The 72089-nt window shown below is 38.8% G+C and overlaps 3 protein-coding genes across 8 annotated transcripts; 2 read left to right on the top strand and 1 right to left on the bottom strand.

Moving 5' to 3' along the window:
• Positions 1-33380: 33380 nt before the first annotated feature.
• On the bottom strand, positions 33381-37985 carry LOC121960317 (oocyte zinc finger protein XlCOF6-like). Of its 2 annotated transcripts, XM_042509991.1 has the most exons (6): positions 37679-37985; positions 36449-36629; positions 36257-36352; positions 35797-35847; positions 33625-34878; positions 33381-33531 (listed from the first exon to the last, which is right to left on the bottom strand). In XM_042509991.1, the coding sequence occupies exons 1-6, from the start codon at positions 37886-37888 to the stop codon at positions 33491-33493; spliced, it is 1833 nt and encodes a 610-aa protein (XP_042365925.1). In that variant the 5' UTR covers positions 37889-37985; the 3' UTR covers positions 33381-33490. The 2 variants fall into 2 exon arrangements, with proteins under 2 accessions (XP_042365925.1, XP_042365924.1); XM_042509990.1 differs by having other exon boundaries at positions 33381-34878.
• On the top strand, positions 37864-52759 carry LOC121960318. The gene is made up of 6 exons (XM_042509993.1): positions 37864-37892; positions 43060-43205; positions 48366-48816; positions 49424-49624; positions 50262-50372; positions 51717-52759. The coding sequence occupies exons 3-6, from the start codon at positions 48511-48513 to the stop codon at positions 51771-51773; spliced, it is 675 nt and encodes a 224-aa protein (XP_042365927.1). The 5' UTR covers positions 37864-37892; positions 43060-43205; positions 48366-48510; the 3' UTR covers positions 51774-52759.
• Positions 52760-53251: 492 nt separating this feature from the next.
• Positions 53252-71349, top strand: pip5k1ba (phosphatidylinositol-4-phosphate 5-kinase, type I, beta a). Of its 5 annotated transcripts, XM_042509095.1 has the most exons (16): positions 53252-53374; positions 54937-54989; positions 55106-55193; positions 59829-60058; positions 61733-61863; positions 62441-62558; positions 62668-62820; positions 63419-63715; positions 65712-65899; positions 66268-66348; positions 66919-66967; positions 67090-67174; positions 67267-67407; positions 67517-67601; positions 68092-68188; positions 69031-69090. In XM_042509095.1, the coding sequence occupies exons 4-16, from the start codon at positions 59987-59989 to the stop codon at positions 69067-69069; spliced, it is 1536 nt and encodes a 511-aa protein (XP_042365029.1). In that variant the 5' UTR covers positions 53252-53374; positions 54937-54989; positions 55106-55193; positions 59829-59986; the 3' UTR covers positions 69070-69090. The 5 variants fall into 5 exon arrangements, with proteins under 5 accessions (XP_042365029.1, XP_042365030.1, XP_042365028.1 ...); XM_042509094.1 differs by lacking the exon at positions 53252-53374 and having other exon boundaries at positions 54953-54989; positions 55094-55193; XM_042509096.1 differs by lacking the exons at positions 54937-54989; positions 55106-55193 and having other exon boundaries at positions 53357-53374.
• Positions 71350-72089: the final 740 nt, after the last annotated feature.

Raw genomic sequence — 72089 nt, 5'->3', positions numbered from 1 at the left:
TACACAGAAGTTCTGGTTTCAAATCCCAAGATCAGTTGTTGCCCATTTACGGAGTGCCCGACATGACGCATGGACGTCTTTAAACCCTGGCTGCTGATCAATGCTTTTCCTCCCTGTTGCTGCTGTTGTTTCTGCTGCACTCTGGGCAGATATAATGAGATCAAGTGGGATCACTTCACAACAGCACACTCCGAGGATCTGAGAGATAAGATGTTTTGGCACAAAGCCTTTTCTTTTTTCTTTTATTTTACTTTACATGACATTACCCTTTGAAATCACTACTTATTACATGTGATGAAACTTTAATGCTGCCCCGGGGGAAAGTGAGAGAGTAAGAAAGTGACACATCATTTCCTGCTGCTGTGGTCAGGGCAAAACTGGAGGGGAAGATGGTGGCTTTAAAAAAACATGAATTAAGTATGGAACAATATGGATTTAATGGCAATATTTAAAGAATATTACTTTATACCTATTATTCAACTAAGCTATTAGCACTTGACTGAGCTCATTTGAACCAGCAACTACTTTTAATATATTTCTCTTGTTTTAAAGGTTAGTCAGCCCCATGAGGAATTCAGTATATAAAGCTGGTTGGCAGCACCACACAGCATTACCTTATAGATTATTATGGGCTGTAAAAGGAAGTAAACAAATTGCCATTACTGGAGCGGTGTCTCACTTGTAAACCCACACAAATGTATAGGGATAAAGTCGTGGTAAATACTGATTAAACAGTCCCTCAAGGACCACACAGTTTAGTTTTGATCATTGTGGCCCAAAATAATGAGCTTTTCCAAAAAAATGCTCTTACACAAGGCATCATTGTGCTTACAGCTTATGAAGTTAACGTTTTGCTTTTTATTTATTTTTTTTTTTTTGTTCTGTTTAAGTTTTTTTTTGATAGATTTTTAGATCACAACCTTTATGTCAGGCTGCCAACCTAATCAGCAGAACAAATTTTGGCATTGTGCGTGTCTGAAACTACAGATTCATTACATCTGTATGTATTATGTAGCAAATATTTTGAAACTTTCTTTATATTTTAATAACACTGTGGTTAACATGTGGTTAGGTTAGACACCAATACCACTTGGTCGTGGCTAAGAAAAGATTGTGTTTTGGCTTGAAGCACGCAACAGCCGCTTTTTAAACCAATATCCCAGCAGGAAACACAGTGACATGTCAATAATAAACGCCAACATTTTTTTAAGAAACACCAACATTTGCTGCCCAAAAATGAGTGGGAACATAGCAATGGGTTTTCCTAAAAACTCCCACGTTAAGAGGCTAAAGAGCTGCAACAATAACTTACTAAAAAACAGCCACTTCTGTTGGTTATTGGTCTCGATCAGTGGTCGAATGGCAGGCATCTTGCTGTGTTTGCTGTTTAAGTGAGGGGAAAAGAAAAGGGGGAAAAGTTTTTTGGTTGAGTCTGTAGCCATCCCCACTCAATTTTTTGCACTGTATTGCTTTAAGAAACAGATTCACCTGTACGGCTCACTTTGTGATTGTGGCGCCAAGGCACCTCCGGACAGGTTCAGCCGCTTTTGTTTGATGACGATGCCCTTTACAAATAACAGGCCGCCTGTGCGCCCCGAAACACTGCAGAAGGATGTGAAAACAACTCATCACCTGCATAAAATCTATTGTTGAGACTTCTGTAATATGAAGAATTCCCAGGGATCACTGCAAACGGCTAGCCTCTCATCCAGAGAATGTCTCCCCTGCTGGATTACATCGCCGACTTCCACCTCCCCGACTTCACTTCTTCTGCTTGTTTACGGTAACTCGACCAAACAACAAGGCAAGATGGCAAGTGGGACGTATTAAGGGGATTGTTAGAGATGCAGCTGGCATCTGATTGGAAGTAACAGCGCTTAAACAACACTTCACTTCGACCCATTAGATCCTGCACAACTCCAAAGAGCTGTGCGATGTAATGAGAGCAACACGGAGCTCAAGACCTCGTACCGTATTTATGGGCAGATCTGTCAAAGCAATGAGCAACACAGCCATTAGCATTGATAGCGAAAGGCAGTGCTGCTTCACTGGCCTAATGGCAGAAGCCAATGTAATGTTGCATTAGCGTTCGATTTAATAAAGAAGAGCTGTTGAAAGCATTACCATGTGCCAATTACTTCAAGGCCTGCTGGTCAGCTCACTGTAATTTAAGGTCATTTTGCAGCCTGTGGGGACAGTCAGAGAGTGCAAACTACCATTGGACCTCTAGATTGCTGTCTCCATCCACACAATTTGACAAGAAACATGTCACGTAATTCACTTACTTTGACTTTTTACCCGTTTGGACCAGCTCCATGTGTTTCTTCCCACATCCGGACTTAAACAAAATTGGACACTTGCTGCACACGTGTTGGCCCTGTGAGAGCTCGCTGTGACGCAAAACAGGGGAATTAAGCTCCACAGAGGTCCGTGGTCCATTTCTGCCTCGCAAATTATGCTCTCGGCTTGACTCTTCCTCCTCTGGCCTCCATCTCTCAGTCTCTGTAATTTCTCCCTTAATGTGTTTTCTTCAGCACTTTTGTTTCCCTCTGCCCATGCTTGTCTTCGTCTTTATATTCCACGTCCTTATTTTTCCTCCTAAGAAGTGGCAGCCTCTCGTAACCCCAGCGACCATCCTCTTTTTCTGTCCTGCTGTCTTGCTCTTTCAGACATTCAATATCTGTCTCCCTTCCTTACTTTGTTCTTGCTGCTGATAACCTCATTTCTTCATCCCCTTTCCTAACCAATACCTGACATATCACCACCTGCTGATAGACCCTAATTACAGTGTGTGACTGTTGATCCTCGCCACTCCAGGGTGTGGCATTTGATCATGAGAGAAAGCAAAAGAAATTGATTGAAGAAGGGATATATTTAAGGTTGTTTTTCACACCTGTTGTTCCCCTCATTTGGTCCAGACCCAGGGAAGAAGATGAGACATTGTTTGTTTGTTAAAGATGGTGCGAAGACGAATCTGACCAGAGCTAAAAGGCAACAAAGAGCTGTAATCTGTTTGACTGAGGGGCAGCTCATTGATTGGACAGATTGGGCAATTGTCATCCTGCATCATGGGACTAATAGCTACTTAAAGGTTTAGCCTGTAGGATTTAGGGGTATATTTTGGCAAAGATGGAATAAAATATAATAAGTATGTTTTCTTTTGTGTATAATCACCTGTGTTTTCTTTACCTTAGAATGAGCTGTTTATATCTACATAGGTAGCAATACCACCGAGATCACCAAATAGCACTTCCATCTTTGTACAGTAGACAAATCAAATTCTGGACTTCTGCGGGTAATTTGGTTCCTGCTAAAAACGTCCTCAACGTCTGGATCTTAAGTAATCAGAGATAATGAGTAAGCCCACATTAGCAGGTGCTGGGCTAATGGCCCATATTCAACATGCCAAATAGTGTCAGAGAAACAGGTGTATTATGTAAAACTGTTTTATTCAGTGTTTTTAACGGTTTAAATCACCTGGTTCGTTTGTTTTGGAGAGGAAAAGATCTCAGCAGAAAATTTAGTTCCTGAGAAAAATCTCCTGCACAATAACACCGGAGAAATTCTAACCAGGATTCACAGATGGCCTGTGTCAGAAGTTTTAATGGCATCCAGCTAAATCTCCTTAAATCTTACACACACACTGCTCCTTCAGTAAAGTTTACACCACAGTACTTTCAGTGTCATCAGATCCCTGTTCTATTCACACTAAACAAACATGTCACACAACATGACCAACTAGCAACGTGAGTCAAACTACGTCAGAAAGTGTCAAGGCAGTGTCCAGTTTAAGTTGTTAGGCTACAGAAACATTTTGTATAATAGTCCACCTTCCACCTTCTCTCCCCTCTCTCTATTACTTTCTCTCCATCTCAAACACACATTGGAAAGTGCTGCAGCAATGCTTTTCTCTGTCCTCTCCCCATCTCTTGCGCTCTCATTGGCTGAAGCTTGTCAACAAAGTACTCAACAGGTTCAGATATTCAGCAAGTAAAATATCTGGTGAGCATCTGCAACTGCAACTTCTCGGCTCGAGGTGAACCCAATTCGCACTTTTGTTGGGGAGCTCTACAAACTGTCATGGAGCGGAAAATAAGGGCTTAAGTCGTATAGTGTGAACTAGGAGCAAAGGGATGATGATTTGCCTGAAACAGAGAATCCATATTTTGCAATACAGCTGAGCCGTTGTCAGGAGGCCTTGTTTGAGTAGTAATGTGGCCATTCAACCAGCTTGGTGAGCTGTTCACAAAGGTCTCAGTTTACCGGTAGATATAGGTTCTCTTACCCTTGGCTATGACCTCTGTGTAATGACTAAATAATGAGGTTGAAGATACAAGAAATGTGTTTCCTTCACAGGGCGTCTGGGCTCATCCTTAGGGACGGGGTCAGGAGCTCGGAGATGAACTGCTGCTTGCTCCTTCTTGTTGAAAGATGTCTGTTGAGGTGGCTCAGGCATCTAATTAGGATTATTCCCTGTGTGGAGGCTTTCAAGGCCTGGGAAGAGACCTCAGTGCAGGCGCAGAACACACTGATGGTTTTATGGATTTGATCTGCTCTGGGAGCCCCTTGGGGTCCCCCAGGAGGAGTTGGAGGATGACCAGGCTGTTTTTTTAGCCTAATACACCACAACCTAGGGCTGGATAAGCAGCAGAAAATGGAGGATGGATGGAACTGTGGCAACTGCCATGGCTGAGTGTTTAAGTTTATCACACCTGTCAATCAAGTAAAGAGCCCCCAAACATGCCACTCTCTTTTTTTAGATTATTTTTTTGACAGTTTTGTCTTTATTACTCAGGCAGTAGAGAGTGACAGGGACAAGAGAGATGACATCCAAAAAAATCCCTAGCCAGAAGAATACCGGGAAAAAACATATTTTTATACCAATAAAAGCATTTTGTCATCACATAGTTTGTTCCATCCTTCTTCTGACAATAGAAACGTTATTTTTAACAGCTTGACACTGGTAGGGTCATTCTATTTTTCAACCACCAGAGGTTATCTCGAGATACTTGTTGAGAAGTCAAAGGTGATATTGAATTTTTACAATTATAAGCACATCAAATGGGCACAAAATGCTTGCTAAAAAGACACATCTAAACTTGCTTTGACTACTGTTCCCTAAACAAGCAGGAGAAACAAATATCCCCTGAACTCTTTGCCAATCACAACCACACTATCTTATACAAATCAAAATCACTGTCATACGTAGCTGGAGTGACTGACGGGCTTCACAGCTTCTAAGCTTACAAAATGTTCTCTGACACCCTGGGAATCTCAATAACTCCAATAAACAGCTTTTTACCCTAACTGAACTACTATCTGTAAACAAAGTGCAACTTAACAGTAAAACACTAATATGTCACCAAATCTGTTACAATATCATGACATCTAATGACACTATTTTTCAGAGTAAGGATCAAAGATGGTGCAGGCAGATATCTAGATCTAAAAATCTACAGAAATCTTTTTTGTTCCGATGGTCATCTGTCGTCTGCAACTGATTGTAAAATTGCATAGTGTATACTGAGCTTTAGACCACTTGAATTACAATATGCTCAGATTTTAATAAGGGGTTTTTTGATGCTGAATGAGGCCCTAGAGTTGAGGCCAATAAACTGGTCTGATTCCAGTTTCCAACACTTCCGTCACTGGGCTGTTAGCAAGATGATGTGGCCTAGCATCGGCCCAAACTCGGCATGCCAGAAGAAATATGTCCTTGCCTGACTGACGGCATGAATTGCTCCCCAGAATCTGGCCAAATAAACTGGCCAAATTCCAGCTGCAGACACTGACATCACTAATTGTACACGTTAATACTGATACAGAATTACAACTGTGAAAATGATAGTTGTGCCACAATTTTGACCAAAAAAAATTACAAGAAAAAAACAGAAGGCCGCGCTCTGCTCTCCCCATAACAGTATGACTACTTTACTTATCGTCAAAAGAAAAAGTACAACACCTTTCTCCATTTCTGACCCCCTCACCCACTCTTGGGAGTTGAGAAACCATATTTTACATGGCATGTATCTGAGCATATATAATACATCTTCAGGTACTTTAAAATAAATAAACACAAGGTTAAACCGAGGCCAGTAAGGAGTCATGTGAGCAAGTATGAATGTCAGCACAGCAGGTGAAGATCTGCACAGGATATGAAGCTTCTACCAGCAGCCTCCGTCAGACAGAGAATCTGTGAGAAACAGAACAATATTCACAACAGCCCGAGATGTCTAATTCAACAACAGATAATTTGAGTTATTGATTAATGTAGATTTAGAATTTTAAAAAATAACTAGGGAAAATGTTTGGGGAGGAAAAATTTAAAAGCTTATTTATAATTACATATGTAAATTATGCTATAGAAAAGCATTAATGCGCTAACATACCCTAACTCTTAGTTTAAGGGGATGTTTTTAAATTGCTTGGTTTATTCGACTCAAAACCCAAAGATATTCAGATTACCATCATAAATGACAAAGAAAATTAACAAATCTTTACATGTGAGAGGCTTGAACCAATAAATTTTGGTGACAGTTTCGCTTGAAAAATCCCTAAGACCATTAATCAACTCTCAAAATAGCTGTTAGTTTTCTGTCAATTGATTATGCGATTTATCAGCTGATAGTTGTGGCTCTAATGCAAGTCCAGGTCAAATCTCAGCTCTCTCACTAAACTCACAAATCAGAAGTTGGGTCCATATTGACACCACAACAACAACATCTGTTCCATTTCACTCTGCATGTGTGGAGATGAAAGGTTAGTTTAGACTAGCTTTAGCCTTGACGCTATTGAGCAGCCCATCACACTTTAAACCGCACCCCTCCAGCATAAACCTCTGCGTCAAACAGCGTTATTTGCACTGCAAGGCCAACCCGACACTGTGACTTTTCTGAGGGACTCCATCGCAGGAGGCGGCATTAAATGGAAAATGTAGATTGCAGTGAGCAACACTGGTGTGTGGGCCCCAAGGACTGAGCGATTTTTATTCCTCACAGGCCCATGGGAGGGCTGTTATGTATGGGGGACGTATTTTGGCTTTTATTGTTGTATTTGAATGGATTCACAGAGAGATTGGAGGCCTTGAAAGAGGGATTCTCCCTTTAGAAAAAAAATGCTTTCAGCGGCTCACAGGTTTTGGTGTTCTGAGGGAAATGGCTGCATCGATTTAACCAGGCCCGACTGAATTCCAGGGACGGTCCCAGTTGTCCGTCCTTCTACCGATGCTTTCATCTGCATTTTCCCTCTCCGGCTGCATCTGCATGCTTTCTGAGTGAAATTAGCCCAATGCGACGACTGATGTGCCACTGGGACCCCGCTGATAGCTGCCAACCACCTCAACCAGGAGCAAACTGCCGAGACGGGAAGCAGCAGGTTTCCTTCCCAGCAGATAAAAACACAAACATGAATTATTATTATTATTATTTTATCTCCCGTCTCTAAAATCAGCCCCAACTATTCAGCCACTTTCCCTCGTGGGTTGTCAATGGAGGAGCCAAGAGCCTGCAAATCTGTCTGTTTATATACATCACATCAAGAGCAAATATTAATGCTCAATTTCCTAGCACTGGGCCATCCCATAATGCATTTATCCTCTGCAAATAGCAATGTCACGCTAACTCTAGGGAGAGGCGTCAGCTGAAATGTTATGAATAACATGATCAAATTACACAGTCGGAGCAAGAGGGGAATAATAAGGCTGGTACTGTGGTGCTTGGCAGCCCAAAAGAGCCCAGCCAGGTTAAGGCACCCAGCCAGACACCATGCCTGGAACTAAATGAAGCTGTTAGGAAATGCAACAGGTCGTTCAGAGGCGCACACTGCGCTCCCTCAGGGCCCGCCATCTGCTGACATATGAAATACCAAGACAAAAAAACAAAAAGTAGTTTAATACTTTAAAAGATAAGTTGAACTTTTTGGTCCATTCCCTCAGAACATCAGAACAACAACATTTAAATGATTACTGTGTTTCTAGCAGGGTACCACCAAAAGCAGATATTTTAAGCCAAAATATGGTCTCTTCCCAGACATAACCAAGTGTTTTTTGTGCCTAAACCTAAGCACACATTAACCACAGCGCTGTTGAAAGTTTTAACATATCTGCTACAATGTACAAATGCAACATATCTGTGGTTTTCAGATGCATACCATGCCAACTTTTTAAACTTGGGTTAAAAAATGACCAGTACATCTACTTTCTACCTTCCTCTTCTACCTTCTTATCACCCAGCATCAGTGTTGGACCTCATTAATGCTCATGTGTCTGATGGGAGAAAATCCCTGCAGCCAGGTGCTAACATCTGGTGGAAAACCTTCACAGAAGAGCAGTAGCTGTTATTTATAGAGATGGCTTTAATATGAGTATAACAATAACATTAATAAGTCAGGTGTCCACATACTTTTGACCATATTGTGCAGCTACATTATATAATGCAAAAAAGGCATTAAAAATGAAAAAGAATAAAATTATCAATTAAGAATCAGCGATAAATATATAGAGAGCTTCTTTAATGGAGTATATATTACAGAAGATTATGGCTAAACAATAAAAGAACAATAAAAGCTATATAATCTGACCTTTTATTTTCATAATGCCATGTGAAAAGCCAGTCATGTGAAACCACAAAGATGTCCACAGGCGATACTTAATAAAGTGCTGGAGTGCCTTTATTTTTTTTTTAAGACTTCAAATGAAAAGAGGGGGGGCTGCAGTAAGTCATTATGTTTCAGCAAAATAGTTCCCTGAAACTTTTTTCCTCCTCTCACTAATTCAATTATAAATCCAATATCTTTTCTCCCTATGCCAAATGTCAAGCTGTGCCTGAGTTATTCCTGACTACGTGCAGAATCAGTTGGTTTTGGCCAGAAAGATGTGAACTGAGGCATGCTGGGATACGGCTGGCCCAGCTGTGTTTCTGCAGGCAGATTGATAAAGAGATTATTCACCCCCTACGTCTGACCTAACACAAGGTCATCCGGGGCAGATACTGTACATAAATATCTGTCATTATCATCTATGTGTCTTCCCGGGACTGTTACATCCCTCTCTGATTTTGAGGAGAAAACGTTCGACTTTTTCCACAGTGAGTGTGTGCTTGAATGAGCACTGACAAAAACAATATTTAGAGTGGAAAATCAAAAGATGGTTTTGAACAAGTGTCTCAGAGCTCGCTGGCGGTGTATGAAAGGAATGCTTTGTGTTGAAACGGATCCAAACGTCTGTTAAGAGGGCTTTTGGAGGGGAGTGGTCAGTGAGCTCAAAGAGCACTTTAATTTCCTCTGAGTCATCGTTAATCATCAAAGATATTTGCAGAGGATTCCGGTCATTTTCAGGGTCGTGCCTCAGTAATCTCTGTCATTTATATCGCATAAAGCAGACGATGGGATCCTGAGAATTTGTTTGATGGGACTTTGGACCTTTGTAACTCAGTACAAAAAAAAATAGAATAGATTAATGGTATTACATATTAATTTGACTTAATTTGTCGGCCTGTCAGTCAGTCAGTCCACCACTTTGGTCAAGACTGAAATATCTCAACTAATTGCTAGATTGCAATTAAATTTGGTACAGCTAGTCATGCCCTCTCTGTCACAGTCTGCTCTGCCTCTCTCCTGCTGCTGTGGGAATTTTTCCATTCACTCCGCCCCCACCTATCTCTTCATCCGGCCACTGCCCCTCATCAGCCTCATCACCTCCACCTGCTGCTCTCAGCTGCTCTTCATCTCCAATAAAGCCAGTAATTAAGAAGTAGCCACACTCCACTCACTCTTTTCCAGATTGTCTCCGCTTCCATGCCTGACCCTCCAGCACTCACTCTCAGACTGTTTTCCTGGTTTCGACTGGGTTTGCCTCTGACCACCTCTCATCGTCTCTGCCCCAGTAAACCTGAACAACCTTCTATTTCCGACCACGAGTTTTGTCTTTTCACTTCCTAGTTCTCGTCTGCCCATGGCTGTACGGTGTTCTACTGCTTCGGCTCCGTTGAGAGTGATTGCCATTCGTCAGGCCGTCTTCAGAGCCTCCCGCTGAGAAAATATTTCCACCATGTGAGTGCCACTAGTGTTTATTGTTCTGATGGTACATTGATTCCCCGCCTGTCCTCGTTGATCCAGCTGCCTGCTCCTACTGGATTCGTCTGCTCTGCTCCCTGCCTGACACCAACTCTGCTTCTTCCTTGACCACGAGCCCTGCCTGCCCCTCTCTGGAGTCCCTGCTTTTCCCACAAGCTCCCTGCTGTAAGTGTTTCTGCAACTTAACTGATACATTCACCTGCCAGTTTGCTCCATGTTCACAATTTCCCAACTTGAACCCTCAACTATCACCTGTGAACATGAGCTCACCCCAGTCTCTCTACAAACTCTGCTCAACCTCAGAACTAATAACTGTATCTACTTACCTGGAACCTGATTATACTCACCTTTGCTCCATTCAACCTGTGCTGTTTCCATCAGCCTCAGCTGTATCTTGTGTTTAAAGCTAATTAGCAAATGTTAGCATACAAACACACTAAACTGAGATGGTTGTAGCAGTAAACATCCATCCAATCCAAAGACAACAAAAGAAATAACTGTTGCTTTTTCAGTGAACTACACCAGTTACTGTCCTTTACTCAGAGATTGAACAAGTTTCCACATAAAAATATTTGGGCATCCATGTGGACACTGAATTCATCCTGGAGTGAACATACAGATAACATTTGTAGCAAGGTACACGTGCACTTTCTTAGAAGACTAAGGTCATTTGGAGCAAACAAAAAGGTCCAGTGATTGTTTTTTACAGGCTAAAATATAGTGTTATGCAGTTTGGAGTCCATGCGTGGTACAGACGTCTCTTTTCAATTTAAAGCTAGACTGAGCCGCAATCTTTGAGCAGATACAGTCTAGCCAAACACTTGAGTCAAGTTTCCAAAGTGCCTATAGGCCCACAAAAGAATGTTTTCTCTGGCTGGTAATATTGCGTTTGACCCCTCTCACATTGTATTTGAAGAATATCAGCTTTTGCCATCACACAGAAGATTTAGAGCCCCACAGGCTCGAGTTTGGGTTCAAAATAGCCTCTGTGTATTTGGACTGAACATTGAAGGTAAAAGGGATGATTAATTTCTTGCACTGCATTCACTTTTTAATGCCCGATGTGATATGTAGCATTTGTATTTGTTAATGAGTTATGTCCCCACACTCAGTATGTTTACATGCACAGTTAAATCAACTGTTGATCAGCCAACTTTCACTATAACTGGATTCAGCAAAATGTAAACAAAAACAAGTTGTATTTCTTGGACTAGTAAAATAATTCAACTTTTTTGGACAACATGTAAATGTACTGATGGTGATTAAAGTAAGACCACCGGGCCAATTCCAAAAGAAAAAGTCGAGTTTATTAAACTATTTATTGAAATTTAAATCTTGGAAGGGGGAAAATGAAGGAGAATTGTCAACTCAGGCCAAAAAATTACAACATTTTTAAACACTATCATGAAAAATGAATTGATTTAACAACTTACTTGTGCAGTTTTATGGTTTTTAGATTCAAAACACATCTAAGATCCTCCACAGCATCAGGTATGACTCTGATCCTGAACTCTTGACCTTTACGTTCAGCCAATAGTGTACTGAATCTGTTAATTATCTGTGTACATGTGTGAGGACCAGAGAAGACAAATGAAGGCGTCGCATAAAGACTTCCTCCCCTGCCCCATTGTTTAAGACTCCGTCACCCTGATTGTGTCCTGCTCCTCATTGTTATTCATGAGCTGTCGCGACGTGTGTGAGGATGCTTTATTGCTACTCTGCCATTCTGGCTGCAATGACTCTGTGATGAGGCTCTTAAGCCTGTAGTCAAGTTCAAAGAGTAATTTGCCAGAGTGTTATTTCAATGGAGTGAAATGGCTTCTCATCATGGGCCCTTTCCCTCCCAATAATGCCAGGCCGGCGAGCTGCCGCGCTGTCGGGCACATGCGTACACCTCCGAGAATCATGATGAGGTGGCTGTTTAACACACATGATTAAACACACACACACAAATGTTTCACACAGGCTGGCATCAGCACAGTTAAAGCCCTTGTGTCTTCTTGATTTGTCTTATATTTGCAGCTTGCAGTTGATGTGCACAGCAGTAACGCTACCGTCACGAAAATCCAGTTAAACAATTTTAGTGACGAAATCAATCACTTGTGGGTTGTTGTGGAGGCTCTAACTTCTCCTGTGTGCCACTCTAACTTGCTGTGCATCAGCTATATCAGCTATATATATCAGTAGCCACCTGCTCGCATAACGTTTGTTTGGTTGTTTATTAAGATCCCCAATTAGCTTAAACAGCAGTTAATCTTCCTGGGCTCGCCATTATTTTCATTAACAATAATTTATTAGCTAAATTACTAGATTATGTACGACTAAACACATTACAATACAACACAACAATCAGCACAAACTCAAAGACCATCTAATACATGCATCAGCTCTGTATAATGATTGACGTATTCAATAGTTCAGAAAATAAAGTACCTGGAAACTTATCCACTAAATTACAAGAAAAAATGAATAGATAGGTCAAAATCCATTTCATATCGCCAAGACCATCAAATGTCAAAATCTGTTTCTCCAAAACTTTAAGGTGTCCAAGGCTGTCGACTGGGGCAAAAACTACAAAGGCAGCATGGCTATGGCAGCCTGTTGTAGTTTCATAGCATACTCTGGCACTGTATAGTACTTATTATGTGTTTGTGCAGTGAAGTATGTCAAGGAAAAACCACGGATGTATGGAAAAAAGACACATGAACTTCTATATGACCATTCTCACTGCAGTCACATGGCCAATGATCAGACAAATATTGGATTTTAAGGCCACATATAAAAGATTTGTGTCCACACTACTCTGAGAAAATCACATCTGTGTAATATATGAGCAAAAAAGGAAAAGAATTGCCTTAATTATTCAAGAGACATATTTTACAATCTTGTCTCATAACTCTGTGAAAACTATTCCTCTCTGGTGGAGCAGTTTATACTGCGACACAAAAGGTTAAATAAAAGTGGATGGTGCAACACAGCTAATAAACTATAATAGCTTCTTCCTTTTTAAACTCTCTGTTCCCCCAAAGGTCAGCATGACAGTCAAGATGACTTGCTGTTGGCTATATGGTGCAAATTCACCAGTCACAGAGATGTGAATATTTGCACGGATTTGCATTACCACTGCAAACAAACCCACTAATTGGAGGAATTCGATTGAAATGCATTGATTTTACCTGTCATAAAAAACATGTCAGCACAATGGGGAGCTTCAGGAGGGGAAGAATGCTAAATAGACTGCATTTATATCCTGCTTTTCTTGTCTTACTGGCCACACAAAGTGCTTTACAACACCAGTACCATTCAGCCATTCACATGCACATTTCTACACTGCCGGCCAAGGCTACCATACAAGGTGCCAACTGCTCATCAGATTAACATTCACACACCGATGGCACAGCCACCAGGATCAATTTGGGTTTCAGTATCTTACTGAAGGATACTTGGACATGAAGTCCAGTAGCAGATACATTGAAATTTTAGGTTTCACAAATTCCATGATTAATGTACAGTTAGGTTTAGATCACTGTCACAAAAAGTTGTAAATTTGTGTTTGTACTCATTGATGCATTTTTAGTTTTGCTTTTCTGAGAACATACGTGAAAGGTCCACTGGGAACAGTTTCACTGTGTGCTGTAACACAAAAACAGACTAATGACCTCTTGCCTTTGTTATGCTGCAGTGTCCTCCCTGACCACCTAATCTGCGCGGGTATAAGTAATACTGAAATCAGACAGATAGATGGCAGGAAAAAAAAAGCAAATGCAGCGAGGCAGAAAGTCAAAAGACAGAGAAAGAAAAAGGAAAGCATGTCTCTGAAAAACGTATAATTGCGCTGCAGGGAATTTTAATCAATTAGAACCGCAGAGCTAATTAAAGGCGGCATTGTGTTTACTGACTCAGAGCGGTGAGCTCAGGGGGGAACAAGCACACAAACACACTTCCTGTTGACTCGAGGCATACACCAGGACCATATATGTCATGAGTTCAGGTCTGACTCACACCATTCCTGCGCCCATCTTTCAAATAGAGCTACGTCTAAAAGCTTTCATAACGCTTAACCCTTTGAAACCTGACAAAATTGGCTTGATCTCTTTCAAAAACATGGGAAGAAGGCAGTGAATGACAAAAGAGGAAATTACCCCAAAAGTTAGCAAAAAATAGCAAAAAAAAGTTAAAAAAAAAAAGACAAGAAAATTACCTAGAAAAGTGCTTTAAAAAGTATAATAATTTTGCAACATATTCTTAAATGTGTCATTCTGATAATTGTAAATATTTTTTTCTTTTCATTTTTTCCCTAGACATTTTCACAAGCTTTTAAAAATAATTTACTAAATATATTAATTTCTTGCAATTTGTAGAACATTTCTCACTTGCTAATTGATTTTTTTCCCCCTTTCTAGAAAAAGTCTGGACATGCCACTGGGACAATCTTAAAAAAATACATTTTTAATCCCCAGAGGTTTTTTTCTGGTTTAGTGAAGGTTAAATTGGAAAAGGTTTAAATACTTGTGAAAGGCGTCTGAAAACAGCTCAAAAATATGATATTGCTCCGAGTTTCAACTGGTTAAAAGGCAAGCAGGCGAGTGTGAATACACACACAAACACACCTGCGTGGGCTCGGACTCCTGGATGCGTTCACGAGCACGGAGCCCAGTCACGCTTTATCTGTCAGTGTTGAGCTAAGAGAGCTGACCCTCTCGAGCAGCCGGGCGCTGAATGTCTAATGGTGTTTGACAGTGTCCAAATGGACTCCCATACAGTTCAGAGAAGGTCATTTACATCATTTAGTGCTACTGATGAGATGAATAATAAATGAATTACTGCCCTGATGGGAGCATGGAGGAAAAAAAAAAGAAGACTTGATTGAGACAGGAAGCTCTGCCGTTGGCTGTGAATTAAGGCGATGCAAACAGGTGCTGTGTTTACTGCACGCGCTCGCTGAGGGGGCCGCTCTCCAGCTGTAACATTTTCCTGACATCCTCCAGAGTGAAGGTAATTTCATTACCCAGCATCCAAACTCTACATGCTTGACTAGTCGAGGAGAGAAAGGAAATCAATAGACACCATTACCATGGTTCTCAGTTGAGGTGTAATGGATATGCACACGGCCAGTTGGTGTGTTTTTGACGGTGTGTGTGTGTGTTGCAGTGTAAAACAAACCTCATTTACTGTTGACTAATGAAGATTTAAGAACCTAGTGTGTCTTTTTTTCGGAGCAGCTGTCAGGGGTTGATTACATCTTCACATCATAGAGAGGAGGAGTCCTCGCCCGGAGTATAACGGCGTCGTCTTACGTTTCACGCCTGTCTCCTCCGACCGCGACCCCGTGACCTCGCAGGTTGACGGGAGAGAGGAAGGAGGAGGACGTGTTGACAGAGGAAGTGGAGGCGAGTCACTGGAGTGAATCGCCGGGCCACCAGACTCCTCCATCTGCTATCAGAACTGCGCCTGTCTGCTTGGTAATTAAAATTAATTACCAAAAATTAACTGCAGGCCGGTTTTGTCTCTGTCACAGCCTCCTCGCACACACACAAAACATCCAGACCTCTGAAAGCTCTCCAGTTTTGACACCGTGCGCAACAGACATCACGTCTCCTTCTCCTCCGTTATCCGTATGGCTCGCCGTTGTTTTGTTTAACGGGCTTATATCTAGCAGCTCCTGCCAAGGCGCCAACAATTTGTCTTTTAATTTTGAGACATCACTTTGCATCTCTCATTTCAGAGACGGTGGGAGACTGACTTTGCCTCTCCTGATGCTAGCAGCCGTTTTCGCATCCCACTGTGAGGTGTGGATTAGCAAAAAGCCGTCCTGACAGTCAGCGGCACAGCCGAGAGAGCAAACATCCTCATGAATCCACTCACCACCTGCTGGCCTCTGTGGAAAAAAAAGCACAATCTCCATAAAGTTATGCCAATAGGGATGAATAATTGAGTCTTCAAAGAGGCTTCAATAAAATTATTTTCACCTCAGTAAGAATTTAATAAACACTCTTCTTTTTTCTTTTTTTTATGGTTATTTTCTTTATTTTTGGCATCAGTGCTGATAACCTTCACTATGTGTGCTTTTGTGCTCTTATGGTTACTTCTGGTTCCAAAAAAACAGAGGATGGAAGTAACTAATTACATTTACTCATGTTACTGTAAATAAGTTATATATTTGTGTACTTGCACTTTTTGAGAACTTTTTAAAATCAGTAGTTTTACTTGTACTCAAGTACTTTTTTATCATAGCCTAAGTATCAAAAAAAGGTTACATTTACCTTTATTGGATGAATGAATTAATCTCTATTTCAAACATGAAAAAAAACAAACAAACAAAACAAAAAACAGGCAAATAAAAGCAAACAGGCCTTTCAACCAAGTGCAATGAACAAAAAGACAAAAAAGAAGAAGGCCTAGAAAAAAACTATACCTGTCACTCTCAGTAAACAAACAAATAAACAAATACCCAAGTCAAAATAAAATAAACAACTATTCCAGTTTTATATCCAACCTATTCCAATATAATGTCCCCATTTTAATGTACAACCCAGTGCAATATGCAAGTTAGTTAGCCAGTTAAAAAGCCAGTTAGTGACTCATTTATTATTCCACTCGCCCGGCGGGCACGTGACCTAAATCAGACACACCTGTGACGCTGCGTGGCGCTGCGTGGCGCAGGTGCGACTGAGTTAACGTGCTAAAGACACGCGGTCACTTCAGCTGACACTGAGGACTGTGAGGACTTTCTGCAGTTTTCGGCAACGATTCCCGATGTGACTACATTCATCTTAACACGCTGAAAGACTCTGAGGAGCGCAGTGGGACAGAGAGGCTGATGGACTGGTTATACTGGGACAGAGAGGCTGATTGACTGGTTATACTGGGACAGAGGGGCGGATGGACTGGTTATACTGGGACAGAGAGGCCGAGTGGGGATTACTGAATGTGTTTAACGTGGACACGGTATTGAGGACTTCCCGGTGCACGCAGCTCACACGGTGATGTTCAGACAGCTCGGTGAGTACAGTAACTCCACATGGTAACGTCAACAACAACCGCGTTGTCAGGCAATGTTGCGCGTGCGCGCTGCAGTGCAATGGATAACTGATATTTGGAACTGATATGCATTGACAATAAAAATGATAATCTTTCTATCAATATTTAGAAATTAGAATATAACAAACTCCACTGCAAAACTTTGTTTAAATGCCTTTAGAATGTCAAAATTGAGACTTTCAACCACATGTACAGCAAGATCAAGTGACAGTTTAAATAAAAACTGAGTAAATACAAATAGCTCCCTGAGGTTTTACTAAGTGAAAGTTCCCACCCATGCTGACACATTCTTTGCACTTTTTAATTAATGAATTTAATCAGTGGTTGTTAAAATAAAACACAGAATGCCAAATATCGGTCCGATAATTGGCTAGGGTAATAATCTGACTCCTCTTAGTTGACATTCAACGTGATTTATTTTGTAACAGTTCATCTTAGACCACTGGACAACACCTCTCACCTTCAACTCACTATTACCAATACTATTTGCAAAACATTAACTTTTAGGATAAAGAAAAATGTAAAAGATTCAGACTTTATACATTAAAAGATGTAAGTTACCAGCTTACTGTATCATTTCTCATTCTCTGTGGAGTACAAACATAATTGATTAGTGTCAGTGCAATAAATTAATTATCCGTTAATTAGTTCATACAGCTACATGCTGCCATCAACTGAATGAGTTGTTGTGAACTAATTCAAGCTATAAAATAAGAAAACAATTTGCATTTATTAACAACAAGCTCATGTATCATTTCTTTATTACTTAGAGTGACAGTCACTAATCATTCTGATCACTGGCAACAATTGTTACAGTTATTTATGGATGTTATTTATAGTCAGCATCATTAACAGCGCTGCTAAGTGTTTTACATTAAAAGGGCATTACAGCAAATGTAACATTGTTGAAGTATTTCGGGGACAAAGTGAAGGATAAATCTGAAGAAATATGGCAGAGCTATTTTCCAGACTTTGCTGAGAAATTTATTAGTGGAAATTTGAAAAGCTCTGGTCCAGCACTTCGTCTTGGCAAACGGTTTTCCCCATGAATCAGCAGAGATTACATCAAATAAATCCACTTGGACAGCAATCTGTGTGGTGACCGCTGTGTCTTGTGCTGCTGCGGTGATTCAGATGTTGGCAGATCTGTTAAAAAAAGGTGAAACATTCATCACATTACTGAGAGCAAAGCTGACAGTGGGTACTAAGCAGAGCATCTGTTGTCTTGTCAATTAAAGTGGATGTATGTATATAAACAAGTGGGTGGACAGCACGACCCACAGGGACATACAGAGAAGACGATGACATGCTGTACAAAGAACAGTTGACTTTACAGTCACATGTACTGTAGATTAAACTATATTTTTTCTGGGTTTTTTTTTGGTTTACAACACATACTGGGCTTCACTACCTGAGTTGCAAGTTGCATGATTCATGTATGTGCATGAATATTTGCATGGCATCATATATTTTCTGTAGACACAGAATTACAGGTACTACATTAAAATCGGCAATTAAGACAGTCAACAGCACAAAAATTTTGCAAAAATAAGCAGCAATATAACATAATAAAACAACAGACACCCCATACTATCAAAGCACAAAATAACTTAACAAATAACTGACTCTAAAAGTTATAATTCTTAAGATATTCATTAAATCAAACATTTTATATGGTCAGCATTTTTTCAGCAACAGTCATTCGATGCATTCATTTTCAGTATCTCTCTATGTAATGTAGCCCCAGTAAGCATTGGGAAATGATGAATGCATGTAATTCAGTGCAGTTTTTATCTCATTGATAATACCTCCACTGTGTCAAATTTGTACTTCGTTTCTGCTAATGCAAACGTATACTCCAGCTGTTTTACATTTAAGGCCAGCAAGGATTGGCCATCGGGAAGTTGGAGAATTTTGCAAGTTGGCCGGTCGTGTGAGGGTCAGCATTATACCTTTTGGTTTGCACAGTATTTAAAAAAACAGATGTAGTCACAAGTGTGTCCTTCCACAATCTTTTTCGCTTGCTCTGCTGTCGGCTCAGTTCGGGCCGTTTGAATGCATTTACATAGATGGTCACAATATGTTTGCAGCTGAAGTGTTAGCCAGTTTAACCATTGAGATGCAGTGATGTGCTGTTCTAACATCTGTATTATTTTGGGGTGCTGTGTGATTTCCTGTTATCGCCAAAAGGTGGCAGTAAGGGGTTTTGGGGGGTTGTAGTGAATTATGGGAAGCTGCTTAAGGACAGAAGCATCTTTACCTGTCTGCAGTAATGAAGCAATTGTAGTTTGCAGCCTTTCTCTCCTTCATATGTTTTCCCCCAAACCCTCTGTGATACACAACAAATAAAAGTATGCTTTGTGTGAATATGTAGTGTGTAGAGCGTGCGTCCACTGATTCTAATTTAGTTCTGTGTTTTTTTTTTCAATTCTTTTACAATATTTTAAGTTAACTAGGTGTCAGGTGATCATCACATTAATTCAACTTTAATTGTTTTCTGTCTGTACACATAAACATTGTGAGGAAACTGTTGGAAAATTTGTTTCATTATTTTGCATATTAGACTAACACGAACAATACAAATTAACAGATTATGTTTTTTTTAATTATTTAAATAATAGTTTGTTCATCAACAAACTATTATTAAACAAACATTTTTCAACATAATGAGAAAACAGTAATTTTTTTGCATTTTTTATTTTTTTTTTTTTTGCCAGCAGATTTTTTTTTAACTTTTCTTGGGTTCCAGTATTAAGCTGGATGAGTAATCAGGACTTTTTTAAATGCAAGAAAAAAGGTATAAGTTTGACCTTCCTCAATATTGGCTGTACATTCAAAAACAATTCATTAAAACTCACTTTAATTATTTGAGTCAGTTCATTCACCCGCTTATGGTGTAGTAGTTAACAATAAGAAGCAGAACTATGTGGCCAGACAGGTGCTGTGGAGAAAAAAACAAGTGCACAAATGAATTAATCGTGCTCTCGAAGTAATGCATTTGCAGAGATTACAAATTTACCAGTTGAACAGCACCAAATGATGAACAGGCTGACATTTTAATATCTGCTAAAGGAATGTGAATGATAACAGAGACTTTGAAAGGTTGCATTCATGTGGCCGAAGAGAAATAAACCTGGATGAATGCAGTGTAAACTCAGAAACCTATCTCCTTTTCGCCGCATGTCCCTGTTCTGTTCACCAGGACTCAAGGCTGCTGACAGCTTCGCCCCGCAGTCGAAATCAATACAACAGGTTCTTTGAGCATCACACACACACACCTGCAGTTAAAGGATAACCTTGAGACAGATCCCACAATGGTGCAGAATGAATGGAAAGTGTGTGTATTCATATGTGTGTGTGTGTGGGACACATTTCAGACTAAAAGCCAATATATCGGGGACAAAAGCCATGTTTTTCAATTTGGAAAACGCTGATCTGGGTCAGTGGTTGAGGTTAGGGTTAGAATTAGGATTAGACAAGTGGTGGTTAGGGTTAGGGGTTAGGGGACGTCTCCAGGAATTAAATGTAAGTCAGGTTAAGGTTCTGAGTGTGTGTGTGTGTTTACATGTGTGTGTGCGTGTGTGTGCGTGTGTGTGTGCGTGTGTGTGCGTGTGTGTGTGTGTGTGTGTGTGTGCGAGAGAAAAAGAGACAAGGTTTTGGGAAGACACAAGAGAGGCGGAGAAAAAATTTGCTCTCGCTCCTGTCCAACTGTTCTCCAGGCTACAGGGTTCTTTACAGAACAGCTGGTCGATTGCAACTATGGCGAATCCTGCAGATACTAATGAAGCCGAGGAGGATCAGACTCGAGGGTGGAGTACAGAGAAGAAGACATGTTAGCTGCTGAGAGGCTGTATTTAGACGCTGTGGTGCTGTGAGCAACATGCCAACATCATCATGCTGTCTTGGTTTTAATGTAGCATGTTGGAATGCTATCATCTGCTAATTTTCTCTACAAACAAAGAACAGCTGAGGATGATCAAGTCACAAGTCAAAGTCAGCTTTATTGTCAACTGTGCAAAGAAGAGGTGCCAAGTACAAAGAGAAAATGAGGCATAAAAAATGTATGCATAGAATTAAATAATAAGACATTAGAAAAAATGACATAACATGTATACATACATAAATATGACATATATATATATATATATATATAAATATATATATGGTAGGACGTTTGTGTCCCACAAGGCTGATTTTGCAGGTATTTGATCATACAACAAAGTATTTAACACATTAAAATTTTGACCTGTTACATGAAATGCTGTGGATCCACAAAGTGGCATGAATATCTGTGTCACATTTATTTCTTTGAAACCTGACCAATTTGGATTGAAAAAAATATATAAAAATAAAAAATAACATGGGAAAAAGGCATTGAGCAACTTAGAAAGAAATAACCCCTAAATTTGCAAGAAATAATAAATAGTTACAAAAAAATACCTGAAAATTAGCACACACCCCCCCGACAAACTTACTGTGAGGATTCATTCACTATGAGCAGCCAATAAACAAACAGCTCTCCAGTTCAAATATTCCTAATATTAGCAAGTTGCACTGGTGCTCCGTGGTTGCAAAATGTGACCAAAATGTCACGATCGGAGCTCTGCAGATACAAAGACGCCTCACCTGCTCACACTACCGCCACTACCTCTATTTAAGCTGGAAACAAACTAACAGCTCTTCAGTTCATATGTTAATAGTATTTGCAAATAGCAGTAGTGCTCCATGGTCGCTCCTGACATGAACACCAGTTTTTGGGTGAAAGTCCTGTGTTTGTTTGACCACACCAACTTTCCTTATTATGTGGACTTTTTTGCACTTTATACCCAAAATGGCATCATAAAATTAACCACCATTCATTGAGTAACATTGTTCAATCAGGGAATTTGTGTGTCAGCCATTACAAAGGATCCTAATTGACTTTCGACTGGCATTGTTTCCCCGGTGCTGCCACGCCACACATTACGTGCCACCACTAAGTAAGAGCTTGAGGTAATTTAGCATATTTCTGTTAGAGCTGGCTGCAAAAACTGACCCAGAATCTCTAAATAAATGAACACATAAACTGGTGAATGTTTAATCAGTCTCTGCAAAATGTAATTTTTAGCTTCGGGTCATTAGCGGTGCACACAACAGAATTATAAGCTGCGTGATTGGATGTGGATGTGGGAGTGGGAGTGGGAGTTGTAGTTAACTTCTCTCCGGGAGCTTTTATTTACACAGACTTGCATCTTTGGCTCCCATTAAAGCCTCAGGCATTATTTTAACACAGTGGTTAATCCTCTATACTGGCGGTTCAACCAGGAAAGTTTCATGTCCATTCAAGCCTTGGAGCGTTTATCTGTCAATCACCTAAAACTGTCTATCCGAAAATAAACAGGGCTCTTATTTCCAGAACACTTGTTACCATAATTTACATTTTTAGAGCATTATCATGAAAACATGCAGAAACAGAATGGGTTTTGTCTGAAATGCAGCTCGACAGTGATTTTCATTGCAACATTTCCTTCAAAATCTGGATAGTACTAAACAAATAGTAAAAGGACAAAATTAATTTGTATTGAACTTATTAATTGTGCCTTTCCAAATGTCATATTCCAATTCTCAGAAACATCCCCAATAGATTATTCCTACAGAGAGGAGCGGTAGAGAGATTTCCAGCGTGCTGAAAGGGAGGGTTACGCTTGTCCATGAAGAGAGGGTCTTAATTGTTTCCTTGGAGACAGGCCGAAAGTGCCCATGAGTTCAGGCTCTGACATCCACGTTTTTCTCATTAACGGAGTACCTGACATTCTGAGAAAACAACCCTCTCCAGTGACTCGCTTCACCTCCAAAACTGGCCGATAGTCAGACTGACAGACAGAAACAGCGTCTTCATCTTGCTTTTGTAATGTGAGTCAACAGCATTAATCTCTCCATAGAATTATGTGTTGTTTACGTTCGAGCTGTGTGCACGCAGACATCTGCAGCCGACCTCAACAATGTAGCACCTATAGAGTACCCCAGTAATGAGCCCTAAAACACAGAAATGAGATAGTGTTTCAGCACCTCTGGTTCCCTTCTCTCCAAGTTAATGGGTTTTTTGATTTTTCTGGTTAGAAGCCTGAAATAAGATCTGTGGCAAACACAAGCTGAAGAGACTTTCACGTTTTGTCCTATGACATAAAATACCTGTTCGCAAACTTTTATGTGTCTTAAAAAAGGTGGTCGCTAACAAGTGGCTAAATGAGACTGCAAATCCCGTCGAGCCACACCAAACTTTAAAACGACTTTAAAATCTTGTTATGGGGCGATGGTGTTGTTGTTGTGTACTTCGTTTATAGCTTAACATTAGCTTTTTACCTCTGGTAATTGGATTTAGGTTTCAAAAATCCTAAAAGGGATTTGTGAAGATTTTCTTGAGGACAAAAAGTGCACGCATAATAAATGTTTGTTTGCCACAGAGCTTTTTTTCTTCCATAACGGAAAATCCCGTAGGTTTTTTGACAAGGGAACATTTTGATAGAGGACATACAGTATAACAGAAAAGGAAATTTAATCTTTATTAAACATGAGAAGTTCTTAGTTCTTTTCCTCCTGATGAGGTCAGATAACATTATCTTCACTCTTTCTGCCATTTTTCTTGTTCCATCACTGAAGATGAAACCATGCAACACTCAACTTCAATATGATCGGTGCGAGATTACTGGCGCCTCTTCACTCTCCTCCGCCAGCTTCCACGTGTCCATGGCAACATTTCAGTTTAGTATTGATTTTACCATTTGAACACTTTGCAGATCTTGTTAGGCCTTATTATTGCTGGAGCGAAATGTCCTCCTCCAGCCACCGGACTGTGCTTTCGGTTTAGAGCCACGCAGGCTCCATTAAGAGCGGGCCTCAGCCTATTTGGGCCCCAATGAAACACTCTAATGGTGCCATTAGAGCAGGTAGATTAGTCACACATGCGGGCACACTCACATGCGCTTGCGATGAGTTACACGTTGATGCCATGAACGCAATGAGAAAGAAAAGAGAAATGTGAATTTTGTTGAGAAAACGTGAGGTTGAGAGGAAACAATCTTCACGTGCTTTCGTGCTCCATAAATATGGCTTACAAATGATGAGACAAGTGAACCTGAAAGACTGCATGATTAAGAAAAGGCATTTCTATTAACTGAGTCCACAGTAATCGAAAAGCAGAGGAAACAAATAGCAAGAAGATGAAGAGAAGGCAGAGGAAGTTTATTAACAACCGTGGAGATAGAAACGTAATTAAATAAATGCACACAAGTCTCAGGAAGTGATTTAGAAGATAATGGCGATCCTAAGAGCCTCAGCTCCTCGGGGAGTGCTTTCCAAGAGGCTCACTGAGAGCAATAAACCAAATCTCCTTTCATTTTCTATTTTTATAAATGACTGGGGATTTATGCAGGTGTACGGGCTCGCTGTAGTATGCAGGTCTGAACATCAAAGGTCAATCAGCATTAAAAATGACGAGTACAGTACGGCGGGGTCACAGCTGCTGCCTCTGAAAAGGAGACCTTGAAATACTATCAGTTAACATCAAGTATGAATTTCATGCTTTTAGTCGGCCAAAGAATGGATTGTCCTTGGCTCCTGGAAAGCCACTTGAAGACATAGACATCATAAAACTGCCCTTTGTACTGGCGACTGATACGGGGTTCCACGGTCCTTAAAAAGTCTTAAAAGGGATTGAATTCATTGATCTGAAACATTGCATTGTAAAGTCTCAAAATAACAAACAACATCTCTTTTTTGTTGTTGAATAAGTTAATAAATTACTTAAACTCGTCATGATGGGAATCCAAATAGTGGAGTCTCACGTGCAGATTGAGAAACACAAAATCACCCAGAAATCTGGCCAGAAATCCCACTTTTTTCGCGAATCTAAATAGATGATAATGATTTTCTTTTTTTTAATGATAATATGATATGCTCATTGTGTTCCACTCTAAAAAGGGTTGCTTTTTCAACATTTGACATAGATAATCTTAACTTTTTCTTTTCAAAAGTCTATTCAAAGCATGTTAAAAAATAAAATCCACCAATTATGCAGGCCTTAAGGCCTTACTTCAATATCCTTCTTTTTTTTTAATTTGCTGGTGGTGACAAGTTTTGCTATTAACTATTGCTTTTTTTCTATTTTATTTATTTTTATTTTTTCTTACATTTGCTCAACTGCACTTTGCACTTGACAGCAATAAAACAAAGCACCAGGTAAAGATTTCTGACTCAGTCTTCTTTTCCCACCACAGGGCCAAGATGTTTATAGTTCTTAAAGTTAGGTTTTATTTGCCACATCCTTCTCACTGCATATTTTTCCTTTTAAATATTTCATTTTTTAAAAATAGACCTACCTTTCATCATTAATAATGTTTTTGCATCTGCGTGCATGATGAATGTAATGTCCTCCACAGGTTGAAGGAAATGTAAACCAAGTGGGAAATCAGCTAAATGACAGTCAGAATGTCAGACTCGATCCCTCTGTGGCTCTCGTTTCTGACAGAGCGCCTGCGTTTTTTTTCTCTCTTCTCCTGTCAATAGTGCAGCTGGGTCTCCGTTCCCCATAGGCTCCATTTAGAGGCCTTGTTTTGATTTCTTCACACGAAATATCACTCCATCTTTAAAGGCTTCAGGGTGGCATTCCCCTGCTCTGACCTTTCCCCGTCAGTCAATAAAATGAGCCCTCCTTTCATCAGGAGGACCCACAGGAAAAATGAATGCATCATTTGCCGCTGCTGCACATTTGCTTTAAAAGCATTGATTGTGGACAGCTTCATCACCGATATTCCACCGTTACTGGTGCATGAAAATTCATTTTGCATTTGAGTCAATTTTATTCATTTAGCCCAATATCCCAAATCACAAATTTGCCTCAAGGTGCTTTACAATTTGTATGGCATTCAACGCCTTTTGTCCTACACTCATTTCAGGTGAGGAAAATCTCACCGCAAAAAAAAAACATTTAGTGGGGAAAAGGGTTTTAAGAAGAAGAGAGGTTCAGTAACAATGAGTGTTTTTCTACAAATTTTAATGGCATTTTTTAATTTAATTTTTATATAGTTTTTCATCTGGTTTATGACTGTAAAGCAGATTTTGTGGATGGAAGTACAGTTTTGTTGGTACTTTCCAGAACAGTTTCTATTATTGGATACCTTCTACCTCTCTCCACTTCATTTCTAACCGTCCATGACTTTGTTGCTTGATCCTAACCATCGTGAAAGTCGCGTTGGTTCACCATGTGCTCGTGTTGTGTCAACATAAGGACGATGCACTGTCATCCCACCATGTGCTTTTGTTGACACCACAGTAACGGCATCCCGGACCTGTAAACAGCTGACGCAAAAGCGTACTGAAAACATTTAAAGGAGACGCAGAAGGTCAGTTCAGATGAGAACTTGTTGAGTTCTTGCGGTGTGTCCCACACTGTTGGCTCCAGTCACGCTTGTTGGCGGCTTTTCTGCTGATTCAGCATGTTGAATCAGCAGCAAAAGCCCGGCAGTGAGTGAAATCACTCTGATTGGCAGTTCAGCTCAGGACACGAGAAGAGAACGCAAGAAAAGGAACCAAACAACTAACGTCAAGAGGGCGTGACATCGAAGCAAACTTGTTATATTAGGTTAGATTTTTTTTTTTAGCCGTCAAGCTCTTTTGCAGAAAGAATTTTGAATTGTTTGTATTATCATTTGCCAGTAAATATCATTTGTTCGTTCAACATCAGATTGTGTTGTTAATGTCCCAAGTGGCATCTTTAATCCATTCTGGTGGGTTTTTTTTGGATTTTGCTTTTTAAACTGTATATTGTGTGTTTGGTTGTGTGCAGGTGCATACGCATAATACACATATGATGTTGCCATTTTTAGCTTTTTTTTTTGTTTTACACATTTGAAATAAATATCTATATGTCTGTCTATGAATAACGTATACAGACTACCGCTGCCTGCTGGTATGGAGAGTTATTTCCTCTCACATAGGCGTGAATGTAAGTGCATGTAGTCTTTGCGGTTTGTTCAGGTGCAACTTTTAGGACGAGACACAGGTGATGTGAGGCGATTGGAGGCAACAGTTGGCCTTGAATTTCTTTGTTGTGTCGGGGCCTTAAGGCTACAATAAATTTAGCAGAGCAACTCAAATATGTGGCAGAATATATGAAATATGAACTTTGGTGATTTTCTATAATATTTTGAAGTGTCCTGTAGTTTTGTGTACTTCAGAGTTATTTTCTCCTTATGCAAACCTTTATGCTTTATTTTGTGCTTTGGCTGAAAGCCAGGCGTGACTACAAACTGTGAGGCTTTGTTGTACACCGCCAAATTCGGGTGTTTTTTTTCTCACTAGCACTCAGCATTGATTCAGTGTGTGTGAGCTGTGAGTGCTCGTCATCACTGACACCAGTTCAGCTCTGAGCTCGGCCTGCTGTTTACAGTTTGACCCACTAACGTATGTTTGATAATGTTGCATAATGCAGTGATGTAAGCATGCTCACATTATCCCGCTCGCCGCCGACAGCCGGCTGCTGCTGACTGATGGGCCGTCCACACGAGGGCGAGCAGTGAGTGATAAAGAGCTCGACAGAGTTTTAATTAATGGTGTCTGTCCAAGGTCAGAGTCATCGTGGCAGTGAGCTGTGGCCCCAGAGTTGATTGATCACACTCTGCTCTCACAGTCACATGTCCAGTCAGGTGACGCACATTGATCTGTCTCTGCCGCCTGTGAAAACACCCCACATACCAGATCCAGTGACCCATTAATCCATTCATCCAGCCAACATCTCATTATCACTACATTCATTCATTATCCATCCATCTGTTCTTGTAAACATTGATCCATTATCAGTTAATTCACTAATTACCATCAATCCGTCCATCCATCCATCCTTCTGCCCTTTCATACATCCGACTGTCCATTCATCCGTCCATCAGTCTATCAGAATTAAGTTATTCGTTCATTATCCATCATTTTATCATCCATCCATCCTGTCTATCTACTCTTTCTCTACCAACTCTGTCTATTCATGTATCCATCCATCCATCCATTATAAATGTATCCATCCATCGAACCATCCATCCAATTAACATCCGTCCGCCCATCTGTTTGTCCATCCTTCTGTCTTTTAGTCCATCCGACTGTCCATTTAGAATCTTATTCATTCATCATCCATCCAATCCATCTACTCTATCTATTCATGTATCCATCCATCCTTTTACCCGTTCTACCTTTCATCCATTCAACCCATCTATCACTCATCCATATTTACATCATTCATTCACCCATCAATGAATGGATCATTTACTTTTTCACCAATATCGCCATTCATTCATTCATCCACCACCCACCCATCCTTTCACCATTATCCATCCATCCATTATAAAAGTATTCATTCATTATCATCCATCCATCCATTTTACTCATCCAAATATTCGTGCATCCATGCAACCATCCTTTTATCCATTTTACAGCTCATCCACCCAACCATCAATCCATTTTACCCAACTTACCTCCCATCCATCCATCCATCCATCACCCATCCATACACTCAGTCATCTATTAATACATTATTCATTCACCAACAGTCATTGATCATACATCCTTTCACTCATCCTGTCACTCCTTCATCCATCCATCATTTTACTCATGCTGAACATACTTCCAAGCATTTGCCAATCAGTCCATCTATCCATCCATTCTTTTTCCTATCCATCCATCTGATCTTTTTCACATCCATCCATCCATCTATTCGTCTTCACATTCATCCATACATCCATCTCTTCTTGTTCCATCCATCCATCCATTCTTGATCACATCCATCCATCCGTCCATCAATCCATTCATCCAACATTCATTCATTATCTGTCCATCCATCCATTATTCATTCAACCATCCATTCATCCATCTCTGTCCATCAATCCATCTGCTCACCCATCAGTAATCCATCCATTACTTAACCCTCTCTGCCATTCATCCAACCTTTGATCAGTTCACCCATCCATGCACCAGTCATCCATTTATACATCATTCATTCACCTACTGATTCATTGATCATACATCCGTTCACCCATTCTGTCATTCATCCATCCACCTTTCCAATCATCCATTCATTTATCTGTTTACACATTTGTCCACCCACACATTAACCCATCCTTCCACCATCATACCCTTCATCCATCCATCCTATTACTCATACTGTGCATACTTCCAACTGTTCACCCATCCATTTATTCATCCATTTAATCAAAAAACAAACTGTAGTCATTCCAGTAAAAGACAATCAGCTTAAATAGCCAGGTTATAGCGAAGAAGGCAACACTAATTTTTAAAAGTGATCTTTTTAAAGAGGCTTAAAAGAAGCAGCAGTGTTTGCTCTCCTGATCTGGTCCCTCCTGAGGCCAGCAGCTCTGACGGTGAGGCTATGATTACCTGTGTGACTAAATCAGGACCTTGGATCGAACGATCAGGAGGAAAGCACCTCTGCATGCTGATTGCCTTCTCTATGTCCCCGCAGTTCATCACTCTGCAGTCAGTGACACTCTGTCACCGCACGGCTCCAGCTGACCGTCAGGGTAGTGACCCCTGAAACTGTCTTCCATTAATCACAGTTAGACAACACGCAGGGAGCCACAGTGGACGAGAAATGAAAGCCGCTGGAGGTCAATCTGGCAGGCAGCGGCAGGTTCGTCCGCAGGTACAGAAGCTGCTGATGTTTCAGAAATGAGCCAAAGCAATAAATTCTGTCTGGATGCAAACAGATCAATGGTGCAGTGTGGTCGATTATACTGTACCTGCCCAAAAAGTCCTTCTGCCATACATGATGGTTAATAAAAGGAGCATATGAACAATGATAAATAAATTCCCCTGAAAGTCACAAACACTGTGAAATGACTGTTTGCGTCATCAGAATTTAATTAATAAGGTCCAATAAAACTTTAAAAATCTGGAAGAGCAGCATAAACAAGTTATTTTTATGCTATTTATTTGTGGCGGGAGCCGGCAGGAAGTCTCTACTGCACATGAATGCAGAATGATGGACTGCCCACTTGTGATACTGTTCACTTCTATGAGGCCATGTTTAGATGAGAGCAGCCCTACAAAAAATGGAAAAATCTTTTCTTTGAGTAAAAAAAAATCCTCATTCATATGACAACATTGTGAGAACAATCCTCGTGTATATGGATCCTCAAAAACAACTGAAAACGCTGTAGTATGCATGCCAGGCCAGTAGTTGGCAGTGTAACTTTATGATGACAAATCATACAACACAGTGTGCAAAGTGCAGCCATGATGGCCAGTTGACATGGTGACACAAGAGGTTGCATTTTCAAAAGATTACACTCTGGAACCTGGTTTCAAATGTTTTTGTTTTCAGGCCCCCAAAACGCTGTTGTGTGGACAAAAAGCCAAATTGCAACCAAAGTAAAGAGGCCTTAAGCACATATACCAAAGGTGGGGTATGCAGTTTTCAGGAAAAGGCAAAAAAAATGGCAGAATTTGAAAACACGCCCTTCTAAAGCCAATCGGGCCGCCCTCCCTCAGAACTAACCTGTGATTGGCCAAAATCACATGTGGCTCAATTTTTTAAAACCTGAAAACAGAGCCAAGAGAAGGAGCAGAAGTCTTCTTTTCTTCCTTGAATTACAACATGCTCAGAGTTTACAATGTTTTTTTTTTTTTGGTCTATTTACACCTTAAGCAGAGCAACATCATCATTCATGTGTCATGTTTTTGGCCACCTGGCAAATTAAGTCCAAATATTCACTCTCTTTTAGCTCTGTGTTTGGTCCCCACCAGCTGCTGAGGGAATTGTGTGTCTCTTTATCAGCTAAAACTTCCTCTATGTTCTCCAGCTAATCGCTAACTTTGTCCGACTGTCTTTTGGTGCTGGGCAGGAGGTGTGTAGTTGGATTTTAGAGGGTTTTTTTTTTTTAAAAACAGCTTGACAAAGCTGCCATAGGAGCTCAGAGTAAAAACCAAGTTGTTGCATCATGATCCTGAAACAAGATTCACAACTTTTTTTGCATTTCACATAACAAGTGTTGCTTATGTGACTATTAGGGCAATGTAGTTGCACCGTGATTAAAAACCACGACAAGCACAGTTTGGCATTACCGACCCCTGTGATCATCAACCTTAGTAGCTTCATAAAATTTCTGCCATTTTGCCAGCAAGTGTCCAATTTTGGACCTGATATTAGAGATCATACTGTGGAGTCTCCCAAACTCCACAAGAACTACTCTTCTAAAATTACTTTTCAGGGAAAAGAGGAGGCACATGACTTTTAATTTTTAATATTAAACCAAGCCAATCTAAGTTTCTCACCCCCTTGTATATTTATTTGCCATCCCGTCTCAACGTGATTATTTTTAACTGTTCTAAATAACTAAATGATGACTTGTGTGTGTCTGTGTCTGGGCATGTGCTTCTTATCGAGCTATTTTAAACAAACTTCCTGCAAAGAGAATTTCACCTCTGTGTCACTGAGAGTCTAATCTCCGTAAAAACACTGAATTCTTAGCAGCATTAAGCACCGCGAGCCCAAAGGTTATACTAAATGCAATAAACTGGTATTAGAAGTGTGTGACCTGCTTAGCACAGCCTGAGACGGAGTCACACAGGGAAACAGTTAGCGTTGCTGCAGCCTCAGAGCTTTTCACTAAGCCCGTTTAATGTGAGGACAAAAGGTGTCATTTCAGTTTTCTGGGGCTCAGATTTACTTTATTTTTCCATGCAGACACTTTTTAGAGGGAGGCAGGTAATGACTATTGATCGCATCCAATCAAGTTTTGAAAGTTCTTTAAAAATCCTATTTTATATGTGATAATTCTGTTTTGACAATTGCTTGAATTGCTGCCTCTCTTTGTCCAATTTCTTGACCTGTTTTTCTTTTGTTGGGAAGTGATTCTCTTTAAATGTATCTTTGTTCCCTTTACTTTCAACAAAACAAACACCATAAATACCTTTAAATTGTCAAACGGTTCTGCCAGTCAAATCACCCGTGAAGAAATTAAAATGACGTCTGACTGTCAGTACGCGTACCTGTTGATATCTCTGATGCGTCATCCTGTTGCAGCAGTAGGTGTAGAGCTTCATGTGCACGCTGCAGTTTTGTGCATGTTGAATCTCTACCACCATCTAGTGGATGACTTAACCCTCTGAAACCTGGATTGACCACTTTTGTCATGCTGCATTCAGACACATTTCACAAGATTTTACATCTTTGAACCCTGAGAAACTTTGAATTATTTTGAAAATGTGCGCAAAAAAAGACAAAGAACAGATTTCCAAGGAATGTCCTGCAAATTGCAAAAAAAAAAACTTGTCGATTTAAAACATTGCCTTAAAAAAAGCTAAGAAAAAATGTCCAGAGAAAAATATTTATGATTATATTAATATTATATATTTACAAAAATAATGCATTGTTATTGTTCTAAGCTACTGTCTGCACTTCTATACAAGGTCTGAGGCACAATGAAGCGTTAATTAGCTTTGGTTATCAGCTTTCTTTATTGACCTCATTCACCCCATGTCCTTTGTTTAATGGCAAAGGAAATTACCCACATGTAAGTAATTTGTGTGATTCCAGTAAAACCAATCAAGTGAAAAGAAAACAATCTGGAAGTGAACACAGCTTGAAGAAAGAGCTGCAAAGTCTACAGCTGCTAATGAAGACAGCAGAGAACAAACTTTAAAGACATGTTTCACTTTTGAAGTCAGTTTCAAAACAGTTGTTACTTTTTTTTATGTTTCCTAAGAAGTCACACTGACATAATAAAAAATAATAATAAAATAAAAACACATTGTTTAACACAATATTTGCCAGAGGAGTGCTGCATTGCTTTAAAATTTAAAATATTGTCATTTTCTGATAGGAATATGTTAACATAGTTTTTAACTTTTGGCCAAATGTTGTTGGAAACCTTCCCAGTTAGAAAAAGTTGACATGAATGAAATCTTTAACGCCGTATACGTAGTATTTTGCCTTTGGTTTTCTTTCAAGTAAAAACTTGACTTTATTCTTGTAGTTTTGACTTTATTCTCGAAATCTAACTTTTTTTTAACATGGCCCTAATTCTCCGTTTTAGGAATCCAGAAGACCGACAGGGTGGATTTATGATGCTAGTTAGCCAGTTAGCACACACATATTAAAAGAAAAAAGGATATTTACTACAAACAATAACACAAACAATTATCAGCCGTTTCTGCTACAGAGCTCAGTGGCTTTTTTCACCCTCTTGACTTAAATTTGCTGAAAACCTGTCGGTGATTGAAATCACCGACAGGTTTTCAGCAAATTTTATATTTGTTATTTATTCTGGGATGGTTTAAAACATCCAGGGGGTTAATAACTCTGTATAAACTCTTGAAAAACTTCAACAAATCTTTATCATGCCACAGTATTTATTGTCACGTTGTCCAGTCGAGTCTCTGTAACATAAAAGTACATGAAGTGACCACAGAGCAGTGAGATGTTTTAGATTTTCACAGCAGTCTTTTCAAACAGTCCGTCTGCCAGCTCACCTGGCAGGTGATCCGTCTGATGCTTCCTGAAGTCGCTGTGGTATGTGAATCCTTTCCCGCAGACTTTGCAGCAGTACAGCTTTTCTCCTGCGTGAATCCGTCTGTGCAGCCTGAGGCCGGCGGCTTGAGCGAACCTTTTGCCGCAGACGCTGCAGCCGTACATTTTCTGCCCCGTGTGAATCATCATGTGCATCTTAAGGTTGCTGGGGTTGCTGAACTTTTTATCACACTGTTCACAGGCGTAAGGCCTCACCCCCGTGTGCACGCTCATGTGATATTTGAGATTGACCATGCAGCGGAATTTTTTACCGCACACGTTGCAGACCGGCTGCTGCCCCGGCTTCTGCCCGGTGTGGATCCTCATGTGGTTCTGTAGCGCGCTGGCGTGGCCGCAGCGTTTGCCGCAGGTCTCGCAGACGTACGGCTTCTCCCCCGTGTGGGTCAGCATGTGGTGCTTCAGAGCGCTCAGGTGACTACAGTGTTTACCGCAAACCTCGCAGGAGAACAGCTTTTCTCCTGTGTGTTTGCTCAGGTGACTCTTCAGGACGCTCCAGTCGCTGCACCCGAGGCCGAGAAGGTCGCAGCAGTTTTCCTTTTGCATGTGAGTCACACGGTGAGTGGCCAAGGACGAGGACGAGAGGAAACTCTCGCCGCACATTTCGCAGACAAAATCTCTGTCTCCTGAATGTAGATTCTCGTGATCGGCCAAACTCTGTCTGCACTCGAAGGTTTCGGGGCAAAGCGAGCAAATGAACGTCGTTTTTAAGGCGGAACACCTGTGCCGCTGAAGCGCCAACGTCCCGGTGAACTGGTTCTCACACAGCGTGCACGTATGGATGCTGGGTTTCTTCGTGCTGTGCTGGCGCATGTGTCTTTCGAAGGTGGACTTGTAAGCAAACTCCGTGCCGCAGTCGGAGCATTTGTGAAGCTTCTCTCCGGTGTGACGGCGTGAATGTGCGATGAGCGCCCGCTGCACAGAAAAACGTTTCCCGCACTCGGAGCACAGGTGAGGTTTGGAGTGGCTCAGGTAGTGTCTGTCCAACATGCACTTGAGAGCAAATGATTTGTCACAAGAAGGACATTTCAGTGTTGCCGTTGTCTTCTTCTTTTGAGCTTTGGATGTGGTAGCGAAAATGCTTTTATCCTCACGGACGCTATTTTCCGCACTTATGTTGGAGGTCAGCTCTGTGAGCATCGCTTCAGCTTCAGCTTCAGACAGGAAACCAGAGTTACTCTCACATGTGGCTGCACCAGCTGCAAGAAAAAAAAACGCTCCATTAGGGGATTTGAAATAGAAAAAGAAAAGGACACAGTTAACACAAACTAGAATTTTAACCCTTTTTTTTTGCTTATGAAGAAAAACTGCTTAGTAAGACAGGGAAACATGTTTAATTGTGATAAAATATTAAAAACTGACTGCATATTTGTACTAAGTACTCTAGACTTGGAATGAGTTACAAGACAAACCTCCTCTGGATACACTGTCTTAATATTAAGCGTTCAAACATCACATTTAGGGCTGGGCGATGTGGCCTGTGAATAATATTGTGATTATTTTAGGGCATATAGTACTGTAGACTACTAAATTAATAAACTACAAAATGCTAATACAAAATACTAAAATGCAAAACAAATACAGTTACAATAAAGTTATGTTATAACCAAAGTAATGTTATAATAAAGTCACATAAAGTAGCTACTGTTTTATAATAAAGTTAGATAAAGTATTGTTATAATAAAGTAGAAGTACTGACACTAAACTTAAATAAAGTACTGTTATCAAAACTTAAACTAAGTACTGTATTACTAGCTAAAGTAGTTGAACATAAGTTAAATAAAACACTATTAAAATATCAAAACACTGTTATATGAAAATCAAACAAAGTATTGTTACAATAAAGTATCTACTGTTTTATGATAACATTAAAGTACTGTTTTAATAAAGTCAAATGAAGTGGTGTTATAATAAAGTTTAATTACTTAGAATAAAGTCAAACACACAAATGTTATAATAACATCAAAGTGCTGCTATAATTAAGTTAAAGCAGTTATAATGAAAAGTAGCTACTGTTTTGAGTCAAATTAAGCACTGTTGTCATAACATTAAATGAAGTAGCTACTCTTTTATAATAAAGTGAAATATCTGCTGGTTTTCAGAGAAACAGTCGTTACCAGGTTTGATCACTGATTCTGCTGCTGCTGGTTCTTCAGGATGTTGCTCCACTGAAAACACAAAACATGAAATAAACCTCAGTGAATCTGTCGTTAGGGGACGCAGGTTTTCCAATCAGAACTATTAGTAGTATCCTGTTAATTATACTATATTATACTACACACAAGGAAGTTATATTGCATATCCACCATGGAAATAAGTGTTTTTACTACTGACATCATTATTACCGTTCTGTTACCTTTAACTGCTAAATCGTGGACAGATCACCAGTCAGTCACAAAGACAGACAGCCTAAATTTATAGTCACCAGTTAACCCCACCTGCATGTATTTAGATTGTGGGAGGAAACCAGTTCAGGCATTGGGATACTGAAATAAAGTTGTGTTTCAGTAAACAGTTTTTACAAGTAAGTGAGAGACCAGAATAAAGAAATAAAATGACGCAGCAGCAGCTGAATACCTTTGTAATATAGGTGGTCGGTCTCCTGTGTTGTTGTCGGTTTGGGTTTTTTCTTGACTTTCTTTCTTTTCTGCTGAGAGCTTCTGGATGTTGATTCTGTAATTTCACAACATAATATCCTGTTTAATACATAATATCCTGTTTGAAATTAGAAAGCCTCTTCACAGTCACTCAAGCTCTTATGTGACTTACGTTTTTCGGGTTCAGCCACATGCCCTGCTTTCATCCGTCCCATCTGGTCATCGAGTCCGGCGCTCTGCTCTCCCTCTGCAGCTCGACCGTCCTCAGCTTCACACATGGACACTTTCAGCATCATCAGTATTTTATCGACTGCACTTTTGGTTAAAGCCTCCATGAGGGAGGCAAACTGGTTCTGTAAAGTCGAGAGTAAAAAAGAATGAAGAGCAATGAAAGTTGTTAGTTTAATCAGTCAATTAAATAATTCACATCTATTAATAAAAGTTTTTAGTTTTCCAGTTTTCAGGAGGATGCAGAATAAAAATCTGCATTTTTTTTTCCCAATCTGCAGAAAATCCATGGAGCTAGGATTTCCAGTTTCACAAATGTAAAGACATGCTTCTTGGTTTTATATAATTAAATATCTTGGGGTTTTGGATCAACGGTTGGAGGAAAAAAATGCAGGTAATCTGTATTTGCGTTTTATTTTAATGATCGGCAATAAGATAAATTAATGAAAAAGTGTATTACACTCGACCAACACCAGGGAAGACAGTACACGATACATTCAAAGACCGTGTCAAGTAAAAGAGGAACTTTTACTTTGTAAAACCTCAGGTAGCAATTTATATTCATTCTTAAGTTAAGTTTCAATAACATTTATTAAAGGCATTTAAACAAAGTTTTGTGTCGACGTTTGTTATATTCCAAATTCAAAACACTGACAGAAATATTTTCATTGTTATGTAAATGTCAAATCGGTTCCAAATATCGGTCATCTGTCACATAAAGTACTAATAATCGGTATCAGTCTACCCCTATTATGTAATACATTATTTTAAAATGGGCCATTCTGCAATGAGTACTACTTACTTTTGACACTTATATTTTGATACCGATGCTTTTGTACTTTTACTCATGTAAGAGTTTGAATGCAGCACTTACACTTGTAATGGAGTATTTGTACACTGTAGTACTGCTACTTCTCTAAAGTTAAAGATCTAAATAGTACTTCCGACACTGCTTTGCGATGTTCTTGGCGTCCTCTCCATGGCAACGACCGAAAAGGCTCATGGGTAGTGTAGTTTTAGTTCCTTTCAAATATAAAAATGCGATTTCTCTTGTGCTCGGGATAATTAAAGTTACACCTAAAAAGGCCGTTTTTAGAAACTGAACTGCTAACTGGCCACCTGCCCATTCTCGAGTGTGTGTGTGTGTGTGTGTGTGTTTCTCTGTGTGTGTCACCGTTATAAGTGTATTAATCAGGTGTGTGTCCCTCGGTAGAGCCGCGGCGCTCCTCCTCACGGTGCCTGTGTCCGGATCGGCGCGCTGCTGGACGGTAACAACCTTCACCGAGCACTTCTCCAAAAGTCTGCCGAGCTCCGCCACCGCCGCCTCCGCCACAGTCTGCATCACGGCGGATATCTGGCACTCTAAAGTCTCCGCGGTCAACATGTTTGTGAGTTACTTGTAAATGTGTATTTTTTTAAATCCTGCAAAATGTAGATCTTTCTTCCAGCGCTGAGCAAGTTGTTGAACTGTGTTGTTGATGTTCCGCTTTTTTCCTTCTTCTTCTTCGTGTCATTTGCGGTAGATTTGTATTTTTTAGGAAGACTTCTGCCCCCGTGAGGAGATAAAGTGGTGCAGCAGCACTACAACAAGGCTGTATTGCTGCTGCTGCCTAAAATTTGATTTTCATTTTTTAAAAAAAAAAGAAGAAGAAAAAGAAGAACAAGAATTTTTTGCATTAATTTTGCATTATCTGTATCAGCGTTTTTTATAATGATCACCTCTAAAATTAATTGATTAAAAAGTGCAAGTGTCCGTATGGGAGGAACTTCAACTCCTCGGGAGCGATTTTTATTCATTCATTTTTTAAATTTAAATTTTCACATGAATTTATACAAAAAAAAAAACAAAAAAAAAAAAACAAGTTGCTGGAAACTTGGTGTATATGATGTTGAAAGTCTCAGTTTTCATTTTCTAAAGGATTTTTAAACAAAGTTTTGTAAATTTAATATTTTCATTTTTATTGTAAATGCATATCGGTTCCAAATATCTGTTGTCGGTGGTGTATAAACTACTAATAATCAGTATCAGTATCATCCCTAAAAAAACCAATATCAGTCGTCCCCTTAATAATGATAATAATAATAATAAATAACAATAATAATAATAATAATAATACTAAATAACAATAATAATATCAATAATGATAATAATAATAATAATAATAACAATAATAATAACTGAAAAAATAATAAGTAATAATAATAATTTAATAATAATAATAATAATAATAATAAATACCAATAATAATATTAATAATGATAATAATAATAAGAATCATGATAATATTAAAAGCAAGCAAGCAAAAATGTATTTAAACAGACCATTTAATTCCAGGCAGAAGCACAATGTGCTGCAGAAAGTGCAAGATACAAGTTGCAAGCACACAACAAAGCCATCAACTGGCCATTAAAGCTTATTAAATCTATTAAAATTAAAATAAAAAATCATTAATAAATTACTAAGATGACGAATGAACCAATAAGAGGTACAATGACGCAAGTCAGAACTGATTAAAAAATGTCAAAATTAAATAAAAATATTAATAAAATTACACCATTAAAAGAGGATAATACATATAGGTTAAAATGGAAAATAGAATAATAAACCAGTGAAAGTAAAACACACCTAGGTTAAAACCAATTAAAGAAGACATTAAAAAAAAGTTAAAAGGGTGGGGTAATCTTAATGTCTTAAGGTAACATGTTCCAGCAGTTTGGAGCATAACAGCTAAATGGTTAATAATATTAAATACAGAAAATAAATACAATTTTTGGGCTCAATGACCGATTGAGATCTCCAATCCAGATCTCGTGACACACAAACAGCTTCAGCTCTCGTCTCTGCCGCGCGTTGACTGTATTTTTCCTCCACAGATGTCACCACAGATCATTCACTTCATGACAAAATGTTGTGCGTTGACTGAACTCCTGTTCCTGCTGAACTGAGCCAGTGTGTTTGATCGAACTGCTGTCAGCTCAGAAGGCACAAGAGGGAGGCCAGACGTTTCTTTAGAGCGATGTACGGCCGTCAAGAGACTCCACATGTGGCTCTTTCCATTCAAAAATGAGCGTCAAAATCTGCACATTAAACAAAACATGACGTGAATTCAACCTCCATGAAAAACACATTTTCTTTATCGTAATCCCTCACGGGCAACTACACATAAAACTGTCTTCATATTTCCAGTTATCTTTATTCATATATTCTGATATTATCTTATCTGGAAATCAGTCCTGAGGAAAAGTACACAAACATGCCATTGAGTACAATCTTCTAATTGTTAAAGGGAAATTTAATTTAATTTTTCAGGACTGAGTTCAGCTGGCAGCATTTCAAACTGTCAGTCATTCTGCAAAACAAAGGGGAAAAAAAAGTTACACGACCTGAGATAAGCATCTGATAAACACAGGTGCAAATTCTCCTCAAAAAAAAGAAACAGCTGCAATTGAAGACAGAATATAGATCCTTTCAGACAGCACAGATACTTATTAATATGTCTTTTTTTGGTCCTTGAAAGTACTCAATCGCAGTGATTCACAAACCTTTTTGTCCCCAATAGATGAGCTTCATCCATATCAACCTATTATATTTTCAGGTGTGCTCATTTGAATTAATGTTTAACTGGATATTATTCAAAACTAGTTATATAAAAGTTTGTATTGCTACAAAACTTTCTTCACACAAGAAATACTGATCTCAGAACTTTCAGTACCTGGTGTAGGTTTTCTACAACTGCTCGTACATTTCTGTAAGCCACGAATACGTAGCAGATATATATATGTATATGTATATATATATATTGCTAAAACAGTGATCTGCAGCTTGGCAGCTATCTCACTGAGGTGTCACACCATTACAGAGTCAGCTGTCAAATGTTGATATGATAAGAAACGTATGTAACGTATCCATGGTTTGTAGCAACGTACAATGTCAGCAGTTTCTTCTGAGTTTTTTTGGGCGCTTTGAGCACCACAAGCCGAGTGCCATTTAGTTCCATTGTATTCAACAGAAGGCAGACATCTCTACGGCCAATATCTTCAACACTCGGCACCTCACTCCAAAACAATATAGACTGATAAATAGCTCTACAGGTATGAGGAGAAATGAGTATCTTGGGTGAACTGTCCCTGTAATGGAAAATGCTGGCGTAATTCTGTGTTATTCTTATTGTCAACAAATCCCCCCAAAAAACTAAAGAAAAAAAACAACAGTGTCCATTTCTTAACAATTTCCTATTTCCCTACCCTGTCTGTGACACTCTGCCTGATCTTTAAAAATACCTCACAAAAATAAAGGGTCATTTTTCAAAAATGCTCAGTGATGTACTAAAGCAGCTGGACACTAGTTTTTCAGGAAATGTTACTCAGTTAGGAGAAAGTAGTGCATTTATTGAGTGCTATTTTTAGCCGTGGATTAATACACATTTAAACATATATATATACTGTTGCAGCAAGATGGTGAATGTAGTATTGAGTCAAAATAAACTATATGCATTCATAGTAAAAATGTGTGCAGCATTGTGGCTCATTGGTGTGTTTTTAATAGTTTTTGGACCACAATGGTCCGCTATGGCACAGCACAAGAAGGTATATCAGGCTGTTTTTCTTCAGTTGTCAATAAAAACAAATAAATTGTGACTAAAGAGAAGAAAAACTCTGAGAGAAGAAAAACAGCCCGAGCACAAAAACGTATAGTTTTTGTGTGTATTTTGTGTGATGCACCTTAAATAAATATAAGGAACAACAGTTTTTTAAGTCATACTTCCCCATGATATCTGTACAAATGAAGAACTTAGCCACTGTGAACAAACTGCAAAGACTCCCTGTTCAGCAGTCGACTAAGCTCTGCACCTGATCAGAAACAGCAGATACACACAACACAAACACACTAATCCAGAGATCTTGCCTCTAAACAGTTCAGACTGATCCGCAGACTGGCAGGTTGAAAAACTCCTCTTGTAGAAAAGTGTTAAAGAAAGTAAGGTGCTCCTTGTATCAAAAACAGGCACATATCCTCCTCCAGCTCCTGAAGCAGCAGCAGCAAACACCACAGCAGTGTAGTAATCCCTGGCAATGTGATTTTTATATTCTGTCCCAAATCATCATGCCAGAGACCCACACAGCCACAGCAAAGACACAGCTCCGTCCTCCAGGAAAACTCACAGCTCTACCCTCCTCCCGTCATCTCCGTCTCCTTTCTCCTGCTACTTTTTCTCTCACGTTCCAGTCTCGCCGGTCCTCCCTCCCCCCACGCTCCCCTCTCAGGCTCCCATGCTCGGTTTAACTTTGGGTATTTCCCTCATTAACTGCTACGCCTATATCAGGAACTCCAGAGAGGCCTGAGGAAGTCTGGCTCTGAAATAAAATGACAGCGTGCTCCTCTGATAGTAACTAATGATGATCAGCCCCCGCGCTCTGCAGGGTGGGAAAGTCTCATGGCAGGTGTGAGGACAGCAGCTTTAACAGTCACTGATTGGACAAAATGAGAAAACCCCTCCCATCTCTGATTTTCTTTTCTATTGCTTTTTTAATGATTTTGCTAAAGAGGGGTATTGGATATCAAATATTGACTCAAGTTGCCCTGAAAGGTGACTTTGCATTTGTAGCTTGCATGCAACTAAAGCAGGATTTATAGGCAACATCACAAGCGGTGTTACCATAGACACATATTTAGCAGGCTGGTCAAGACGTTTTTCATTGGAAGCCATTGTGCTAAATGGAGCTATAGGCACTAAATTTACGATATTCTTATGATGCAGAACGCACTGTTCTCATAAACTGTTTGTATGTACGAAAAGTAATACACCAGAATTCATAACGCACATAATCATTAGCCAGTAATTAGTATATTACCCATGTAATTATGCAGGCTGCAATCACCTAATTAAAGCGTTGAGGGGAGTAAAAAAGGATAGAAAGCAAAATTCTACATGAAGCAGCAGGTTGCTGTGGATTGGTCAAACAAACATAGGACTTTCACTCAGGAGACCAGTGTTTGTGTCCTGTGTGAAACCAAGGATACTTCATTTAGTTATTTTTTAGGTACCTCATCATTTCTTTTCACTTAGTTTTACGTTAAGTATAAAATGTGATGATGCCACACCATGTTTACATAATTTATCTTTCCTAAACTTTTGTAACTTTACATGCCTAAACCTATCCTACGTAACTTTATGTTAAACATGTTACTCTACCTTAAGTGCATAATGTGCCTAAACTTTACGTTAAGCACCTAACCTAACTTAGGATAAATTGTATGTGCATTTTTATAAGATATAATATGGATATTTTTCCTCAAAACAACATGGAGTTGGGCCAACAGGTCGCCTCATTACATCTGACCACATGACGGTAAATTCCCCAAAATACCAGACTGATCTCTACGTGTAAATCTGGTTGTGATGAGATGTGGAATCACAGTGAAGTGCAGGGCCGTTCAGGTAATGACAAACAGAACGAGGTGCATTGTTACGCCAAATCATGCTGCTGCAACATACCAGCAATACCTTCAGAGTTTCATCATCGAAACAAATCCATCTGTGTCTCCTCCTGCAGGGAGAAGAGAGGCGGTGTGACCTGTCAGCGAGGCCCGGGCTCTCATCACTGCCTTTTATTGGTCCTGACGGGGACTCGGTGAGAGGGAGCACCACCTACACCAACTAATGAGACGCAAGGGAGTTTCTGCAGGCTGCACTCTGAGGGTAAGAGCAGAGGAAATGGATAAAAATGGAAGATTAGTCGATAACTGTCCTATTAGTTACCATGCAAAGTGACATACTGTTTGATAGTTGTCTGAAAATGTCCTCCAGAAAGCAATGAGAAATTTGACTTAATTTCAAACTGAAGCATATTTCATAACAACCATGAGTATGTTTGAATTTCATGCCAAAATGTCACTCAAATTAACATGTACTGACCAGAAAGAGACTCAAAATAACCAGAAAAAGATTTTAAAAAACCAACCACAAAAAGATACAAAATCATCTCAAAGAAACACAAAATAACTACAAAACTGGCAAAACAACCACAGAGACAAAAATGGCAACAAAGAAACATTAGATATAAAAAAAGACATGAAAAGAGATGGGGAAAAATGACCACAAAAACTGGCAAAACCACCACAAAAGGACACAAAATGCCTACAAAGAGACACAATTTGAATTAAAAAAAAATCACAAAACAACCACAAGGAGACACAAAACAATTACAAACTGACACAAAACAACCAAAAAAGACACAAAATTAACTCAAAGAAACAAACAATAAATATAAAAACTAAAAGAAATACCACAAAGTCACAAAAAACAACAAACTGACGCAAATTGACTACAATACAACACAAAACTCAAATAAACTACTCAATTTGACAATAAAATGACACAAACAACCACAAGGCAAAACAAAATGACTACAGAGCGAAACAAAACCCACAAAAGTACCGAAAAGAGACACAAATTTACCTAATATAGAACCAAAGTACTACAAAAAGACACAAAACAACCACATGGGGATGCAAAATGACTTCAAAGGGGTAAAAAAAAAAAAAAACACAAAAAGATCCATAATGCTGGATGGTTAATGTAGCTAATATGTCAGGCTGTGTTTAATTGGCTGACAGGTGTCTCAGCCAATCACATTTAGCCATGGTGGCTGCTGCTGATTGGTCCGTGCTCAGATGATGCCATTAATCTTCTTATGTATTGTAAGGTTAGATGGAAGTAGTTGATATATGAGGCAATAAGGACTCATATTTAATACATACAGAGACTAATATACAGGACCACATGCATGTTTTTGGCCGGTGCAGTGCATGTTGCATGTGAGGACATGATCCTGCAGGGCTGATAATGAGCGCTCAGGCTGTAATTACATTATCAGTTTCAGCCTGCAGCTAAATATCAGATATTTTACATAATCAGCTCAGCAGGCTAACAATCAGATTATTGTTTGGCACTTTCATGAGTAGATATGAATGCACGAGCAAGCAGTGAATAAATTATCTCATGAACCAATCAGTGATGATTTATGGTTCATGTCTGCACCCTGCAGCTGCCTCTTAAACCTGTCGCTCGTCTCACTTTCTCATAATAAATTATCAGTTCTTTCTCAATCTTATGAGTTTGAGCACACTCAAACTCAAAGTGAAACCAGCGTGCTCAGACTCGTGCTAAACTATAACACGATCCTGCTGTATGCCGGGCGGTTAGCGGTGCGTGTGACCGCTGGAGCTTACTTAATGGGAATCACACTACAATAACACGCTCCATCCCGCTTGCTGGGGTTTCAGTTTTTACGTGTTTGATCCACAGAGGCAGGACATACCAAGCGTGATCTTGGCATGTGACCCCCGCCAGCTGTTCACTCACCATACCTCTGACCTCCAAACCCCCGAGAGTCGGAGTCAAATCATGCTTGACTTGGTGGGGCCTTAATGAAAGGTGGAGACGTGGCGACTCAGATATTGTAAGCATCAGAGTAACTTAGTGGAAGGAAGGTTTGAATTCCTGGATTGCCACAGTGCATGTCACCAATAGTAACACATTTATCAGAAAATGTTATTGTTGCAAGATATTCCAGCTCCCCTAGATGAGATTGTATCAATATATAATAAGGATAATATATATAGTTATTTTAAACAGACTGCCACATCTACCACTGTCTCCATTTGCTCTATTTTTTAGTTTTTATAGATTTTTATTTATTTTTTTAGAGCTGCTGTCCTTACAGTACATTTTAAAGGTCCCATATTATGCTTTTTTCTCAGATTCATACTTGTAATTTGGGTTTCTACTAGAACATGTTTACAAACTTTAATGGTCAGAAAACACTTTATTTTCATCATAATAAGCAGGTTTTCATTACCCCTCAAATTCTACGCAAATTGAAATTGCTAATATGAAACGTGCCTACTGGAAACACGTCAGTTTCGTAAAAAAATTTTTTTGCCACATTCTGCAAAACTGCGATGGAAACACTTTTTTTGCTTTTATAGATCACATGACACAGAGTCACTCTGCACAGGTAGCCACTTTCTAAATAGCTTTGACTAAGTGCTTGTCGGCAGGAACTGGCTCCCTCGGGCATGATGCAGCAGGCGCTACAAGAGGTGTAATTGCATCGTTTAACTCTTCAAAAGTTGAGTGGATCATCTGGAAGTTTTGAATCCACAATTCCTCTGTGAAGTCGTGGACTATTTCCTCTCAGAAATCCCTCATACGTGGCCACCTCCCCGTAACACGCCTAAGTCGCCTTGGAAATAATGCTGATTTACCTCATTATTTGAGTTTGTCCACGTTTAATATGTATATTGTTCATCTAACATCACAGATAAGGCAGAAAATACAGAAAAGCATAATAGGTCCCATTAACATTTTTTAAGGCTTAGTTGTCTTTAGTTCAGTCTTACATTTAAAATTAAATGTGATAGATTACAAACCGTTTCAGTCATTTAGAAATTTCTTTGGTTTATTTAAATAGCCACAACATGGACTGAATACACTGCTGACCATTGTTATTCTTTTTTTTTTTTTACAAAGTTTTCCTTTTTATATATTTTTTTAACAAATTACAGGCAAAACATGAAAATCAAACATGAGACTCTTAGTTTTTGTAACTGTAATATTTTACATACAAAGTTTCCATCTGACAATAGTGATTATAGGATCTTTTACCATCAGAAACAATTCAAATGTTCTTGTAAATGGTAAAATCTGCTGTACTTACAGTATATTGTGCTCCGTCGCCTCGCTCGAGCAGTGACCCAGTGACGCTGACTCCCTGCAGCTTTCTGTGTGTATCCTGAATGCCAGGAAGGAGTGGGCCGAGACTGACGCCTTTCTCTCCTTTATAAATCAGGCCTTATGAGTTGACATAGTGTCGTTTGTGCATTAGGCCGGCTCCGACTCCAAAACAATTCAAAGAGCAGTTTGTTGGTCCGGCCCTCGTCGGCACAAAGCAGCTCATTCAGCCCGAGTCTGAGTGTAGGAAGTCAGGTTTTGTCCCCCAATTCTCTCAATGCAATTCACTTCAACAAAGCTTTTATTGGCAGGACAGTTCGTTATTTAAAAACAAATGCTGGTGAATAAATAAAATGAATACACAAAAAGAACTTATACACAGTACATGGGATTATACAGCTATACACTAACTTCCCTGCAACAAACAAACTGATATTTCTTGGCTGAAGGAAATGGGTTTAGGTGCATCTTATATCTAGATAATGTGCCCTTTAAATAGCGGGAAAGTACTGCGTCATTGACTTTAGACCAGGATTGAGACCATGGATTTGTAAAGGGAACAGGATACGGCTTGGAGATGGGGTCCTGCTCTATGACAGTTGCTCAATTGTGCATAAAGTTCAACCTTCTGGGTGTAAAATTACTTATCTTTGGCATCATTTGGCCCAAAGAGCTACTTCCAATTTAGTGAAACGAATGATTTCATGGGGGTTGTGACATTCAGGAAAATGGATCCACTGATTTACACATATATTTGCCAATGTAAGTCTACAGGAACGTGTGTCTATGGGCCCAATGGCATCACATGATGGACCAAGAAGCTACAATAACACGGATTGGCCATTACAGACAATTTAACCCTTTGAAACCTGAGCAAACTGGTTTGATTTCTTTGGGGAAAAAACAAACCAACATGGGATATAGAAATATAGGTTATTATAATTATATGTTTAAATTATGTTGGAGAAAAAAATGTTTACATAGATGCTGACACTTCTTTGGGGTATTTTTTTTTTTACTTTTCTTTTTTTAATTTATTTTCAGGTAATTTTCTTGAAACTTTTTTTACTGAGTTCTTGCTAAGTTTTGGGCCCTGTCTTGTTAAGTTGCTCAATGCCTTCTGGCCATGTTTTTGAGAGTAATCAAACCAATTTACATGGGTTTCAAAGAGTTAACTTATTCCAAGTTCAACTCCTCCTGATAGACGTTTGTCTAAAAACTGCTCTTTTAATGCAGAAAAGACGAAAGCTCTTATCTGATGTTATAGCAAGAAAAATAAAGTTATTATTGGCTCGGCCTGGAGCGATTTTACTGAAGTCCTTTCTCTGAACGAGACCCTCAGTGCAGTTCCTCAGACAGCCAGCAGATGTCTCTCTTGCTTTACTTTCATGTATAAATCCAACATGGGCTCATTTGCCTGAAGAGGAAATAGTCCAAAATTCAGCAAAGTAATACTGTAAACCTGCAGCTTCAGACTATGCACTTTATTAGCAAATTTGGCATCAGAGGGTTTTTAACTTTTTAAAACCTAAGCAAAATGGCTTGTTTATATTTTTTTAAAAAAAATAGGAAGAAGGCAATGAGCAACTTAAGATATGGCCCAAACGTGCAAGATATTAGTGAGGGAAAAAGTAAGAAAAAAAAAGAAAATGACCTGGAAAAAAGTGATAAAAATCGAATTAAATAAAAATAATATTTATATTCTTTTTCTGTAACATAATTTTAAATATAAAATGATGAATTACGTCAACATCCTCCCTTCCCCTTTTTTAAAAAGCAAAATTTCAGGTATTCATCTTGTCACATTTTAATTTTTTCACTCAGTTTACGCCGCATTGCTTACTGCTTTTTCCCTATGTTTTCTAAAGAAATCAAAGAACTTTGTTTAGGTGTCAAAGGTTTAAATGCTCCTGAAAAGCATCTAAATGCCGCCAGAGGAAACTGATGTTGATGCAAAGGGTTAAATCTAAACGCAGAAATCCTTTCATAGTGTTTGTGGTGTTTCTGGTCATGATTTTGGATGGACTATTCAGAGCACTGGTTACATTTTTTTACGTCAGTCAGGGAACTCCCCCCTTGTCTCTGTCTCTCCTCCCTCTCCTCATCCTTCTATCCTTCACTAAGCTCCAGACCTCCTCTGGGAACATCAGACGCACATCGGTCCGGCTGATGTGGATCCTTCTCCTGAGCTTCCACAGACCTGATGTGTTGAACAGATCTGGTTCTGGGCTCTTTAGACCTGCAGGAAGGGACTCAGAGTCTTCACCTAATGAAATCTTGGACTATGAGGGTGAGCCGACTGCTGCAGGTGTCCCTTTTGTTGCTGGGATTGTGTCAGGCCCGCCGCACCCCTCCACCAGGTGGTCCCCCCAAACTGCAGGAGGCAGGTGAGGTCCCGGTGTCCCAGCTGAGGATGCTGTCTCTGGGACTGGCTCACCTGCTGCAGGGGGTGGAGGAGAACGCAGATCAGCTGGAGCAGCAGGGAGAGCAGGTGGCGTCAGAGCTGGACGGGGCCACAAAGAGTCTGGAGAGGCTTCGTAAGGAGAATTTACAGGCGGGACGCACTCACAGGCAGGTGAGGAAGAATCAGACCTCACAGAGCAGATTTAGACAGCCGAAAAAAACTTTTCTCTGTTCTCTGACACACAGGCCCATGATATTTTGTTCAGCTCATACAATTTTTTACATTTTTTATTATCAAATCTGCAGCAAATTTTCTTGATTAATAATTTATTTTGTGGACTTTAATGAAAAATTAATCAACAGAAAATAAGCTGCCAACTTCAAGTTCCTTTTCTTGCTAAATTTTCTTAATGTTTCAACATTCGGCCTACTTTGGTTACAAGTTGTGTAGGTTTACGAACAAAAAAAACAGTCGGAAAATACCAGGTTTTGGTGGCAAAATTCCCATCTTAGAAAGATCTAGTCTTAAAATCTCATTTAAAAAAATGTCTCCTTAATTAAAAGACGCCTGTGTTTAATAACCTTGGTGTCACGCCAACATCCCTGCCATCTATGGATGACAATGTCATCGCTTATGGCTAATGTGCCGCTGAAATGTGAGTCAATCTCTGTAAAATGACAAAAATTGGGAACAGCTGGGAAAAATACTGTATCAGGAACATACAGATTCTGTAAAAAAAAGGTTGCCTCTTTGAATCATGAGATATAATGCTCTCCAGGTGAGAAAAGACCTGCAGATACTCAGTGCACGAGGGGACAGGCTGTGGAGGGTCGCCAGAGATCTGCAGAAGGGGCAGGAAGATCTGGAGACGGAGCAGGGAGCCATGCAGCAGCGGATAAACCGGATCCTGCAGAAAGTGAAGAGCCTGAGCACGCCGAGGTCAGGAGGTCAGACTCAACTCAACATCAGCTCTGTGAAGGTGAGGAAAAAAAGAGTTTAACCTGCTGTCTATTTGAAATGGCAAAGAACCTTCTCCATACTGCTGTGACAAAGCTGGAAGTTTCCTTTTGTCTAAATATCATTGTTTATGCTATAGCCCAAAAATACAGGGGTGTCCACATTTATTTGGCCATATAGTATATTGCTTGCTTTTGTTTTCTAACCCTCTGAGACCTAGTTTTCCTGTGCTGTGTTCAGGTGCCTGTGAAAAGCACTGAAACCTTAGAAACATTGAAAAAATGTGTTTGATTTTTAATTTTTTTTAAAAAAAAAAAAAACATGGCAGTCAGCAACTGTCCTACAAATTGAAAAAAAAAGTAAAAAATGACATAAGATTTACCTGAAAATTGGCTTAGAGAGAGAAAGAGAGGGAGAGAATCATACAAAATGTTCAAACTAACTAGGGAAAAATGATCTTATTATTGCTAATTTTGGGGTCATTTTTTTCTTAATTGCTCATTGCCTCCTTTCCATGTTTTTGAAAAAAATCAATTTGCCAGCCAATTTGCTCAGGTATCAAAGGGTTAAATATTAAACAAAGCTTTTAATTTAAAAAAAGAGACTTTCTTGTTGCAACAGATGTTTGTCAGCGGACGTTACAAATTTAACTCTTGCAGGTCATCATGGATAAACAGGCCCAGCGACTCGCCAGTTTGACCTCGGTGGTTTCAGCCCGAGACAGACTGATTGACAGGCGCCTGCAGAAGATTGACCTCCTGGAGAAACGGGTATGTTGGGGTTTGATGCTCATAGCTTTTTCTCTGAAACTATGACTACAAGATTACTACACATTTTCGATTTCAAAAGTCTGTACTTTCCCAGACTCAAATTTCCAAACTTCTCTGTAGATTACAAAGACAACACAAGACAGACAATATGACGTAAAACTACACAAAAGAGACCATCACTTAGAAAACACAGAATAAAAAGCTACACACAGTAACTATAATAATAACTACTGAGATTTCAAAACTTAGACATTAATACTTAAAAAGCACACTGTAGGCGGAGTAAAATATAGTAGAGTTTCTAAGTAAAAGCAAGTTGTACAAGATGAGTTTTGAGGGGTTTTTTGAGTATTTTTTCTAAAGTTGTAAGTGAGGTGGACATCTTCAGCTCTGAGGGGAGATTGTTCCAGAGTCTGGAGGCGTACGAGCTAAAAGCAGCATCATGTGGGAGAGTCAGAGGAGCACAGTGATCTCTCAGGAGCGTCAGCTGTGAGGACTTCACTCGTCTGGACCGATGCCACAAAAGATGATGAGGCAGCTTAACTACTTGAAACCTAGACTGACACCACTCGTGTTGTGTTCAGACGCCTTTCAGCAGCATTAAAAAAAAACGTTGAGACTTGAGAGAATTAATTTGGTCTCTTCAATGACCCAGATATGCCTCACAGGAGAGCAGGGTTTGTTTCCTAAATTTGCAAGAAAATAGGAAACAGTGACAAGAAAATTAAAATTAGTTTAGAAAATACCCAGAAATGTTATAGAAATGTGTGTGTGTGTGTGTGTGTGTGTATAGAGTAATATTAGCACTTTTCTCAGGTCATTTCCTTTTTCTTTTTTTACATTTAATTTTATTTATTTATTCATTCAATTATGTTATTTTTGTGTGTGTCTGCTAATTTTCTGATCACTTCTTTTCTTTTTCTTTTTGTTTTGGCTTTTGGCTTTTTCAGGTTATCTTGTTTTCTGGCTAATTTTCAGGTTATTTTCTTATTTTGTTTTGGTGGATTTTCAGGTTATTTTCTTGTTTATTTATTTATTTTTGGCTTATTTTCAGGTTATTTTCTTGCAACTTTGTTTTTTTCTTAACAAATTTCTTGCTAATTTTAGTAATGTTGTGTTAAGTTGCTCATTGCCTCCTCCCCATGTTTTTAAAAGGAAATCAAGCCAATATGCTCAGGTTTCAAAGGGTTAAAGTCAAACTATGTGTGGACTCTGTACAGGAGATTGTGTTTTTGTGAGGATCCTGGCTGCAGTGTTTTACATCATGTTGTACATCAGTTGTCTAGTTTTCTCTGATTAAACAGTCATATATTTCTTTATTTCGGACCTCTGTGTTGGTTGTAGGTGTCTGCGAGGTTCCCAGCAGCACTGAGGGCAGATTCTGCCTCCGACTGTGTCTGATGAGCACAGCTGTATCAACACAGCCACTCTGCACCGATCCACTCGCAAGCTGACTTCGTAGAGCCGAAACTCCCTAAAGGATGTGTCACAATCAACAAATATGCACCTAATTTTGGCTATTGTGCAACACCGCCTGTCAATCACCACAAAAACATTTATGCTGAAAACTGTTGTCAGTGTGTTGACCTCAACAAGACTTCTGTTTTAAAAACGGTTCAAAAATAAAACTCTCCTGTTCCCGAGTCGTCATGTTGTGGCTCTGACTTCCATAATATTGTGGTTGCTGATGGCGGTGAAATGTCTTGTGAAGATATTTTGACTCGTACACACCCAAATAAACAGAACGCACACTGAAGATGGACCAGCAGCTCTTCACAGCTGTCTCGCCGCCAAATGTGACAAAGGTCGTGTGTTGAATCTTGAGCTGATATCTGATGGCCTCAAGTCAGCGTCTTGACGGCCGACTCGCAGGCAGGCTGTCCCCTCTGGTGTTCCCAAACAAACGTCCAACAACTCGAACTCTGTCCCACTTAGAGGAAAGACAACAAAGAACCAAGGAGGGAAAGAAAGAGGAAGAAAGACATTATGAAAGGTTGACATATAGAGAATTTAATAACAACAGAAGCAGTAATTGAAGAAGGAACCAGAACAACTGAGTGAGGAGAGAAAAAATGATACAATATATGTGAATTCAGGAGGATACAGCAGCTTAAATGAGTGTAGATTATGTAATACAGCAGGGTTACTGTGTATGGATGAAGTGATGCCTTTGAAATTAGAGGGTTTGGCAGGTGCGTCAGAGCTGCAGCAGCACCCCCCAGAGGTAAAATATCAAAGTATCTGGAGCAATGTAAAGACAATGTTTTTCAATGTGCACTGTGTCTGTGTAGTGTATTTTAGTCTGTTGTGACATTCTTAGATGCTTTTCCACAAGAATAATTTGGAGTAATTATAACATCTCCTCAATATGCAGACTCCCTCTAACCCAATAATAACAGCATCAGAGTTTTACATATATTTATATATATATATATATATAATAATCCATGTATTATGTACAATAAAAAGAAATTTATACTTTCAATTTCAAGAGTGCCAAAGTTCATTTCAAAAAGCATCACAATTGAACTTGTGCTTGTTTATATATTTGTGTAATGCCAGATGAGGAACCCTGGACACCCAACAGAGGTCTGGGCTAGTTATTTATATATTAGTTATTAATGTTTGTTTATTAATTGCCCCCTAGCAAGTGAGTATCTCTGTCCCAATGCATCAGGTACGAGATATATTATTAGATAGATTATAAATAAATAAATATATAAATGAATGAGTGAGTGGCCATATGATCACGATGTACCTGGTTTACATCAGGGACTGAAGACGTGCTCAGATCTTAATTTCCTTATAGGCCTCAGTCATTTCCATTCATCCACTAGATGCCCTCAGACTTCCCACTTTTCCCACTCTTTCTCCATCACCTGACTGCCCCGCCCACCTGTTCACCTGGCAGGTTGAGGCTGTTCAAACGCTGAGCACCGTTTTGCTACAGTTTCCTGGTTGAACGTCGTGTTTCCCCAAAACGATGCGAAACGGAGTTTGAGGTATGTTTGCTCTCGTTTTGTGGATGATTCAGAGGTTCCCAGCAGCGACGGTAATATAAACCAACTTCTGATCAATGTTTGCTTGTACACTTGCTTTGCCAAATCAGATCACGAGAGCTGAATAAACGCTGCAGTATTAAAAAGCAGTGCGCCTGCGTAAAACAACAGCGTTCAGCGCTCCAACGTGTCTGTTAAAATTAACATTTTACCACGTTTTGTCCCACTTTCCTAAAAAGCCCTGCAGATATTTCATCAGCACTTCTTTCTCCACAGTTTGGAAAAGTGATTCACCTGTAATGTCACCTGTTCTCCGTCTGATTGGCTCTCTGTTGGTCCCTGGATTCATTATATTGGCCTACAAGTGCTGCTGCTGAAGGTGGAGCTAGTTTAACTACTCTGTGTACAGTGAATATTGTCCCTGGTTTCCAATCTAAGGGTTGTGGCCCCTCCAAATGTTAAACATGAATCTGAGGGGTCATGAGATGATAAATGAATTTGGGAAAAAAAGGAAAAGCTGCACAAATCATGTTTTTTTTCCCCTCTATTCATCTGTTTTTGATGTTTTTTTGTTTTTTTTTAGATAATGAGTTATATTACCAGCTCTTAAAATAAAACCATTTGAGAAACTTAGTGGGGACATCGAGCTCTGAGCAGTTCAGAAAACTCATGAGATGAAGCAAAGAGCCCCAACTAGACACATTTTTCCCGAAAAGTTTGGGAACAACTGATTCATCCTTGAATTGTCTTTTTTACACTAATAATTTGTTTTTATGAAAAATCTTACCTTAAAAAGTAACTAATAACAGCTATCAGACAAACAGTAAAAATGAAATGTAATTTAATATAACAATGGTATAGGTTTTCTTTCCATATTGTAGGACACCTATTCAAAATTTTGAGTATAAACTGTTAATTTCTTTCATTTTGGTGATTTTTTTTTTTTTTTTTTGGTCTTTATGTACCAATTTTTCCTTAAATTTATGTTGTAAATGTCTTTCGTTATCCCAAAGTAAAAGTCTTCTGCTATGTTATGTTTTTATTTGGGTGGGACAACTGCATATGTTGTGAATATTTTGGGAGATATGTCCCCTGCATGCCTCTCGAAATCCAAACCTATTAGTGTAAAGTAAAATGAAAATACGCAAGTATAATTTTAAAGTACTTGTACTTCAGTGAAATATGTTAGTAAATGTACATTATGCCCCTAATTTCCTTTCATCTCTATTATCCTCTGACTAATACAAGCAAAATAAATAGCCCACTTTTTAAGTTAAAACATGAGCTGATTAACATCAAGTAACTAAAATATTACTCATCTTCATCATAACCATGTCTATTAACAATATTGCCAACATTGTAATATTAAAAATGGACTTTCACACTTAAAAAATGTTGTATAAAGACAAGAATAGAATATTTTAATGGGTGAAAACTAACAAAACAGAATGTAAAGGTCACATTTCATTAAGTATAAATATATAACAAGTATAAATAGGAGCTGAAGAGAAAGAGTATAAAAATGATGGAAATGTTCGACTCTTACTGACATTTCTCTCCCACAGACAATATCTACAACTCAGTCTGAGTCATGCAGCTTCTGGGAATAATACAGCAGGTAGGAGGAGAGAGAGAGACACGCACGCAGAGAGGGAGAGAGAGGAGGAAGTGGTGAGGATGCTCTATAGTCGCTGCAGCACTTTGCTCCTCATCTCACTTCAGTTTGTCGGTCAGTCTGACACTTAGTCAACGCCGGCGTGTCATCGCTGTTTCACTGACCTGCACCCATCACTGTCGTTATTGCACGACCATGCCTGTTAAGGTAAGAAGGCGGTTTATTCCCGCCGAACAAACTTCCTCTGTCTATTAACTTGAATATAACGTGACGATGGAGCTGCTTGATTAACTTTTCTGTCTTACACTAAGCTGTAGGTGTTTATTCTGTTGTGAATGAGAATGATCATTATTAGAGTATCACGTAGCTCGTACAGGTCTTACGCATTTTGCCTCAGGAGGAAGATGAACTAATGATAGTATCACAAGAGGAAACCAGCTCCACTTCCCTTCAGTCAGCAACAGAAAGTACAATGTCTGCAATGTGCTGAAAGGGGTTGTCATTGTGGACATGTATGCAAAACAGCAGCAGTGTGCATGGCGTGTGAGTGTGCAGGTTTAAATATTTACCTAAGTTCACCTGAGTCTAACAGGTTACATAATACCGTTTACAGCGTATACACCAAGCTTTTATTATTATGCAAGCTTATTAACCCCTCAGAGACTGTTTGGCGCATTTAACACGCTTTTTATTCTTCATTTTTTTGATAATTCTGGCTGTGTTCATGCACATGGCGTACATTTTGGCTTGTGATTGTGTATTTTTGTTTGATCTGTGAATTTCCAGCCCAGCTCATACAAAAAGTCTAAAATACACAGTGTAAGCAAAATTGTTACATTCATACTGCACCACTGAAACCCATTCATACTGCAGTTTTTGATCCAACGGCCATCAAAGCATAAAAACATGGATTGTATTACTCAGGGTGTCATTCTGGGCTTTTGCAATGGAATTTGTCATTTTGACTGTTTTCTACTTGATGATGTCATTTATTTATTTTTTACCATATTTGGCATGGAGAAAATACATACTACTTCCACTAGGTGCACTGTAGCAGTCAATGTTGCTGCAAATCATTGACATATCCCAGGCCCTGATAATAATAATTATTTTAAAATGTACCTTGCATGTAATATATTGAAAATATTTTTTTTTGTGTGTTGTTGTTTTCTTTCATTTAAAAAACATAGGGACATCATGAAAAAAACCTGGCATTTAAAGGGTTAAAATTCTGAAAATTAATGAATATTTGATATTTATGATTAGGTTACAAAAAATCAACTCAATGAAAGTAGAAAATCATATCATATCATATATATTGGGGGAAAATGTCTTTTTGTGTTTTTCATCTAAAAACAGTGGCATCATGAAAAAAACAGGCATTTAAAGGGTTAAAATTCTGAAAAATTACAAAAAAAAAAATAATATTCACGATTAGGACAGATGTTGGATAAAAAATAACTTAATGGAAGTAGAAAATAATATTAATGTATAATAACCTTGTTTTGAAAAGCGATTTTGTGCACAGAGTGGGCCCTAAGGCTTAAGTTTAAGTTTTTGTCATTGCTTTGAGTGGAAAGTGATGCATCTGACATTTCAGAAGGAAAACTAATGCACTTACAAATAATCCAACATGTTTTCAGCCATGTTGTGCTGTTGTGTAACTGTGTGTTTTCAATATGCAAAAATTGCTGCAGAGAAAACCTGAAATCAACCCTCAAAGACTTTACATACATATGATTAACTCCATTCATTACTTAAGTCTGTTTATAAAACTGACTAATCTTTAGCAGGTTTCTTCATCTCCTCAACCTCAAGTTGCAAACAACCTGCAAGAACTGCAAGGCAGATCCTTGTGAAACGCGCTTTCTCACCATGACCCATATGAAACAGTTTCATTTTCCCCGAGTCAGACCACAATACCACATCCTGAGGCAGTACTTAAAATAAACAGAGGCTTGTCTGTCAGGATCTGTGCTGGATTTTGCAAGTGCCCTTAGCACACAAGAAGAGATGTTTTGATAGTAACTTTTTATGTTTCACAAGTTAATATTTGTGTCATTTGAAGAAGTACTTGGCCTTAAAGCTTAAAAACAATTCAGCCAGCCTGTGTTGTAGTCATGACTACTTTAACCGAGACTAAGTCATGACCAAGACAAAAAGTGTATTGAGGTAGAGACACGATCGAGGCAGGGTGAGTCCCACACAGTGTGACACACTTTCGATAAAATGTGTTATATGCAAATGAAATGCACTCCTCAAACAGATCTTAAAGATCTACATTCCCATAAAAACACCTACAGAAAACATGACAAGTCCTCTTTCTTCACCTCTTTTACTGCTGAACTATATGTTTGCGTACGTATGTAAGTGTACTTCAAGAAATGTCTTGATAAAGTAATCAAAAGGCATGACAGAAGTGAATTTTTTTTGTATGGGGAACTCCCTTTGTGTTCTATGAGAACACAAAGAAGCTGAAATCAACTAAACCGTCTTGACTCAATACACTTTTTTTTTTTTTACATATGCAGTTTAGCATTATGCCCACAGTTGTGGTCTTTAATGATCTTAAAATAAAATCCAGAATCCCCTTTGTTTGAAACCGAAACAAGACCAAGTAAACAGTCGAGTCTGAGATGAGACCTTCAAAATTAGTCTCGAGCGGTCTCAAAACCGAAAGCAATCTTGAGTACCAACACACTGCCTTTTACACTTAAGTATATTTAAACATATATAGGCCAATCAATATGCTTCCAAGGTTACCACTTACATACAACACACATGGCATTAGAAGCGTTGCACACTACTGGTTTAGTGGCTTCTTGGAAAAAATATAACTTTTGTCAGATAATATTAATAAAAAGTTATGTAAGGTTACTTGCAGCATTCCTCAAGGCTCAGTGTTAGGCCCATTTTATTTTGTATTATTATGGAAATTATGTTTGTATTTATGATATATTTGTTTCATTTGATTACATTTGAATATATTTTATGTATTTTTGTGAAAAATTTGAAACAACTTTTTGATACTGTGGAAACTTTCAACTTTCAAAGAGTTAGTTCATTTGTAGCAGACTTTATCAGAATCTACTACAACCAAAAGTACATTCATCATCTTTGGCAATCATTTGATGGATTTACGAGGAAAACATATAACAGTTGATGTTAAAATTTAATTGTTATTATTGATAGCAAAGCAAAAATGTCAGACTTACTTTTTTTACTTAAAAAGACAGACATGAGAATTGTAAACGGACAAGTTTTTCAAGAACTAACAAACCCAATGTTTATTTAAAACTCTAGAAATCAGAGATTTTTCAGATTTTAGAACACAAATCACAACATAAAAAAAATAAATTACTACCTGAAAGTATCCAGACCTCGTTTAAAATATGAGAAAATCGATATGATTTGAGAGGAATCTGATTGTTTATTTGTTTAACAGCTGCAGCGAGGAACTGAAAATGTGTGGCACTCTACTTTCATATAAAAATCACTCAAATGTACTTTCATTTACCAATGTAAAACATATAGCATAATGGCTTTAGTATGTGAATTGTTTTTGGGTGTTTTGGTTTTTTTTTCTATTTTCCAAAATTATTTAAATATTTACAGACAAACATACGTGTTCTTATACGTGTAGAGTTTCTCAATATGTCTGATACACAAATCAAGTACTTTGGCAGTTTTAATGACCAATCCACCCCACTTTGGACCTTGATTTGGCCTCTGTAGAGCCTTTGCATTACGAAAGAGCTCATTTTAAATGTGCTGCTAATTGCAGAACATTGTTGCAGCAGTTTGTAATCCTTAAATCTATCATTGGCAGGAACTAATTGAACCGTGATCATTTCTACGTCATTAACATTTCAGTGTGACATAATGTACTTTTAGAACAAGTAGTTATGACAAGGTCCAAGCTGATAGTCCTCATAGGGCTTGGTAGCTTTATCTCTCCAAGTACTAAAAAAAGGACCAATAAAGTAGATACAAGTACAGATATGAACCTAGAAAAACTAATTTTAAAAAGGGAAAAAAGAACTTCATAAACAGTACCAGAAAGTTGGGGTATGTCTTCATTATACTTTAATCAGTTTACAAGCAAGGATGTAAAAGCCATTACAAAATGAAATAAAATCACTACTTTCATTTAAATTTTTTATTAAAAATGGCAGGTTTTGGGTATATGTAGTCATTTATTAAAACATTTGGGGGCTTTCAAAAAGTAGAGTTCGTAGAGGTTAACAAACTCCAATTAAAGACCATTTCTATGTTTTTTTTTACATGAATTAACATTCAATCAATCACACTGCATACATATGACGGAGGTAAATGTTTTTAATATAAACACAACAATATTTCTGCAACAGCAATCCCCACAACTACTCCTTCATGAAGTACTGTATCAGTCGGTTTATTAGTTGTTTCTGTCAACAAAATTGCTCCCGCCTTTTCAGGGATGTGAGGGTCACATGTGTAAGCAACGAAGCACAGCAAACTGTTATAAAACAGGGGAATTTGGTTTGCAATGGTTTCCCAATCCTTCTTAATGAGGATCAAGGGCTGTTGTGAAGGATTCTGGAGTTCAAGACTCAAACAAACACTTGTGGTCCCTCAGAACTTAGCAAGGCCCTGGACAGAGAGGTCTGCACTCTTACGGCTCTGTAAGTCATATGAAAGACCCTCGTGGAGTACGAGGCGAATTTAAACTAGACAGATAAACTGTGGAAGAGATTTCTGTAAGCCCTGAAATGGGAAAGTTGTTTAAATAGTTATAGCCGTGCAGTTTTCGCCAGCATTGACGTTCAAAGCCGTATTAACTCGTCTTCTCTTTACCTACAGGAGCAGTGCACCTGGAAAATGCAGTTTCGGTAACGCTCATTCAGGGTAAATCGCTGCATCTGGTCATTCATCACTGAGGGGAAAGAAGGAACTCAGCCTCACAGTTGGAGGAAGGACGGACTAGCTTCCCCCTAATCAAGTTCTCTCTGTCCAAAAACATGTCAACCAGCAGCGCAGACAGCGTAGGAAGAGGAACCATAACCTCTAGAGCTTCAAAGGATCATAAAAAGGTAAGTTCTTGTAATATTTTTCTTGCAAAGAAAGATCTCAAACATCCTCTACTTTGATGACAGTGACACCCACTATTGCAGAATCATGACATAAAAACGGAAAATGAAGTATTCGAGCACACTAAAAATAAAATAATACATTTTTAGATTTATTGTTAGTATATGTATACAAAATTTTATAAACACCTCTTTGCTTAGAAATTTGAGAAAAGGCTTTGATTTTCTCACTAGTATGTTGCTGTTGATAATTCAAAATCGAATGGGTCATGAATTTACATCAGTATGAAAATGAAGATGTAAATTTCAGTTTCAGAAAAAACAAAGAGCAACACCATAACTGCGGCCGAATGTTGTTTTTGTTAGTCAGCTTTGTTATATAACAGGTGTTTGCTGATGGTGGGAACAGGGTGGTGGTGAGCAAGACGATTAGGCTGATCAGCTTCAGTCTGGTCTTACACAGAGATTTCACTGCTGTTCAGTTTGAGGGAAATAAGCTCAGTTTATGAGACAGATATATTTTGTTGCTATATAAGCTATCTCACACTTTATTTCAGACTTAATGCCTTCATAACAGTTTGTTTAGAAAGGCCAATTTTACCTTCTTTATTTTATTTTGACTGATTTCCTTTATTTATTTTCAAAACAACTTGCAGCTATAAATCAATCAGTAATTGCTTTCAATATGACAAAGACATAAATGCCGATAATAACAAATATTAAACACATATTTGACATTCCCTTAACAAATAAAAATAAATAAACTTCATGCATCATATGACACATCCCTACTATTATGAACACATACAGGGAAGCAACAAAAAGGAAAATACACCAGCAACAATTTATTCACAAATGAATTGCTTAACTATCAGAAATTTGTTTTTTTGTTTTGCATGGGGTTTTTTTTTTGTTCTGTTAGTCCTTCCAACATTTTAGTCCAGACTGAAATGCACTGACAACTATTGGATGGATCCTGTGACATTTTGTACATGCATGCATTAGTGCTGATGTAGACATGTGACCCTCAGCAGGTAGAAAACAGCCTGTTAAAAGTCAAATTTCACATGCAACGTCACATTTGTCACATCATTATTGTATTAAATACATTATGTTAGCGGCTCTCCTGCTAATAGCATCAGCATATTTGCAAATGTTCAGCAGGTAATCGAGGTTCACCAGCTTAGTTGAGCATGTTAGCATGCAAACAGTTGCTATTTATTGATTAAATAAAAAGTGATGAAATTACCAATTTATCGGACAAGTATCGGACAAGCTCAACTTTTGACCTGATAATGGCGTTATAGGAAAAGTTAATCGACTCGGCTGAAATATTAGTTCATCTGGAGGCAAACATATATGTGTGTACCTAATTTGATGGAAATTCATCCAATATTTGTTGAGGAATTTTACTAAAAAACAAAAATGTCAACCTCATGGTGCAAGAGGAAAAGTCAAGGGATCACTAAAGCCTGTAGGATTCAATTTCTGGGGACCGTGAATGTCTGTAAAATATTTAATGACAATCAAATTGAGAGTTGACAGTTTATGTAGATTTTTACCTTGTGGTTTTATTGTCTTTTTAGAAAAGCTTGGGTTTTCTTGTTTTTTGTCCTCATTTGTGCTGATTTCTTTTTAAACAAGCATGTTGTCTTCTTCTCTGCTGTGGTTTGTCAGCCCACCGCGGCTGCCCTGAAAGGAGCCATCCAGCTGGGAATCGGTTACGCTGTGGGAAACCTCAGCTCTAAACCTGACAGAGATGTTCTCATGCAGGACTTCTCTGTGGTGGAGAGCGTTTTCCTGCCCAGGTACTCTCTATTTCACATCATTTCATTTTCAGTTGTTGACGTTTAGCAGATTCACACAGTCACAGTCTAGTTCAGATTAACAAACATAAGGGTTTGGTTCACTCAAATTAAAAAAGATGATGTTTTTTTTCACGTCCCTTTTGTGATAATTAGGTAATCAGATCGGTTTTATCTCGTGAGATTTTGAGATATCTGTCTCTGCATCCATCCCAGTGAAATGTGGGGGAATGTTAGTGTGTTTGTTCTGGAAAAGATTTTAAACTTTTAAACTTCATTTTAACACTTTTCAAACTCCCGAAGAGCAAGTTGTACAATTTTCACATGTCAAACAACTTAAAATACTTTATCCTTTACTTTAAAGGTTCCTTTCCAGAAAATTATAATAATATTTTTTTTAAAAATGGCGCCCATACATTTAAAGATTATCCAATATTACACACAGTCTTACTGTTACAACAAAGTACAGATGTTCCAGCATATGCATTTGTATTAAATAAATCAAGTGAAGTCACTAACCTGTTACAGTAAATTGAAACTTTTGTAATCCTAACTTAAATACATTTTCTTTGTTCTCCAGTGAGGGCAGCAACCTGACTCCAGCACATCACTACCCAGATTTTCGTCTAAAAACGTACGCACCGCTGGCGTTCCGCTACTTCAGAGAGCTGTTTGGCATCAAACCAGACGACTATCTGGTCAGTGTGGAAATTTACATCATGACTCAGAACGATGTGACGGAAGTTTGGGTTGATTTCATTGCAACACTTACTCACGCTAAGACTGTTGGGTTGCTCTGAATTTCAGTACTCCATCTGCAATGAGCCTCTGATCGAGCTGTCCAACCCCGGCGCCAGCAGTTCCTGGTTCTACCTCACCAGCGATGACGAGTTCATCATTAAGACAGTGCAGCCTAAAGAGGCTGAGTTCCTGCAGAAGCTGCTTCCTGGTTACTACATGGTGAGCTGCCCCCCCCCCAAAAAAACAGTGCACACCAGAAAAAATATATGTAGCAAACTGCTAAAAGGTTAAATTTGGACATGAGGGCAGATGAATTATACTGTTCTAGTCTGACTAACACTGAAAAGGCATTTAATAAATGTTTATTATACATCTACTTATCTTGAGACGATTATATTTATCTTTCTATCAGTTTCAGTAAATTCAAGGTTAAAACTGAAAGCTTAGTAGACGTCTAGTCTTAGCCTAGATTACAGAGTAAACACAATCTGCATATGTGACAAAAAACAAACATTACAAATGTAATGTTCATGCGGGGATATGCAGTTTCACAGTTTTTATGTGTTTTTATATTTTTGATTATAACTATAATAGGGCTCGATGTAGCAGATAAATCCTGTTTTATAACAGGGCTAAAGCTTTGAGACAATGTTTAACTGACTTCTATGGCTGCCATTAGCCGATTATTAGCCAAGGATTCAAGTTTCTCTTATAATGGTGCTTTGACTTGACCACAGTGCAACAATAAGACCAGTGACATCTATATGTTTCTATTTAACATATAATCCTGAAAAAATCTGCTCCGTTTTTGTTGCAGAATCTGAATCAGAATCCGAGGACGTTGCTGCCCAAGTTCTACGGACTGTATTGCATCCAGTGCAGCGGCGCTACCATCCGCGTGGTGGTGATGAACAATGTGCTGCCGCGTGCCATGAAGATGCACTACAAGTACGACCTGAAGGGCTCCTCGTACAAACGCCGCGCCTCACGCAAAGAGCGTCTCAAGTCCTCGCCCACGTTCAAAGACCTGGACTTCCAGGAGATGCACGAGGGCCTGCACTTCGACCCCGACACCTACAGTGCCCTGATGAAGACCCTGCAGAGGGACTGTCGGGTGCGTTCACATGATGATCTACTTGTAATGGGCTGTGTCAGAGTAAACACTGTGGCCTGAAGCTGGCTTTAATGGAAAGACAGTACAGTAGAGTTTACAAAATTGTAAAAGTTTATCCTCTTGGGACAAATAATTTGCTCAGAAAATGTTTTGGAAATCTAGTTTAACAACTCTGCCACTGTGAGGTTTTTGAGTTTTTTTGAACACAAGGCTATGTTTATTAAGATCAGTTTTGGGTCAAAGTCTTGCTAAAGGGAATTTCAACCTCCCCGCTGAGCTTGAAAAAAAAGGTTAAATGGTCCCAAAAATAACAAGGGTTAATCCCTGCGGACTATGAATATCTACAGCAAACTTCTAATGAGTTTAGAGACTGTATGTTTGACTCAAGAAATGAGTTGAATGAACATGCTATTATAATGTTTGCATTTTTATCATTATGTTGGGTTTTTGGGATTTTTTTTTTAATAAGACTGCAACTGGTTATCAGTTAATTACTTCTAAAACAGTTCTTGACACAAAAATATTTAATTTACATAATGTAACAGTGCAAATTCTCACATATCAGAAGCTGAACCCAGAAAATTGGCTAAATAGGCTCAATTACATAAGAAATAAGTTGGCACTTGGTTGTTCAATCACTTTATTTACTTATCTTTTTAACACTCACAGTGGGTTTTAATTTTTCGTCAACACAGCCTGGACTGAATTCAGCCAGTGATCATGAAACCTCTCCAGCCATTAGATAACATTATGCAACCACTACAGCCCACTTCTGTGAGACACAGCCACCCCTCCCCTCACTCAGTCTCAAGCTCTTATGATGGCCTCATTAGCGCCTGCCTGTTATTTCATTAGTGTGAAACAACAGTGATCGCTTGAAGGAGGATTAACACCCAATTCAGGGAAGCACCTGACTCATATGATCAGGCTGAGCAGCAGGACTGTGGAGAACAAACTGGCCCGTCTGGGTGTAACATGCTCTTATTGCACGACCTCAGTGTGTTAGGTAACACAGTGGGAAGTCAGGGCCTCTTTGTTTATGGGAGTTACTTCATGACGTCAGTATTTGGTCAGAAGGATTGAGACTTATGTTGCTCTGTACCATTGCTCTATCAGGTCAAAGTTTAGCTTCTTTAACTGGAAGGGCTTGGGTGTAGGGGAGTACAGCTTGTTTAAAAGTTCAACATTAAGAGCATATCTATGATTCAGAGTCTGAGCCGGGAATTGTTTTCACACAGCTCTCAACATGGAAGTGGTTGAGCTGGCTGTTAGCCGCTATGACAGAGCTGCAACTTCATTTCTGCAACAACACCGTCTAGTCGGACACACACCGGGACTCACATCCACTGACATGCATGTACAGTCAAACCATCTTACACAACAAAAAACAGAAAAGCTCGTCAGACACACACATTGGAACTCACATGCATTAACATGCACGTACAGCCAAACCATCTTACACAACAAAAAACAGAGGAGCTGGGATTATAGTACACACAGAGAGGATGTGAGTTCATTCTCCGCTCAGGATGCCATAACTCCTCTATATCTTTACATAACAAACAGTGGTTTGCTGCTGTGTTAAAGCTATTAGTTTCATATACTGCCACTTTAAGAAGAATTTCTCTTTTGTCTTGCCCTGTATTACAGGGAGGTTGAAGTCCCTCACCTCAGTCCTGAAAGCCAGGTGCAGTGGCCCATTGTGTGTCCCAATTCCATAGTACATACTAAATCTAACCATGCATATGTATAGTCTTGTCTCTCTGAAATAGATGCTGTAATGCATACTGAATTTGCTTGATGTTACTGTAGTAAGACAGCTGCAGGATCTCAGAATACTGGGAAGAAAGGCATTTAAATTAAATCTTAATGAAAAGGGACAGGTTTGACAGCCCATTCTGACTTTTAGTCTGACTTTTTTTTATATAAATCTTTTAGTTAAAGTGTTTCTGCTAATTGCTGAAGTTGCTCATGTCCAGTTTCTGTCTCTTGTCAGGTCCTGGAGAGCTTTAAGATCATGGACTACAGTCTCCTGTTGGGAATTCATGTTTTGGACCGGAAGCCGCTGAGCAGAGGAAACCGATGTGACAGCAGGAAAGGACAGAAAGTCCTTTACTCCACCGCCCTCGAGTCCATCCAGGGGAATGCGAAGGCACCTGAACCGGTGGCTGATGACGACGAAACGTGAGAACAGTTTTGCAGTTTCTTCATTTGTTAACATCATTTCTGCACTTTTTTTTCTTTGGCTCTGCAGGGCAGTTATGAAAAAGTAACATTTTACATCACATCACATTTCACAGCTTGGTTTCATATTAATAGTATTTTTGCAGCTACCTTATAGTGGGTTATTAAAGTAGGTTATGTGAAGACAGAAATACTATTGTGAAATTTTGCACAATAGTCCAAGGCGGTCAAAACGACACGTTTGATTAGGGTGATGATTTTCCTGATGGTGGCACTATAATAACTCTTTACTATGAAATGAAACAACTAAAGAAAATTACGAGATCCATTACTTTGTTTTCTTCATTGACACATATTTATTTTTTCAGATTGGGTGGAATTCCTGCCAAACATAAAGATGAGAACCTTCTCATCTTTTTAGGAATCATTGACATCCTTCAGTCCTACAGGTGAGCTCGCAGCATTAAGCACAGACAAATACATTTTTAGTCTGCTGAAATTCTCCAATGTACATTCATTTTTCACCAGAGGGCCATTTGAATGAAGTAATTTAGACTTTTTCATGATTAATCGTAAAAATTTAAAAATTAAAACAAAATTTTAAATCTGTTGCAATATAGTAAATTAAATTACATCAAAAACTCAATGTTATAAGATTAATAAAATATGTTTTTAATACTTACTTTCAAAAATGTTCCTTTAATTGATTGTAACTCATTTTCAGGTAATTTTCCTGTCAGTTTTTACCAAATTCTTGCCTTTTTTAGAGGGGACAAGTCTTGTTATATTTCTCATTGCCTTCAAGTCATGTTTCTGAAAGAAATAAAACCTACTTGCTCAGGTTTCAAAAGATTAATATGTATGTAAAATGTTTCTGCCTAAATTTTAATTCATTTTTATTCAGTCTCATTTTGTTGGCTAAGTCCAGAAATTATGCAATGGAGGATAATGTGCGCCACCTGGCTGCCAACAGATGACGATTGGTGAAATTTTTTTTAATTTTAAATTTTTATTTTCAGATTCATCAAAAAGGTGGAGCACTCCTGGAAAGCTCTTGTACATGACGGGGTACGTTACTGCCCACTCTCCTTCTTACCTTCTTCCTGGCTTATATGTCCAAGTATATGCATGTGTATGTGCACAGAAGTATATGTGTGTGTTTGTATCTGACGGCGTTCTCTGTTTCTCAGGACACGGTGTCAGTTCACAGGCCCAGCTTTTACGCAGACAGATTTCTGAAATTCATGGGCTCGACTGTGTTTAAAAAGCTTCACCGTGAGTTTCTGAGTGTATTCAGTTTTCTGAAAAATACAGCTAGATTAGTGAGCTTCTCTTTTAAAAACTCCTCTTTTCTTTGCGTCTCTCAGCTTTAAGAGGAGCATCATCAAAGAGGAAGAGGAGCTCCCTCTACGCAGTGAAGTCAGCGTCTCAGGAGGTGCTGTCCCCACAGAAGGAGGAGAAGAAGGAGGAGAAGAAGGCTCAAAGCATGGACAACCTGGACGGAAACTGTAAGCCAAAGGAATGCATTTATCAGGAAATTCAAGCAAACATTTTTTGTAATGTTTGCTTAAAGACTCTGCTTGATTCACTGATCGATGATCTGTCCGATAACAACAGTTTACAGTTCCTCCAAACAACCGGATCTCCTTCCGAGAGTTTCCTTCGAGTGTACCGAAAATGACGACGAGGATCTTGATAACAGGTACTTCAAGCATGCAGCTCTCAGATCTGAGATCAGATCTGAGCTCTCTATCTTAAAGAAGTTACCAAGAAGTTTAAAAAAATAAGATTGTCTGACACTTACAAAAAGGATGATGCAAGGTACTGAACTGAGCAGTGACAAGTTTTGCGATCCAAAAAGATGTTAGCTCCCTGAATGTTAAAGTTACAGTGTATGTACTGTATTACAGTGCACATGGTGTACAAGGTGTTATGAATTCTTATTGAAAAGGCTGATACAGTCAAAATGCATATCGCTGCTGTCAGGCGCAAATCTAACAAGCTTTTTTAAATACATTTCATTGTTTGAGAAATGGTTAAATCAAATGGTAAAATAATTACATTTAAAAAAAAAACTACTGATTTCCTATATATACAAAATTTTTCAGAAGTGGACCTATGCGCAGAAAACAGAGCTTTAGTGAGCTCCTTTACATCTTTGCAGTATATTAACTTGCATTTTTCTTTTTCAGTGAAGAGCGACGAGCCTCCAGTTCAACGATCGCTCTGGACGACCCTCTGCCGTCTGTCAGCAGGAGCACATCAGACTCTGAGCTGGACGTCTACTTGGTATGACATGTTTTATTTTATACAGTCTGTGTGAAAATAACATTACAGTTACTCTCCTAATTACGGGACATTTGTCTATATTGTTGGCCTGTCAGCGTTAACATGTTATTTGCAATGTGATTAAGGTCCATACTGGGTTTTTTTGTGTTTGTGTTTGTTTTTTAATATCCCGTTAATCTCCAACTGACATTCCCGTCTCTAAGAGGCTGCACTGGGCTGGGTTTTAAGGCTAGAGTAATAAGTGAAGATAATCCTTTATTTGTCCCACAACAGGGAAATTTGCATTATTACAGCAGCAAAATGATATCAAATCAAGCTATGTACAGCATTAAAAAGCAAAAAGAACAATATAAACAGTATGAACAAAACGCAAAACTGAACTGTTGAGAAAAACATTTACAACAATTGCACATTGTGATAAGTTGCATATGATGATAATAAAATTGCACATTGTGACATTGAAATTGCACAGGTTTAAGTCAATTTTGGTAATACTGGTATCATATGAAACTACAAGACCCAATAAATCCAGTGGTGCCAACCATTTCATGCTATATTCTCAGGAGGAGGGCCTAATAAAGAAAAACAGTATGGTCTCCAGTTAATCCTGAAAATCAATCATTTACTATACTTATTAAGACTTTTATTAAGACATATTAAGACTTTGTTTTCCCAAACTAATGCATTTTTGGTAATTTACAGCAACATTCTTTATTTATTGCATCTTTTATTCGCCATTCTCATCGCTTAATAACTTTTTTTCAATAACAAAAACACTGGTTGTATTTGGGGACATAATTCGTGATGAATCCAGGGGTCACTGGGTGTTTCTGCATTTCCAGCGTCACGCAGTCTCACCCAGGCGACCCAGCTGGAGTTGATCAGTCGTTTGAGTCCCGCCACCGAAAATCTGTAAGCAGCAAATGACATCGATACAACATTCTGTTAATTATTAATTCATCATTTCTTTTGGAAGAGACACTGTTAATGTGGGCGATGTGCGCGCCATCAACAAAAGGCACAGGGGTGCTTATGATGATTCAGTTTTGCCTCAGAATATCCAAATTGGAAACACGTCCACTATACATGCTTACAGCTTCCTGCCAATCTTTTGCTGCTAATCCAGTGAGCAGTTTCTGAATTCTTCGTGGCACTTTCTCCTTTGCTGGTGCTAGATTTTGAGTCCAAGAGGCCTCGCTGGCATCCTGTGACGTCTACGCTGCATGACTCAGCAGAGTTCTGTCCCCTGCACTCCCCCCTCTTAGTCTTTACGTCCGTGTCAGCCTGAGAAACCTCCATGAATCCCCTTTTCTGCAGCGCTTCTCTTATATAACCACCAAATCCTCACTCAGGCTTATATGAAGCCGTTCTTCAGCCCACATTAAGCAGTTCCACTCAGGCGCTGTGGGAAGCCGGCAGACTTTGGAGTTAATCTGATCTCAAAGCCTCTGACAGAAGACAGAGGGATTCAAATATTATAGTGAGGGTTAAAAGGGAAATCAAGGACTTTTCTGACAGCCATTTGTCTTTTTTTTTCACTCATTTCACTCGTTTTTAAGTGCTAGCTCAAGAGATCATCTGTACATCCCAAAACAGTGGGTTTTTCTTTTATGCATATTTTACCCAATTAATCACCAATTGCATGCACATTACACTATAGCTTAACATTTTCCAATGCTCTTTTAGTGTTTTAAATATCAGAATATCTACTTTCAGGCGTTATTTAATTTGTCTAAGATATAAAACTTAACATCTAGATGTATAAAATTTGCTTAATACTGTTAAAACAAAATTTATTTTCCCCAAAAAAATCTTAATATCCAACTCCTGAGAGGGTCTTTTTGTACAACAACATGATATTTTGAAGTATATAAACATTACAGTTAACTTTCACGAAATGAAAATGCACTGAAATAGAAACAGCTAAGGCTACACTCATACAAATTTGGAGCTTCGCCATTGGTAACATCACCTAACCATTGTTGACACAAAGACCCAACCCTAATCTCAGTTTACGAGCCTAAACTCGGCCTGATCTAATATATCTATATTTTTTCTCATATTACATCTATGAAAAGGCCAAAGGGGCGTCTACAAACCCGAACCTGACCTGAGCCCTGATGCTTTGTTGAGATGCAGCACTTTCTTTCCTTGCATTGCTACTGTTGTTCTGCACCTGTACTCAACCATGTGCACACTTTCCACTTTCTTTGCTTGAAATAAGTATGCTGCTAAATCATGCAAAAACTATTTCTTTGAACTGAATTGTTTGACTTTTCAAAGAGAATGAATAATGTTTCTATAAGCAGAGTCTGTGGCCCCTTAGGCCCCTGAGCCTCTGCCAACAGAGCAATCGCTGCAAGAAAATGTTGGCATTGAATGTTTCTGCAAACTACAGATACGTTATATTTGTAGTTCTTATGTTTCATATAAGCCCATTTGAGTTTTTTTGCTCTCCCTTCATGGTATATTGCCATTTGTTTTAATTTTGTGTATTTTAAATTGTGCAAAATAAAAAAAAAAACATCAACATCAAAACATGTCAATCTGTGTCTAGTTAACAAATGCACAAGTCTTAATTAGTTTGACTGTTGTCCTTTGTTACTTAAATAAAAAAATAATCTTTTTTTATTTTCTAGTGAGAAACAAGTGATGGCTCCTCTGCAGCCACCTGGACCTCTGACCTTTGACCTTCCAGTCCCTTACCACAGTCAGTGTCGAGACACCAGGTGACACAAATGTGACACAAACTATAAGTAACGTGTTGATGTCCGTTTCTTCACTGTGAGCTTCACTCTGTGCCTCTGTGACTTTTCCTCTTCGAGTCAAAGCAAATGTGCCAAATCACTGGTTCTTTTCTAGAAATATAAAACACTACGGAGATGTTCCTTCTCCTGCCATTTGCACTTTGCTGCTAATTTATAAACAGTGCTAACAAAAAAAAAACAAAAAAAACATTTGACCTCTCCTCTTGAATGTGTGAATTTTGTGCAAGTGTCCTCAGCAGCTGGAACTCTGAGAAACTGTCTTGTCATTTAATTCACCAGGAAAAATAATGCTGTTAATTTCAAATCATATAATTATAAACAGAGGAGCTATGTCGAGATCATTCATTGAAACCTGGAGCGACATCAGTTTTCTTGTGCTGCGTTCAGACACCTTTCACAATCACAGATCTTTAAAGCCTGAGCAAATTCATGTTTTCTCCCAAAAACATTTGGAAAAAGGCAATGAGCAACAAAATTTTCTGCAAATTGAAAAAAAAAGGTAAAAGGTGACAAGAAAATGACCACGGTTTAAGAAGGAGCAATAAAGAGGAAAAATCATTGTAAATTATCAAATAACTGGGGAAAAAATCAAGAAAACTATATTTAGAATTCTCATAATTATGTATTAAAAATGGATTTACAAAAATAAGAATTATTATATTTTATATTTTTGCTTTATTTTAGCTTTTTTTCAGGCAATTTCTATGCTTTTGTTCTTTTGCTGTTATTTTTTTTATTTTGTTAATTCCAGGTAATTTTCTTGTAACTTTTTGCTCATTTTTGTGTTATGTTTAATTAGCTTGCTCATTGCCTTCATTCCGTGTTTTTGAAAGATATCAAGCCAGCTTGCTCAGGTTTCAAAGGGTTAAGACATTCAAAGATGCATGAGTGATACCGTGTTTATACCCCTATAAACATTAAGAGTAACTTATTTTAAGATTAGAATTTGCATAAAACAACATATTATATGATATTAATTTATTCTGTAGCCTATGTCTATTTCTTTTTTCAAACATGCATCTGATGCCACCATGTCAAAAATGCTCAGTTTCTCGTTATATTAAGATGTATTTCATATTACGATGTATTTTTCCTGTCATTGATACAGCGACACGCTGTATAGTTTTCAGTCT

The sequence above is a fragment of the Plectropomus leopardus genome, chromosome 20 (assembly GCF_008729295.1).
Source record: "Plectropomus leopardus isolate mb chromosome 20, YSFRI_Pleo_2.0, whole genome shotgun sequence".
Classification (NCBI taxonomy): domain Eukaryota; kingdom Metazoa; phylum Chordata; class Actinopteri; order Perciformes; family Serranidae; genus Plectropomus; species Plectropomus leopardus.
This window is presented reverse-complemented; position numbering and strand designations above follow the sequence as displayed.

What these genes read in the sequence shown, in the direction of transcription:
- LOC121960317 (XM_042509990.1), bottom strand. Translation starts at nt 37,888, where the DNA reads ATGTTGACCGCGGAGACTTTAGAGTGCCAGATATCCGCCGTGATGCAG. An exon ending in TGATTAATACACTTATAACG is followed by an intron (nt 36,630 to 37,678) that starts GTGACACACACA and finishes TCGACTTTACAG; the next exon opens with AACCAGTTTGCCTCCCTCAT. An exon ending in TGTGGCTGAACCCGAAAAAC is followed by an intron (nt 36,353 to 36,448) that starts GTAAGTCACATA and finishes GTGAAATTACAG; the next exon opens with AATCAACATCCAGAAGCTCT.
- LOC121960318 (XM_042509993.1), top strand. Translation starts at nt 48,511, where the DNA reads ATGAAATCTTGGACTATGAGGGTGAGCCGACTGCTGCAGGTGTCCCTT. An exon ending in CGGGACGCACTCACAGGCAG is followed by an intron (nt 48,817 to 49,423) that starts GTGAGGAAGAAT and finishes AATGCTCTCCAG; the next exon opens with GTGAGAAAAGACCTGCAGAT. An exon ending in TCAACATCAGCTCTGTGAAG is followed by an intron (nt 49,625 to 50,261) that starts GTGAGGAAAAAA and finishes TAACTCTTGCAG; the next exon opens with GTCATCATGGATAAACAGGC.
- pip5k1ba (XM_042509095.1), top strand. Translation starts at nt 59,987, where the DNA reads ATGTCAACCAGCAGCGCAGACAGCGTAGGAAGAGGAACCATAACCTCT. An exon ending in GAGAGCGTTTTCCTGCCCAG is followed by an intron (nt 61,864 to 62,440) that starts GTACTCTCTATT and finishes TTTGTTCTCCAG; the next exon opens with TGAGGGCAGCAACCTGACTC. An exon ending in TGTGTTTAAAAAGCTTCACC is followed by an intron (nt 67,175 to 67,266) that starts GTGAGTTTCTGA and finishes TGCGTCTCTCAG; the next exon opens with CTTTAAGAGGAGCATCATCA.